The sequence below is a fragment of the Tachypleus tridentatus genome, unplaced genomic scaffold, assembly GCF_004210375.1.
Source record: "Tachypleus tridentatus isolate NWPU-2018 unplaced genomic scaffold, ASM421037v1 Hic_cluster_2, whole genome shotgun sequence".
In the NCBI taxonomy this organism is placed as follows: domain Eukaryota; kingdom Metazoa; phylum Arthropoda; class Merostomata; order Xiphosura; family Limulidae; genus Tachypleus; species Tachypleus tridentatus.
In genome coordinates, this window is record NW_027467782.1 from 33,711,399 (window position 1) to 33,783,487 (window position 72,089).

Genomic DNA, 72,089 nt, shown 5'->3' on the forward strand with positions numbered 1-72,089 from the left:
ACACCCTTGATCAAGAACAGATTCTAATAAATGGACAGTTATTTATTTTTTCACTAGATGTAAGCTTATTTACCCTTCAACATGAAGTAAAGAATATTGATTGTTGGGTATTCTCTGTAGTACACCCTTAAGCTGTATTCACACCAATTGTTTTCACTGTTGCACATGACAAATAATTTGATGCCTTGTACATTTAGTTTTTATGAATTGGCAAAAGCCTAGTCATCCTTTCCATAGAACTAATGCTTCATCAATTAAAATATGTTCTCCTACATCCACATTTTTCATCAAAATTTTCTGAAAAGCTCACCAATAGCATCCAAGCTTGTATAAGTTACATTTTGACATCATTTATTTTAGTAAAGCATAAAAATTTTACAAATGACATGCACGTCTCTACTTGTTATGGCAGCCCAGAAAAAATGAATACCTGTTTCATAGGGCATTCTTGCTCTAATACTGGTTCATATTGTTATATTTACATATTATAGTTTAAAATGAAGAGTAAAAAAATGTAAATATATCAATTTAAACGAGATCTTTACACTGGATGCCATTTACAAACAGTGATAGTACGACCCAAGGAAACACGGATGGTAACGGCCTTGAAGGGTGTGTAGAGTAGCATGTCAGGCAACTATGATGTGACGTCTTTAAGTGACTGAACCTCTGACACTGGAAACATCGGAGGGTTTGGAATGTAAACGGCCATTCCCCAATTTAGATAACCTGCCTTGATGGTGACAGGTGCAGGTGGTGATGTAAATGTCAGAATGAGGATATTGTTCGGTATTGTAACTCCATCTTTGTGAGTGGAGATACCACTGCAGAAACTCGAGTTGAGAACCCAGCTAAAATCTCTGACTCGGGGATGTTTTTCAAATCCCTCTCAACAATAACTGTTGGATGTTTCCACTGATATGTCTCCAGATCAAAGCTTCTTTCTGACTTTGGAGAGCTAGCAAGTCCCTACAGTCCCTTCTGAATAAAAAAGGAGGGCATTTGCCCTCAAGGTTTCTCTGAAAGAGAATGTAGGATAATAAAATGAGGTACAACTGGTGGTACAGATGTTGAACATTGCTGATCAGAATCTTCAAGACGTGATTGTTTTCCTATTGACTGTTTTTCACTATTTTATTTAAATGTTTGTTTGGAGGATCCATAAGAGAAAAGAAACTTTGGTGCCCTCTGATCCCACCCACCATAGAGCCCTATAAGGAGACACACTACAATGTCAAGCAAGGACACTGCAGCAATGACAGGGTTTTATGAGCACTACACCCAAACACCTGCATCAGACACAAAGTCCACAACACCTGTTAAGAACTTTCAACACTGGTACCTGGTTGACCATAGCCCAAGTGGACCAGCTGATTGATCCAAGGGGGGCCACCCCAAGGCTCCTGTCTATAGGAATTCAAGGTCAAAGTGGTGTGTTATGGTTGGACCCCAACCAACAGGATCCTATCCTCCCCTTCACGGTTCACCACACACGGTAAACACGTGGGTGGATGTTTAGATCCCAGAAGAGGTAATCTGAAAGAACAGAACCTTTCCTGGGAGATCCCTCACAACGTACAGGAGTCCACACTGAGGGGTGAGAATAAGAAGTGCAGTAAAAATTAAAATAAAGAAATAAAGTTGTCGTATGGAATAAAATACAGAATGTGAAATATCAATTTTTCAAATCAATTATATACGAAAGGGTGCGTGTATAACAAATATTTAAAGAAACACATTAGGGATGCTGCAAACACACAAATTGTGACCATAGTGATGACTACCAGAGCACAAAACTTTAATGATACAAAGAATTATCACAGAGAATATTAGGTAGGAAAGTAAATAACGTTTTTATGCAAAAAGTTATCATTCGGTTTGAGGAAAAGAACTTGCAAATTTATGCCTTTTCCCAATGTCAATATTTTAATATTTGAAGCAATCCAAAGTTGACTATGTGAGAAATGGCTCAACAGCTCCATGTAACAATCATTACCTACATCTACGAAATTGGAAAAGTTTCAAAACTTGGACACTAGGTTTTGGATAATTAACATGTTGAGAGAGTCACTATTAGTTAATCTTTGACAACAAGAAATGCTCATGAACCAATTCTGGAAAGAATTGTTAGTGGCAACGAGAAGTGTTTTTTTTTGTTTGTTTTTTTTGTTATGAGCATACTCAACGTAAGAGACAATTGTTGAATCTCTGTTACGCACCTGTACCAACACCGAAGAATGGCTGATATCCAAAAAAAAAGTTTTGCCTTGTGTTTGGTGAGATCTGGGAAGTGCAGTTTATCACAAAATTTTTGATCCAAATCACAGCTGAAAGATATTGTCATCAGTTGGAGTGCTAACACCAAGCACTGGTAAGGAAAAGAACTGCATTAATCAATATAGAAGACTAATGTTTTTCATGACTTAAGATTGTGTTTTGAATCCTACACACTTCATAAATAACCCAAGAAAAACTTCAGGCCTTAAAATGGGAAGTTGTGCCTCATCGATCCTATTCACTAGATACTGCTCCATCTGATTATCATGTTTTAAGATCCTCACAGCATTACTAAGATGAAGAAAGGTTTGTAAAAACAAGGAACTCAAAACTGACTTACGATTGTTTTTAGAATCCAAATTCAAGGAATTTTGTTCACGTGGAATCCATAACTTACTTAAAATATGGAATAATGGCATATAAAATAAAGTCAAATACAGTGGTATCTTCTTAAATGACTCCTTCCTGAACTATTTGGTTTCAAACATATTGTTTGAGAAAATAATGTCTCGGTTGTCGAACATAAACTCGGTTCCCGAACAAAGTTGTTTAGCCTGAACCCCTGAAATAGCTGATGAGCTGAACGACCCTTCGACCATTTTCGGCCCATGCCAAGTTTGCCCAAAACATTTTGCTCACACATGTCGCTCAGTCCACACCCCCACTAAAATCTGTTGTGAACGTTTTTTGTTTTTTTTTAAATATTCTGATTAAATAAGTCATCATGAAGTCAAAGAAGGATAATGAAAGCGGCAAACCAAAAAAGAAACGTTGTAAGAGCCACAATAAAGGAGAAAAAGATCTTGTAACGAAGTATGAGAGTGGTGTTTGCTTGTCTGACCTTGCTGCACAGTTTGGAATGGCAAAGTCTACAGTCTGCACCATACTGAAAAATAAAGGAGGTGATGTTGCAAAAGGAGTGACAGTGCTTATGAAACAAAGATCACAAACAATGGAAGAGGTGTAAAAAGTGTTGTTGATTTGGGTAAACGAAAAACAGTTAACTGGTGATAGCATTTTTGAGACCATCATTTGTGAGAAAGCAAAGCAGTTTTATGCTGACCTCCTGAAAAATACTTCTTGAAGGAGTGCTGATCCAAGTGATGTCTTTAAGGCTAGTAGGAGTGTTTTGAAAAATATTGGAAGAGAAGTGACATATATAGCTTCGTGAGACATGGGGAGGGTGCTCATTCTAACAAAGATGCTGCTGATAAATTTGTCAGGGAATTTAAGGACTATGTAGAAGCTGAGGGTTTTATTCCCGAACAAGTGTTCAACTGTGATGAGACAGGCCTTTTTGTAAGAAAATACCAAAGACAACCTACGTCACCAAGGAGGAGAAGTCACTGCTAAGGCACAAGCCAATGAAGGACAGGCTAACTCTCTTGTCATGTAATAATGCAAGTGGGGTCTTAAAACTTAAGCCTTTGCTTGTTTACCATTCTGAGAACCCAGTTGTTGTTTTTTTTAAATAATTTTCTGAAAAGAAAATTAAATGTCATGTGGAGGGCTAATAGTAAAGTATGACACAGAGTTAACCCTCAGAGAGTTCTGGAAAAATCACTTTAATAATCTCCATTGCTTGAGGATCATAGACAAAGCCTGGAAGGAAGTGTCTTTGAGGACCATGAACTCAACCTGGAAGAAATTGCAACCAGATTCAGTCGCAGATAGAGATTTTGAAGACTTTGAGTCTGAGCCTATTGTCGAGGATATTGTCTCACTAGGCAAGTGTATGGGCTTGAATGTGAGTGGTGATTATGTGTAGGAGTTGGTGGAAGACCACAACACTGAGCTCACCATGGAAGAACTCCAAGACCTTCAGAAGGAGCAGCAACAGAAGGCAACACTGAGGAATTGTCTTCAGATGAGGAGGAGGGAAGGGAGGGTGTTCCTAGTTCATTAATCAAGGAAAGTGTGGAAAATAGGGAGAGTTACAAAGTTTTGTGGAAAAATTTCACCCTGACAAAGCTGTAGCAAACTGCAGCATAAACCTTTTCAATGACAATGCCATGTCTTACTTCTGAAACATTTTAAAATGCAGGCAAAAACAAATCTTATTAGACAAGTTTTTAGTGAGAAATAGGTCCAGTTAGTCTCAAGCGTGTTGTAGTGGTGCAAAGGAGAGAAAAGAAAAAACCGAGAAGGAAAGTCACCTGACGTTTTTATGGAAGGTGACTCCCTTCAATAATCTTATAAGCTTTCATAAGATCACTTCTTACTCTTCTTTACTCAGCATTTCCCTGCATGCAACCTAAAATCTTGTTTTCCTTATGATTAACTAACATATATTGTCTAGAAGACCTTAGGAACACTAACAATTATGCCTCAATCTTACTTACTTGATTTTACAATGTCTTAAATGCAATATGAGGTCCAGAAATTTATTAACTTCACTTTATTTTAGTTCTTTTATCCTCTGTTCTCTTACACTCATAGGTATGTTTTAGTATTGTATATAGAATACAGGTTAACTAGGTTACAACTAAAATATTCATGGTTGACCAAGTATGATAATGACTGAAAATGTGTGATGACCATTGCTGTCAGTGAACAAAGGTAATGAGGTGACCTTATTCACTGGACAAAGAATGTAAGTTGAAATTCTTGATATGAGCCTACTTTCTTTGTTCACACTTTTACTAAATGATCAAAAAGAAAGATGCACTACTTTGGAGAGCTAAATATTTAGCATCACAGATATCAATCTTGAAGTAAAGAGGACTGGAAGGTTAAACACCAAACATCTTGAAGAAGAGGAACATTGTATTGTTTGAAATGGTAAGTGAGCTGCATCAGCTATTCCAATTTATCAGTAAAATAATGAATTTTAGTAGTCTGTTCTCTTTATTATACTCTTAAAATTAAACAATAAGTTATCCTGTTGTAAACACTCTCAAACTCCTATATTTTGTTTGTTTTAATTGATTTTTTTTACCTAGTGTTTTCCTTACATCATTACAATATGTTACTGATTTGCATGTTTGTTTGTTTTTTTCTCTTTATCATTTAGTACTGAAACTTATGTTAGTGAACTTTCTATTTGTCTTTCCTACAAGAAAACATCTCTTAAACAGCAACTTCTATAACTTTTTAAGAAATAAAAATTCATCCAATGTTTTTAGGTAAAAATAAAATATCTTCTATTTCTAAACTATTTGGTTCAGAGATGTCTCAAGAAATATTTCTAGAGAAAGAGGGTTAAAGTCAGAAGCAATGAATTTGCCATTACAGGCAAGTGCTTACAATCAGACTCGATCATTTATAATATGTAAGACTCATTTAAGTCATATTGTAGATTTGCAGCTATATATACTACATAATAGTAAATGTTGGTCTGTTCTTTTACATTCTTAACCCTGCATTAGAATTTCACCCTGTATAAAACAGCTGCTCAAATAGGTACAGTAATCTGAAATTACACAAAGTCCATTATTTCAATGGCATTTACTGTATATGTATACTAAGAACAATACATCTCTTTGGTAACCTGCTGCTGATATTACCAGCAAGTGGCAACCAGTTAATCCCAATCACATTATGTCAGGGCTTACAGAATGTTATCAAGACTGCATAGATTTCTTTGAAGACCTGACTGACAATTGCCATATTTTATATCCAAGAAGCTGCTGTGGTAGTGACATTTTCCATTATTAAGCTACAAGGTAGGTATCTGGAGGTTTTAAATAAAGCTGCTGATAAACCTAGCAATTTTTATTAGAACTCATAATCAAGTGTTCTTCATAAACCCAATATAGGAGAACTAAAATTAATTTAGTACATCACTTCTTAGCTTGCAGCCTGAGCAAATATAATTATTGTCAGAAAAGAACAAAATTATAAACCCTGTCATTTTGAAAATCCTTCAAAGGTAATGAGCACATTGTGTTTTTGTAACTTACAAGAGGGTAAAAATTGTAGATAATGGAAAAGTAATTAAAAGTTTTAATGACATTATAAGATCTAAAAAATTATCAAATGTTTATACCCTAGTATTTTAGTAGTATTAAAAGGATAAACAAATTCTTGCTTTTATGACCTTGATGTTATGCACATAAAACACTTTTACAGGGCATAAAACTGTCAGTGTTGAGTTCCTTTAGATTTTTTATGAGTAAAATTTCTGAAGACAGTGATTGTATAGACTTATGAAAAGTTAACAAATGTTTGAAAACGTCTTGATATTACTATTTTTTGACTACAATTTTCATGATAACAAAACACTGCATTTACATCTCAAAAGGTCCAAAATCAAATTCTATGACTACATGATGCACTAAACTCATACCTCACTGAATAACAAAATATACAACATGTTTACTCCAGTTATGTTTTACCAGATAAGGAAGATCATCAACACCTAAAGGCTATAATTACCTTTCTTCAGGAAATGAAATTCACAACATAATCACCAAATCAATGTAGTTAAACCCCACTATGTAATAAAGCATGTATCAAAACTACTCAAAAAACATAACTGATTATAACCAGAAAAAAAAAATACATACCAGCACTGTTTGTACACTAAGTCCTGTCTAATCAGATAAAACATTGTACAGTGGCCAGCTGTGGTTTTGTGCAGAGAAAACCCATACAATGGATCTCTGTGGAGAGCATATGTCAGCTTCCACTTGATAAATCCACTACTGCTGCTACATGGCACATGAACACATTAGCAAATTTTTTATATGTATGGAATTTTTCCATTGTCTTGTGACTCCTAAAAATAACCCTCAAAGCTGATAATGAAAACATAATGATATGAGCTGTCTCAGATATATATTTTTTCAGCTTTACGAGATTCTAGATTGACCAAATGTTATTATTTTACATGAATAATAAATGTAAAAAGGTTCAGTCATAAAGGAGAGATATTCTAATAAAATATAATAACTTTTAAATAGTTGTGTGAAAAAAATAGAGAAAAATTACAAATAAACTTTAAGAATATAATATAACAAGTTAGAAACTTAAAATCTCCCTCTGAATGCATTAATTAATTTAAAAACTACATGTACTTTGGACTTCAAAGGTTTATTACATGCATTAATGATCTAATGATTTCATTCATATATAATTTCAGTCAGACAATACGGTGAGTGGATGGTAGATAATATTCTAGACATATCAGACAGAATGTGTTTGTTCTGTTATAGCAAAGCAGCATCAGGCCATCTACTGTGTCCACCAAGGGGAATCAAAGCCCTGATTTTAGCAATGTAAATTCAAACACTAACCTCTTTCCTACTAGGGAACAGACAATGAACACTTGTATAACAGTTGTTATGGAGTGAATACCTTTTCTAAGTTAGCATTCACCAACTTCATATCATAAAAACTGTTGTAATAACAAACTACTTACATCAATAGTATTCCAACCACTACTGTAGTTGTTGTATGCCAGTGAGCCTTATAAGCTATTAAATGCAATGGTAGCCCACATCAAAATCTTATATCAAGGTTAAAATAGCCTTCTTGTTTTCAAATTATAAATTTCTCTAAAAAAAAGATTCCTAATTCTTTTAGCTTGTTTCACCACAGCCAAATACATTAGACTACTGAAGGTTTTTCAATGTGTGTAAATAATCATACTTAAATAATTTTAAACCTTCACACTACCATTATTTTCTAATGGGATTCAAAACATATTTATATATGGTGTCTTTGTTGTTAAAATTTGCAATAATTTTATCAAGATACAAATAATAGTTGATACTATGGAATAAGAACCAGAATCTCATTTGATTAAGTAAGTGGTTCAAAAGTTGTATGAAGTTCAAAGTTAGAAAATTGAAAACAGATGTTTAATTTCAAAGAAAATGGCTGATATTTACCTGTAAGTATTTTGCAGTAAAAACAATATTTCATGGTTAAGAAGGCTCCAATACATACAAAGATACATTAACAAATCCACCATCATATCATATTATTTACAGTTGGTGGCCCGGGATGGCCATGTGGGTTAAGGCATGCGACTTGTTATCTGAGGGTCTCGGAAGAGCAACGACTTAACACTACCTATTGCCAACCCTAGGTTAGTCTTTTACCAAACATGCTTGACCTTTCAGCTGTGGAGGCATTATAATGGTTCAGTCTATCCAACTGTACGTTGGTAAAGAGTAGTTCAAGAGTTGGCATTGGGTGGTGATGACTAGCAACCTTCCCTCTAGTCTTAAATTAGGGACAACTAGCGCAGGTAGCCCTCGGTAGCTTTGCGCAAAATTCAAAAACAAAACAACAATTTACAGTAGGAAAATAATTAAATGTATAAAAACTATTACCTTTTAAAATTATGTAAGAGTGTACACGTTATCTTATATACTTATAGATAACTCAAATTGTAAAAATATTATGCTAAAATATTTTAAAATTGTTTTACAAACTCGCGAAAGTTTATGACTGTATATATACATATATGGCCGACATGGCCAAGCGTGTTAAGGTGTTCGACTCGAATCCGAGGGTCGCGGGTGCGAATCCCGGTCACACCAAACACGCTCGCCCACCCAGCCATGGGGCTTTATAATGTTACAGTCAATCACACTATTCGTTGGCAAAGGAGTAGCAGTCTCCATATAAGGCAAACACCGAGGTGGATATTCAGGTCTCAGAGGAAATAACATAAATGTAGAACCTTCCAGGAGTACAAGAGAAGCAAAATAACAAAATAATGTACTTTTAAGTCTATCCACCTCACAAAACATATTTTGTTGTGTTACTTTTCGCGTAATGTTTCTGGTACAAAGAAACGAAGACAACATGTAGTATTCAGTATTCATTTTCCTTTATTGAGTCATTTGTACCATGGATTATTTCTGAATTCGAAGTTTCTCACTCCACCTTATCACCAGACAGAAGAAATATTTTCTAATACCTGTAATTACTTTGAGAGTCCCCGTCACATTAAACATGCTCGCCCTTTTAACCGTGGGAAGGTTATAATGTGACGGTCAATCCACTATTCGTTGGTAAAGAGTAGCCCAAGAGTTGGCGGTGATGACTAGCTATCTTCTCTCCAGTCTTACACTGCTAAATTAAGGACAGCTAGCACAGATTAGCTCGAGTAGCTTTGTGCGAAATTCAAAACAAGCAAACAAACCCTAGGTTTAGTTCACGTGTAGTTTCGATTGTAACGGCATTTCATTAACATATATTTATTTTAATATGAACGATTCTTTTAGTTAAATGTATATTAATATTTAGAAATATACGCCACTTCTTGTGTTAAATATGTATTGCGAAATTCTCCTCTATTTTATAAATTTGTAGAAGATTCTAGAGTAAAGAATCATCAATTGCAGATATGTGTGTTTAAGTTCTAGTTACTGCCAGTATTGTTGCCAACTGAAATTTGAACTTTGTCTAATGATTATGAAAGATAGTCATCAAACTCGCTGAGAAATAGCATATATTGTTAGTTTGTAACAGTTAGTATACTATAAACCTCAGAACTGATAACTGTTATAAGCGCTTATTAATCGAAAAAAAAACTACCTATATTTGACCAAGAACGTTCATTGATGTCGAACACTGCAAACCATTTAACTTTAGGCGATAGTATTTTTACGAGGACATTAGATATTTTCCGCGGTTAAAAGTCAGCTTATAAACGGCGTGAGTCCAGCGAATAATAGAGTTAGCTAGTTTCCTCGTTAAGTGAACTGCATCTATATCAACTTGAAAGTTATTATCATGCCAGATAGAGGACTTGATATTGTTTTTGTGTGTATGAATCTTGTTGGCAATTATTATAAATTTGATACACGTTCACATTAAATTTCTCGCTGCTTTCATTCATATAAGAAAAACTACAAAGACATTTTAGTTTCCCATGTTGTTTTACCATTTATATTATACTTATGTAAATATATATTGTTTCCATAATCTTTCCAAATACAGACAAATACTATAAAACGAGTTTATATAAAATTGTGTTATGATGCAGTTGAAGATAAAATATTAATAACTAAATCAAACTTCAAAGAGATTGCAATATTTACAGAAATACTATGTACTATTCATGTTAATGTAACACAAATAATATTTAATAAATAGATGTATGTCGGAATGAACATGAATTCGTGAAATCAAAGTATTTTGATGGCTAAAAATTATTATACCAAGATATTGAGTCTTACATTTACTAAAGAAAAACAAAGCAATTCTATAAAGATATAAGACGAAACCCCAATTTTCAAATTAAAAAAAAAAACATCGATGCAAAAAATAGTAATAATGGACACTTCATAAAAAAGGCATAATGTCAAACAAACAAATACATTAAAATTTTAGAAATAAATAACTTCACTTTTGTCATCCTGCAATTATTATGTCAAATACATAAGCAAATACCTAATTGGATTACCGAAACGATTCACTAAGAAACACATCGACATATATACCATAATCACACCAAATCCAGATATTCATTAAGAAGGATGGCATCTGAATAGTGCTTGATATTGGTGGTGTTGCACAGCATCATCCTTATCATACAGTTGAATGTTTCTGCAGAGTTGACATGGCACCTGCTGAAATTGGTAAATCCATCTAGTATTAAAAAATGCTGTCTTCTCTGTAAATCCTGTCTTCATTAGGATTTGGCAATAACCTTTACTGAGGTTGATCTTTGAAGAGAACCTGACCTTATAATTTCTAGGTTGTCCACAGTTTCAGAGTTGAACTTCATCACAAGATTCAGCTTTTGGAAATTTATTAAGAAACAGTTAACCTATCTCTAATTTTTGTGATTAAAACTGGTAAATGGTAGGCTAAATTTGAAGGCTTAACAATTCCAGCTTCCAACATTGCCTCAGCTTCTTGCTTTGTAAGGTACAGTGGAGCCATTAAACATGAAATTGCTTAAGCCGCTGTAGCAAGTCTTGTCCCAGAATTTTTGATGTATTAAATCTACTACCTGGCTTTCTAAAGTTTCTCACACTCTCCTTGTCGTTGACACTGACATGACGAATATGGCGAGGATTATCGCGGCTCACCGCTAATTTAAGAAAGTGCAAAAACGTGGCTTACAAATTTAATCCTGGCTTTATAACTTCAAGGAGATATTTAAAAAGGATTTGCTTTAATTTGGGAAATAAATAGAATATATTACAGTAGAAATTGACCGTTAATCTACCTTATCCGCTCTGTATGCCAGCTTTATGGAGGCTGCCATTGTTACCGAATCACACCTCTCCATACATTAAACTTAATCCGCGGTAAATCCGTGAAAAAGTGATCAATAATTAAAGTATTATTTTAAATTCGATAATCCAATATTTTTATGGAATTGTATAAATATTAGCCACACACCCAATAGACATCACTTCAGTTTCTGAGCTGTTGGCGACTTCGGCTTTTCAGTCACAAAGGTTTAATCCGTGGACCTATTAAGCCGTGGTTAACAAGGTTGACTCCCCAAATACTGCATCTTAACGGCGCTCCACTGTATTTCATTGCATAAGGTATCTGAAAGGGCTTCACTTTAGCTGGATACCATGTTGTTGTGTTGCACAAGGCCTATCTTTCCTGATGATGACAAAACTTTTTCCAAACACTATACATTCATTATCATGTTAAACTTTTAATAAGATTTGTTATCAGTTCAACCCATCTTTAAACTCTATAAGCTTACTTACCTTATGCAAAGTTATCATACATTTTCTCTTTGAATAAAATTTCTTTAGCTTTAAAATATAATTTTATACACAAATACATTCAGAATTCACAACAAAAGAAACTTTACAAAGCTATAAAAAACAACCTATATTTTAACTTTATCAACACATGATAGTCTATGTGCTATATCCAAGTACATTTAAACTTTCTCAACAATTGTTATCATAGCAAGAATAGTTTCTCTATTTCTTTTATGAAGAGAGGGTCCAATTAGACTTCTAGTGGTTTAATTAATAAGTGTACATCACATTCATTGTTTTTATTATTTATACCTGTGTTACAAGTCATTAGTGATAAAATTAATTAGAAAGTCTATTATTATTAGTTCATATAGGTTGTAATGAACAATTTAAAATCTATATCTTTATTTCTACTAATGTGATCAATTGGAAAATAAAAACAAACATTTTAAACTTTAATTGAAATAAATTATTATATTTTGAAAGGAAAACCATGTCTACACCTCTATTCACATTTTAGTGTTTGCAAACATCAGTTTGTTTTCAATTCTTTTTTGTCACTTGCATTTTTACTTATTTTGGATATCAACAGTACTAAAACATTTGTGACATTATAAGTTTCAAACAATGAAAAACAGATTTTAAAGTAGGCATATGTTACAAGAGCTACAAGTGTCATAAATATAAGGGCTACAAATGATGTAAGAAATAATAACCATAAATTTTTTTTATTACCATTTAGATAAAAAAGGTAATTTTTTTCTAACTTCATTACCAAAATGTCTGGTGCAGACAGCCTAGTTGCTTTGCACCATGAAATGCCAAGCTAACCAACCAACAATGAAAATGTCTAAATCCCTCCACTGTGCATTATAAATTCAGAAAAATAATGCTAACTTTATTAAAAACAAATCTCCATAAAGTCTAGAATGCATGCACACTGTTAATTTCTGGAAAAAAGCCAAGGCCTGATAATTTACCAGGGAAACATTCAGTTGATGTTCATATTATTGTATTCATAAGTTAATGGCTGAATCTACACCTGACTGTTACAGATTCAAAATAAAGTAAATTCAAATAAATAATAATAAAGGTAATTAATAGACCAATCAAACAGATATTGAAACCTAATATTTATTTTCAATACTATTGACTGTTTTCCTAATTAAATGAATGGGGGGAAATGGAGGGAGGAGTTAAGACCCCACAGATAAAAACATTAAATGATACAGGTATTACTTTAAAAAAAAACAGCTAGAAGGGATGGGGTTTAAACTCCCTTGATCTCTACCTTAAATTCATGTCTATTTAAATATAATATAAAACAATATTATTATTATTTTCTGAAAAATGTGCATAATGTTTACCCCTATGGATCCCTTCACCTCACCTGCATTCTCTCATACATAACTGAAGAATACAGTTATTAAATACTAAAAATATGAATGACTGGACCACTTGGGCTCACACTTATACAACTTTAAATAATAGTGATACAATTGTAAAGCAAAAACATCACACAGTGTGAGAAAAAAAATCAAAATACAATAAATTTACACCTTATTATTAAAATAGCCAGAAAGTTGACAGTCAATGGTTCAAAATTGGTGCAGTGATAGATAGCTTCTGTAGCTTTGCAGTAACAATGACAGGAATAGTAAATTTAATGCAAATGGAAGTCGTAAAGCATCCCCCACACCTGCCTCTTATGCAAGTTTGTACCTAACAAATATTTTGATCATCTGGATATTTGGAATAACTGGAAACATTAATTTCAATTAGTTTATTATTAACATGACAACTGATTCAATCATAATTTTGATTAATTGCTAAAATAATTATTACAAACACTTATTTTGATTGGTTAAATGATTCAGTTCTTCTGTAAGCAGATGCACGTTAACATCACATTAGTAAAGAAATCACAAGTTTTACTAATGAAGAAAATTAAACTTAAAATGAAAAACATTTTACAACATACAATACATAATGCAAGACATGAACCAGTAAATGTTGTTACTATTATATGGATGCAGGCAGTGTGTATGGGTGAGAAGTTTCACTGATCTTTCAGTTCCCACTAAAGTGAATACAAACAAGTTTGATCCATAGTTCACATCTCCACAAAGATAGAATACATTTAACTGCAAGAAATGTGAGGTGAAGAACATTTGAACTGCTTGTTCCAAACCTGAAAAGGAGAAGGCTGGGCCCAAATGAGGTTGAAAAGAAGAAAACTACCCAAATGAATGGGTTATTGAGAGGAGTTAAGAATGGATTTCCCCCACTGTCATGAGGAATCCTCCCTCTATTGTATCTTGTAGAATCAGTGGAGTGTGGTCTATGGACTGTGAATGAGCAGAAGCAAACATTATCTAGTTATTCATAGAGAGAAGAGCACAAATTATCATAGAGTGAAAAAAGAATTGAGGTTTGTCCAAACAAACAGGAAAGTCCTTAAATGGAAAACATGATATAGGGCAATGAAGTGGACACTGTGGGGAAGAATTTTAAATTGTGGATTATGAAGGGAAAATGGTTTAGCACATGATTAACAATTTTGAAAAATAAAATAATTATATGTTACTAGTAGTAATAATTGTAACTTACAAATAATCTAGGCTAAACATACCTAGTTAAATTACTAATAATGAACTAACAAAGCCATGAAATCTGTTGAGACCACAAAGTATGTAAGATTAATGTACTTGCAAAGTGATTAAATGTATCTAGTAATAACACAATCAATAATCAACATCTCATTTACAATTCATTTAAAATAACTTAGGTGAATAAAGACATATAAATATCTAACTTACCAAAATCCATACATTAATGACATGAAATACTCAATTCTCCCATGTGTAAATAAGAGTAAAGCCACACAAATGACATCTGAGTCACAACTACCATAGGTATATCAACCAGATTTGAAGTGTGGTAAAGTTTATCAACATGTACCGGTCCCCTGGTAGAACTGGTATCAACAGAAACAAAAGTATGAGAAGAGCAATTCTCTCCCAAAACAAACAACTTGGAAGCATGAAAAGTAGTGGAAAACTAAAACTCTTGAAATGGTGTGGAATATGACAGGCTAAAATAAAAAGTGTTAAAAACAAAGAAAAACAGGCTCAAATGTCTTCTTATTGATTACATTCTTACTTAGAAACATTGTTTTACTGAAAAGAAGAAGAAATCAGTGGCTAAACCCATGAATCTAATTTCCTTAGAATTAGTCTGTATATAACGTTGAATTAAATTCCTGGAAAATCTTACCAGTAGCATGTTTAGCTATAATGGGAAATTCTATAGTCAATACACTGATCATATATTACTGCAGCAGTAATTTGGTTTGTCAACATATTAGATACCCAGAGCTCTCATAAATGTGAACAAGTGACCTCAATGTCAGGCTCAGGGAAAAGAGGAAAAATACCAAAGACAGGAATTTTGTTTCTTTTGTTGTTGTGGTTTTACTTCTGAAAATATTTTTGACTATTTGAAAGCTGCAGGAATATTCTTCTATGATATCATATGTTTATTCTGGTTTATCAAGTGCAGTATGCAATAATTGATTGAAATCCAAATTATTTATTAGATAAAAATTCATCTTGACCAAAAAATATAGAATTTAAACTTTTTATATTTGAAATGAAAGATATAAACTCTTAACAGAATTAGATTTATCTACATTAATTTTCTAAAAGGTACAACTGAAGATTGCCATTTAAACTCTTAAAATGCTTCAGTAGTCTAACACTAATAATGCAAACACAGAAAACCATACAGTTGATTTAAAAAACCTTTATACTTTACGTTTTTAGTAGATAATAGATACATAGATAAAAAAATAAACTACATTACCTTCATCTCTCAAGTCTACATAAATACTCTTCTTTTCACTCTTATTTTCAACATCATCGTGGGAAAACTTGCATTTGTCACCTTTCTTACACTGTTCTTACTTATAAAAAAACATACAGTACAGATTTAGGATCAGTTCCTTAAATTAAAATAGTTATATCACCTTTCTGCAAGAGATGAATATAACTGAACTGTAGCCTTGTTGAGAGTAACAAGATAAAACACTTCAATGCTGTGGTATGTGATTTACATTAAGCAGACTTTTATCACTTGTTTTGATTCACCCTAAGAATATCAGTGACCTAACTATTGAAAAACACACAAAAATTATGAACGCTCATTTAATATTAAAGATAGTTATGTACAGTATAATAATTCATGCTTTTAGTTAATATGTACACAATACTTGTACCACACACTTGTTACATAAGTTGTTTTAATTTTTAAAGTTATAAAAACAGATAAAATGTACCAGCATGCATTTTTAAAATGTATAAAAATAACATTCAATAAAATTACAGTAATATAATAGCTTATGCTTTTTGTTTTGAATGAGTTTTAGCTACGTAAATAATGTCATTGTACTTATAAAGCCAATTATTGTTGGTTAGTCACAATTATCTACCTGATTTATGTCTCTGCTAAGTGTTATAACTGCAGAACTCATATGGAATAAAACTGTATTTCTTTCCAACCACTCCGAAAGAAAATATTTAACTCTCACTGATAAAGAATAAATATTTATAATTACAAGTTATACATTAGTACAATTTTAGTGCCAGACCTTAAAAAAATAATGAAAATAAATATTTAGAACTTTAAATGGGTGAAATTGTAAACCTGATGTTCCACACTTTAGAAATTCTTTTATATATGACTAATGCTAAAAAATCCTCACTTATGTCAGGAAATGTATCTCTAAAAGTAGAAAGCAAAGAGGTTCCATCTTTAAACACATTTAAGACTACATGTCAAGAGCAATATTAATATGGTAGAATACATCATGATGTATTTCAGTTTCTATATAATACATAAGGTATAAAAACCATAATAATTCTGGAAAGTATTTTAACTTTTTCTTGAATAACTCAGTTTGAAAGAGTTATCAACTTATGTTATTTGCTATTTCTAAAAATAATATCTTAAAATCCTTTATCACCAACTTAGACAGCCAGATCATTGATGTATCCAAAGATAATCTGTATTAATAACATTTTATGTAGTAATTCTTAAAGTCTTCAGTTAACTATAAAATCCTATGTTTTTTTAGTACTATTAAACCTCACATTGACATATTCTCCTGCTCATTTTACACCACTTCAAAACAAGCAAAAGCAATACTGGAAAAAAAGAAAAATCTTTGTATTTATATGTTTACAAAAACATGCCATATCAACATGTAGGGAGAGGTTAAGTGATTAACAATATATCACGTATTTCGTGATGACGAGAAACCAACTTGAAGTAAAAAATGTATTTCAGGACAACTGTTGCAAACTCCTTCTTTGTTAATCTGGAGATGACCTAAGAAGGTCAAAACATTGTTCTCAATTTTGTTTTGGTATCACCAGTTGTCCTAAGATACATATCACATACTTGTTATGTTACTGGAAAGTGATACAACAATGGGAATATACAAATTTCAGAATTTCCTGCTCACACTCTCTATCAAATTACATAGAAATAACTTATGGGAAAGCTTGTCTAATCTAGCATTTGTATTAGGTAAAATTAAAATAATAAACCTTTACACTCCATACAAAAATTATACTGCACAACAATTTTTTTTAAATTTTTTGCTTCCTGAAAAGGTTTTGCTGATTGTGGCAGGTATCTGGTGGGTATGCACAAATATAGTTTTGGTTTTGCTTCATCAGTAGAAACTTTGAGAAATAGTTAGTTAACTGTTTACTGGCAATAACTTATTTAATTGTGTTTATGTTTGTAATACACTATTAAGTTCAACATAATTAAAAGTGTTTTGCTCCTAATTTTTGTTTGTATTCAATGTCCAGTGCATCACGTTCCAGTGTTCAAGAGTAGTCAGCAAGCATTGACAAATTCCAGTTGCCCTGATATTGTTTTCCCATTGTAGCAAAACTGAAGATTTCAATGAAACTATACGTAATGGGCAAATGTGGACGTGATTTTCATGATCAGCAGCCAAACATCTATAAGGAACACCCAACAGTGTTCAAGAAGCAAAAACTTTGTTGTGCAGTGTTATCTAACATTAACTTCATTCTCCACAAGCAAGGAAAGGTGACAGAAAAAAAAACCTATTTCTTAATATAAAGAGTAGTATTTTACCTTTCTCATCTTTCTGTGTTGTTACAGATTTTAATGTCAAGTTCAGGTCCTCAATTTCCTTCTTTTTCTTCCTACTTGTTGATCTACCTAAGGTAATGTGAGTAGAGTGTGATTACTCTTATATTACCAACAATTTGTTTGAACCTTTGTATCAATAACTTTAATAAACATGGCATACTATTTCACTGATTAAGTAAACAAATTATGCATTACAAAGATAATTAGAGTTTTAAAATATTCAAAACATATTATGTAATAAATGTTCATTAAAAATAAAAAATGTGACAGCTGTTAAGATGAAAATTACACTTTATGAATTTGACATTAATGTGGTACTTATAAGATAACTATATGGAAGTATTATTTTACACAGCCTTTCATACTGTTTTCTTCATACTTTTCTACAGACAATGTTGATGATAATTATGAAATTACAAAGTGTTAAAGACATGTTAAAAGGTCAACAGAAAATTCTGCAGTTTCAAACACTGGTAAAAGTTAAGGTAGCCTTGGATACCTTGTTTGACTAATATTTTGAATGCTAATGCACTGTCTTCTCATAAGTTTATAAGAACTGACCACACCTTTTCAGCACGATATTAAAGCAGTAAAATGAAGTAAATAACACCCAGAATTTGCCTTTATCAGACCCAATTTAAATTCATCTGATCTATTTAGGATGTGTGTGTGTTGATGTGCATCACCACTGAATATACCCCAAATCAGTCATTTTCTGACCTCAACAAAGTATTTGGTTATTTCAAAATCAGATTTGATACACTAGCCAAAGAATACTATAAAAAACAGAAACAAGAAACAGTCTCATCTTTACCTGACACACCATCTCATGTGCACCAGACAAAACAATATCACCAAACAAGAAGCATCACAATGTAATTTGAAAAACAATTAGTCAACATGACTGTAATCCATCATTACTACACAACCTGTGTGAGGAAATTAGTCACTCACACAATCAGCAGAACTTCACAAGTAGCATGGAAATTTCTAAGGCAGACATAAAGACAGCTTTCTGTGCAAGACATGAACTGCCTCTAAAAAGATTAATTTTTGATTACTGAATATTGAAGATGGTAATAATTGGACACACAAGTTGATTATTTTCATAAAATTAATTGATTACTTTGCATGAAACTAACTCATGTATCAATTCTCATTCTGATTAAGAAATTTTGAAATTTAACCATGAATTTTGCAACAAGTTATTTTATGGTCTGGCCTAAAGCTAAGCAATGTAAATCTAATTCAGATAGTCAAAGTGAGAGAAAAATAGTGCCACCATCAACACAGATAACCATTTATTTTAGTTTCTGTTCATATACATTAAAATTACAAATGGTTGATATAAATAAATCAACTTTTTTTAGACTGTTTGCAAATTTTTAACACTGCTTCCACAAGCCAGACACCCAGGATTTGTGCTGAATGGCTATCCTTAATAAATAACATCATTCTAGAATGAGCTAAAACTCACTTTTAGTTTTCTGGTTGAACAAAAATCTCCTACAAAGTTTTATGAAAAAAATATGCAGATTTAGTAATGCTATTGAAAGTTTTTGACTCCCATAGTACACAGTAGTAAACTTGGAAGATGTGTATGTTATGTTATTAACTATTTGTTCTCATTCTTGCTTTTTGTTTTCAGAGTAGGTACAAAGGCCATGACCTTCACATCAGTGGGATAATTCTCATCTAGCTATTTCAAAAGTTTGTTCTTCAATCTATCTTTCATTTCTTTAAACATCATTGACTAGAATATCAGAGCAAGTATAACTTTTCTGGCAAAACTTGTTGCACATTATTGGCATATGAGAATAGTTTTGTATTATCAGATTTAATTGTATTTCCAGTCATGTTCATAAGATCATCTGGATCTCCTGGAAGTAATGTAGTACTAAAAATCCTTAATCCTGCCATGCAGAATGCAAGCAATCAACTGTTCTTTTCAAGAGCACTGAAACTTGATGCTTTTCATCGAGCTTCTTGATTTGGAAAGTTTAATGTTGTTGTGCATTCAATACCAAATTGAATCGGCATTGCTCCTGTGCCATGTTGAAATACCACAACGTCTTGCTTTTACACTTCAATTCTTGGATTATCTGCATCATTCATTCAGTGTCACAAACTCCATGGGATCCTCAGAAGTTCTGCTAGACATTTCGTCTTGGCACTCTCAGTGGAATAGATGAATCAGTCCTTTATTTTCTCTTTCTTCATACTTTTAAATTACCTTGCAGTTCTTTCACACCTGTTTTTATGCAATTTTGACCTCTAGGTCTGAACCATTACATCTACACTGTCACTTTGAACTTACAAGTCACTTTCTTCTTTTCCTGTATCAATGTTACTTTATCAATACAGGATCAGCACACTTAATCACTGAATGTTGTAGCATGTTGACATCTGTTTTGTGGCCAGCTGTAGATCAAATTTTCACAAAGTGTGCAACAGTTATCTGTATTTTGGCCAATCAGGTTTTGGTAAAGGTATCAACCAATTAACTAAAGATCGAAGTGACTGCAAAGTGCAATTATCTACCCATGCTGTTTTTGGTCTTGTATCTGATTTTGTTTTAATGAAAAACTATTTAATATTATAAAAACTAGTTTTTCATAGTTTAAAACTTGCACATAAAGAGTCATTAATACAATTAAGTTATTAAGAGAAGTACTTGCCCTGTTAAGTGCTCTTGAAGCTTTACTAGTTGCTTCACGTGTACAAGTGACAGTAAGAATAAAACCATAATAACCTGTAGGACTCACTCAACCACTAGAAATACCTTTTCTGATTACAATAGAGCCACAATTCGAAGCACGTTTTCACCATTGCCTTTAAAGTCTAAAATTGTAAATTTACAATTTATGTAGTCCCAACTTATAAGTTTTATACTAATAATTTCATTTTAAAATGTTGTCCAAATCTACTTACACAATTCGGCAGACACTACTTGTAATGAGAATGAACAATTATTAATTATGTGGTTAACTAACTCGTTTTCGTATTAACCCTCACAGACCAGCATTAGGCTTAGCAGCTACGATAAATTCAAGTTACAGTACATTTTTACAAGTACAAATATTGCACTGGTTTATATTTACAATGTCCTTGTACACGACAATAAAATTTAAATATGTTTCACTTTTTTTTCTTCTTGTAAATTTTCTTTCCTGATTCGTTTGGTTTTCCTTGGGGTGATCACTTCACATAAATAAATCTATAAACATTTTACTGCATCATATCTTTTAACCCCAACGTATTGAATGCAATATTTTGCTTGAAAATTGTCAGTGACCTGCGTAGTAAGCTACATGTGTTATCGAGCGACCTCTACAATTCCAAAAGTGCCAAGCGAATCTGCAAGAAAATTCTCGTCATATTAAGAATATTAAAAAGCGTACGTATGCTTATATTCTTGTCATTGTTAGTAGAATGGAATATTTTGTAATTCTAGCAGTATTATGAGATTAAAAGGTGACAAATAGGACTTGGATGATATCACAATAGTTGTCTCCAGATCTAAGGTAAGTAATTAATGTGATTTTAATCTGTAATGTTTAATATTGCATTAGTACTAAAACTGGCGCTCATGCCCACGAAGGCCCGGCATGGCCTAGCGCGTAAGGCGTGTGACTCGTAATCCGAGGGTCGCGGGTTCGCGCCCGCGTCGCGCTAAACATGTTCGCCCTCCCAGCCGTGGGGGTGTATAATGTTACGGTCAATCTCACTATTCGTTGGTAAAGAGTAGCCCAAGAGTTGGCGGTGGGTGGGGATGACTAGCTGCCTTCCCTCTAGTCTTACACTGCTAAATTAGGGACGGCTAGCACAGATAGCCCTCGAGTAGCTTTGTGCGAAATTCCCAAACAAACAAACAAATGCCCACGAAATGTGTAAAGCTAAAATTCTACGTCGGATGTTGATCAAAGCTGGTAGTAGCGGTAGTTGTGAGTTTATTATTGCAATTACAAACTATAAATTAAAGTACTTCAAAGTGTATATGAGATTGGGATAAATGGCTCATTTATTATTTGAGTTCATATTGTTTTGTGATACAATAACTTGTAAGTTACTCAAAATTTCGAATACAAAGACTTACATTTTCAAAGCAGTATAGTTTTGTAATAAACTTTTCAAATTCCGAGTGAAAATTCGTTGGATATCAGTTTGTTTGTTTGTTCAGAATTAAGCACAAAGCTGCACAATGTGCTATCTGTGCTCTGCCTACCATGAGCTTCGAAACCCGGGTTTTAGTGGTGTGAGCCTGCAAACAAACCGCTGTACCATTTGAAGCTTGGATATCAGTATGAGCACCTTTCTAAAATCTAAATTGTATTTCATTAGGTGTCAACTAAGTCCTAAAACGTAACCTTAAGAATATTAGCAATAGAAATAATACATTTAGCAGATTAAGAATAAAATATTAGTTCTTAAAGCTATAGTCTTTGATTGACAATGTAGTACCAAAGAAACTGCTGTTGTGGCATATAACACAACTCATTAAGGATGTTCATTCGAAGCATTCAATTTCACACACACACACACATATATACATACATTCTTTTGGGATCACTGGCCATTAATAGGAAGCCAAAGGGTCTGATATTAATGAAGATGAAAAAAGTTCTTAAACTGTTCAGTTACTTATTTTGCTTATGCTTGTGACGTTTTTGGATAAAATACATATAATTTTCACAATAAAAGATTATTACTTAAATCTCAAATATTTGCGTATTTTATACAAATTTATTATAAAAACATTTTCAGCATTTCAGTGTTGATTTGATAAAAATACACATGTACTGATTATACTTTATATATGTATATATTTGTTTGTTTGTTTTGAATTTCGTGCAAAACTGCTCGAGGGCTATCTGCGCTAGACATTCCTAATTTAGTAGTTTAAGACTAGAGGGAAGGCAGCTAGTCATCACCACCCAGCGCCAACTTTTGGGCTAATATTAGGTTTATTCGCTGGCTTTCCTTCCTTATAGAACATTAATATATTTGCAAGCTTCCAAGAAACTTGGATGTATCCTGAGGATAGTGATAAGTTAAAAAAGTGAATTTAAGTGGTCAAACAATTTTGGAGTGCCCTTTTTTAGGAGGATAGCTTGTATTTCGTCTTCATCTGGTGCTTTGTTTTTTGTGTTTTTTATTGCTTCTAGTAATTCATGAAGGGATATTTCATTTGTTATTAATGTGCTTTCATAATCTGTATCGGAACTTGTATTTGTATCAGTTATGTTTACTGGAAAAATTGGCTCAAATTGATGTTTATTGTTTACTATGTGATTAGTGACTATTGTAGAAAAATGTATTCATATCTGGATCAGTGTGAGTTTCAAATATATTTTGGAGTTGATCTTTGAAAGCTTCGGCTATTTATTTATTTGTGTGTGCTATAGTGTTATTATGTTCGAGTGGAGGATATTTCTTTGTGTTTGTGTTTTCATTTGTGAGTCTTTTAAGATGTGACCAGAATTTTTTCGAGTCAGTCTTATCATTTAGTTTATTGCAGTAATTGTCCCATTTATTTTGTTTTTGTTGTTTTATATGTGTTCTGATGTGATTTCTAATGTTGTTTATTTGCGTTTTGGTTTCTCTGTTTCTTGTAATCATGTACTGGCTTCTTAATTGTCTTCGTTTTTTGATTATATTGATCATTTCTGTGGTGGGTTTACATGTGTTGTTTGTTGTTTTGGTATTGTTAACTTGGCTGCTTTCTGAAGGCACTCCGTAATTGTTTGACAGTAGTTATCCATTTCAATATGGGTTTTAACTTCTTTTATAACTTTATTAGGTAACAGGTTGTCTAATTCCTGTTTGTAATTTTGCCAATTTGCTTTTCTGTTATTAAATTTTTCTTTCCTAAGTGTTATATTTTTATGGGGGGCAAGATCAAAGACACAATATATTGGGAGGTGATCACTGTCAACATCCTTTCCCACTTGAAATTTTATCAATTTCTGGCTTAGGTTATATGTGCACATACACAGGTCTAGTATGTCACTGGAGTTAGTGGCATACGCTGTATGTGTGGGGGTGGTATCATTTACTAAAGCTATATTATTATCGTCTATGAATTTTATTAGATTTCTACCATTGGAATTTGAGCTTCGGCATCCAAAGGTAACATTTTTACTATTTAAGTCACCCATAACTATGGAGTTTTGGTTGTGGGAAAGGATGTTGCTAAGTAATGTTATATCTATTTGTTTGTTAGGTGAGCAGTAAATTCCTGCTACTGTTACTTCAGTTTTATTCCTTTGCAGGATATCTACAGTATCATGTTCATTGCTGCTGCTAAATTTAATTTCTATTACTGAAAGCTCCACTTTGTAGAAAAGCATTATGCCTCTGTTTTCATCATTTTTATTTGTTCTGTCTTTTCTTATGGTTGAATAATTTGCTATTTTAAATCTATTGTTATTGTATATTAGAGTTTTGCTTACTATTATAATATGGGGGTTAGTTTCTTGTATTAGGTCTTCGATCTCATGTTTCTTGGAAGCTATTGCACCTTGGATGTTGATATATACTACTGTGAACATTGTGCTGTGAGCATGTATCCAGTAAGTGTTGATATTATGTCGGGTGTGATGTGTTTTTTGGAGATATTGATCAGTAGTTCAAAACAGTTAGTTGTCTGGTTTGGTTTAGTGTATTCTGTTACGAATTCTGTAATTATGTTTTGATTATTGTTGTGAATAGGCTTGTTTTATCTGATGTGTTAATATTTGTTTCTTGTATGGTGGGGCTGTTTTCTTCTGGTTTTTGTGTTTGTGTTAAAGTGTTCTTGTCCTGGGTTTTAATGTTCTGCTCTTGCTGTTTGTGGGGTTGTTTTACTTTCAGCATTTACGTGGTTTTTGTTGTTTTATTGAATTCTGTTGATATGTCTGTTTTAGGTAAGCTGTTTGTATTAGGTTGGTTTTGTTCTGTTGGTGTTCTGATCTGATAAATACGTTGTTTTATTTGTTTGTATTTATCACATCCTTAGTAATTTGCTGTATGGGTTTGACCACAGTTACAACATTTAGGTGTTTCCTTATCTTTTTTTGCATTGGTTGATATGGTGTTCCCATACATCCGCAGCATCTCGGTGTTGCTAAGCAGGCTGCTGAGACATGCCCATATCTTTGGCAATTGTAGCATTGTGTTACAACAACTACCGGAGTTTTCAGTTGCTCTACTTGGTATTTTTTATACCAAAGCATTATTCCATTATTTATTAATTTTTATATGTTGTAACTGTCGTCAATATCAATGCGTATGAGATTCGTGGGTGCCTGTGTTTTCTTTGAGATTATACGTTCTATTTTATTGTGTGGAATGCCTTGTTCATCTAAAGCTTGTGTGACTGATTCTAAGTTAATGGTCTAGTGAACCCCTCTTACCACAATGGCTTTAGGCTGCTGCTTACTTCCTGGAAGGTGAATTTTAATTTTTCCTGGTTTTAAGGTATCTGCTGGCCCCTACTTTACTAATCTGTTAAGGTTAGCTACGTCATGCCCTTGAACAAAGACACCACTTCTGGGCAGACGCTTAATATTAACTGTGGTTAATTAAGTTACTTTTATTATTGTGGTAAGTAAACTTGGCAACAAAACTTAGCTTGTAATACAAATTTGGAAATTATATAGTTTTAATTTCCTAGTTTTATGGACAACATTTAAAATGTCTTCAATTTTCCATTGTTTCAGAATTGTGATATTTGCATTTTAAGTATTTCCTCTTTTCTCATTTATTGACCACTTCTTGAAGAACTACAAAATTTGACATAAGTCGCTCATTGTAATATTGTTATTACTCAAACAAAGTATAATTTTTTTTATAGCCTTCAATCTTATTTGGTTACAGAGCTATAAACTAGAAAATCAAGTCCCTTTAGCCACACCCATAATTAAGTTTTCTCTTTCACAAGTTTCCAATATTTAGTTCTCTTTGATATTTAAAACTATATTACTTTTAACCAACAGAAATCCAAATATTATATTACATAATTTTCTGTACAGGAGTTTGTTTATTTTGCTTCCAGTGCAAATTTTATTCCCACAGGAAACACATTGGCAAGTTTAGCTAAATTTTTATTGGGTCTTACTGAATGGTAAGAAAGCCAGAAAATTTTGATAGTCCTAGGACAATATGTGCTTTAAGCATGTTATTTTGTATTCTTTGTTGCAATTTTGATTATCTAAAAATCATTTAGTGCAGTAATACCATTATAATAATAGTTTTAATTGAGAGTTGATAAAAAAGGCCCAGGTAAATACTATATTTCTAGTTTTCATGTGTACTATTTATTATTATAAAGGTAAATAAAATATAAGTTTTAGATTACGTTAAATAAAAAAAAAAAAAACGTTTTCCTGTGGTATGCTCATTAGTAACCAATGCATTACATAATTTCTTCAGGTAACATAAGCTACATGTTTACAAAGTGGTTCACAACTTGTGTGGTGATATCATTAGTTAGACACAGTTCAAAGAGCAATAAAATTTAAGCATAAATATACATATATTGTTAAGGGCTTAAAGCTATTTAAGATAGTCAAATGTATCGTGAAGTCATTCTTGAAAATAAAAAGGGCAATATGTTTTCTTTTCACGGTATATGAGGTGTAGAGTTAGAATGGGGAAAATAACATAACACGTAAAGTTTTACTGAAAAAACACATTGAAATTCCAGTGCAATTACCCACCCTTTTTCACAGTTATAGCTATTTTTCATATGATTTCCTTCTCGTGCACAGATTGTCACTCACTACTAGCTGTGAATTACTATCTAATTGCACATGTATGCCACATGTGTAAATTAGCATTCAACAACTCTCCACCAGTATGAGTGTAACACATCCTTTTTCTGATATTTATATTACCACATCAACCTGCCACAATCAAGGCAGGTTATCTTGATTGCAGGGTATAGCCATACATTACAAACCCTCTCAGATATTTCCAGTGTCAGTGTTTCGGTCGCTCAAAGACGTCATGTTGTGGTTCATTGAACTGTGCTCATTCTTGCCCAGAATGGTTAGAAGAAAAAAGAGATGCATCATTTGAAAACGATTTATAACATTACTTATCCTGAGGCTTGAAAATTGCTGTCCAGCACTTCATCTCAGATGTATGGCTGCTGCATGTCATCCCACAACTACAGTGGGAGTGCAGACAGATATCTCTGTGTCTCCAAAAGAATCATTCTCAAACCAAATGAAAAGGATTTTGACCTGCATTGTTAAAAAGTTGATGAATTAGCAACATCCATCTCTGTCCCTAACATACATTCCAGCAAATCCCAAGATCCACTTTCTCTGGTTCTGGGTACAGGCATTTCTTTGGGTGCATCACCTTCTCCCACCACAAGATGCAAAAGGATCATTTGTTCTTGTCCCCAGTCACTGGAATCCTCTTTAAACAGCATAGACCTACCCAATTGACCCAGGACAGGATCCATGGAGGTTGACAGACCTCCCTCAAATAAAAGACAGTAAAGAACAAAAGACATGGACGAAAACAGAAGGGTTCTCCACCCAACTTCCTTGCACATGAGTAATAATGTCCAACTTGATACAATGGAACTGTCGAGGTTTACGTTGTAATCTGGATGACATCAAAACACAGCATCTTGAATCTATCTCTGTTCTGATTACTAGTGTTAGTATATGTCTAGTTGTAACTTTACAACATCTTGAATCTATCTCTGTTCTGATTACTAGTGTTAGTATATGTCTAGTTGTAACTTTACAACATCTTGAATCTATCTCTGTTCTGATTACTAGTGTTAGTATATGTCTAGTTGTAACTTTACAACATCTTGAATCTATCTCTGTTCTGATTACTAGTGTTAGTATATGTCTAGTTGTAACTTTACAACATCTTGAATCTATCTCTGTTCTGATTACTAGTGTTAGTATATGTCTAGTTGTAACTTTACAACATCTTGAATCTATCTCTGTTCTGATTACTAGTGTTAGTATATGTCTAGTTGTAACTTTACAACATCTTGAATCTATCTCTGTTCTGATTACTAGTGTTAGTATATGTCTAGTTGTAACTTTACAACATCTTGAATCTATCTCTGTTCTGATTACTAGTGTTAGTATATGTCTAGTTGTAACTTTACAACATCTTGAATCTATCTCTGTTCTGATTACTAGTGTTAGTATATGTCTAGTTGTAACCTTACAACATCTTGAATCTATCTCTGTTCTGATTACTAGTGTTAGTATATGTCTAGTTGTAACTTTACAACATCTTGAATCTATCTCTGTTCTGATTACTAGTGTTAGTATATGTCTAGTTGTAACTTTACAACATCTTGAATCTATCTCTGTTCTGATTACTAGTGTTAGTATATGTCTAGTTGTAACTTTACAACATCTTGAATCTATCTCTGTTCTGATTACTAGTGTTAGTATATGTCTAGTTGTAACTTTACAACATCTTGAATCTATCTCTGTTCTGATTACTAGTGTTAGTATATGTCTAGTTGTAACTTTACAACATCTTGAATCTATCTCTGTTCTGATTACTAGTGTTAGTATATGTCTAGTTGTAACTTTACAACATCTTGAATCTATCTCTGTTCTGATTACTAGTGTTAGTATATGTCTAGTTGTAACTTTACAACATCTTGAATCTATCTCTGTTCTGATTACTAGTGTTAGTATATGTCTAGTTGTAACTTTACAACATCTTGAATCTATCTCTGTTCTGATTACTAGTGTTAGTATATGTCTAGTTGTAACTTTACAACATCTTGAATCTATCTCTGTTCTGATTACTAGTGTTAGTATATGTCTAGTTGTAACTTTACAACATCTTGAATCTATCTCTGTTCTGATTACTAGTGTTAGTATATGTCTAGTTGTAACTTTACAACATCTTGAATCTATCTCTGTTCTGATTACTAGTGTTAGTATATGTCTAGTTGTAACTTTACAACATCTTGAATCTATCTCTGTTCTGATTACTAGTGTTAGTATATGTCTAGTTGTAACTTTACAACATCTTGAATCTATCTCTGTTCTGATTACTAGTGTTAGTATATGTCTAGTTGTAACTTTACAACATCTTGAATCTATCTCTGTTCTGATTACTAGTGTTAGTATATGTCTAGTTGTAACTTTACAACATCTTGAATCTATCTCTGTTCTGATTACTAGTGTTAGTATATGTCTAGTTGTAACTTTACAACATCTTGAATCTATCTCTGTTCTGATTACTAGTGTTAGTATATGTCTAGTTGTAACTTTACAACATCTTGAATCTATCTCTGTTCTGATTACTAGTGTTAGTATATGTCTAGTTGTAACTTTACAACATCTTGAATCTATCTCTGTTCTGATTACTAGTGTTAGTATATGTCTAGTTGTAACTTTACAACATCTTGAATCTATCTCTGTTCTGATTACTAGTGTTAGTATATGTCTAGTTGTAACTTTACAACATCTTGAATCTATCTCTGTTCTGATTACTAGTGTTAGTATATGTCTAGTTGTAACTTTACAACATCTTGAATCTATCTCTGTTCTGATTACTAGTGTTAGTATATGTCTAGTTGTAACTTTACAACATCTTGAATCTATCTCTGTTCTGATTACTAGTGTTAGTATATGTCTAGTTGTAACTTTACAACATCTTGAATCTATCTCTGTTCTGATTACTAGTGTTAGTATATGTCTAGTTGTAACTTTACAACATCTTGAATCTATCTCTGTTCTGATTACTAGTGTTAGTATATGTCTAGTTGTAACTTTACAACATCTTGAATCTATCTCTGTTCTGATTACTAGTGTTAGTATATGTCTAGTTGTAACTTTACAACATCTTGAATCTATCTCTGTTCTGATTACTAGTGTTAGTATATGTCTAGTTGTAACTTTACAACATCTTGAATCTATCTCTGTTCTGATTACTAGTGTTAGTATATGTCTAGTTGTAACTTTACAACATCTTGAATCTATCTCTGTTCTGATTACTAGTGTTAGTATATGTCTAGTTGTAACTTTACAACATCTTGAATCTATCTCTGTTCTGATTACTAGTGTTAGTATATGTCTAGTTGTAACTTTACAACATCTTGAATCTATCTCTGTTCTGATTACTAGTGTTAGTATATGTCTAGTTGTAACTTTACAACATCTTGAATCTATCTCTGTTCTGATTACTAGTGTTAGTATATGTCTAGTTGTAACTTTACAACATCTTGAATCTATCTCTGTTCTGATTACTAGTGTTAGTATATGTCTAGTTGTAACTTTACAACATCTTGAATCTATCTCTGTTCTGATTACTAGTGTTAGTATATGTCTAGTTGTAACTTTACAACATCTTGAATCTATCTCTGTTCTGATTACTAGTGTTAGTATATGTCTAGTTGTAACTTTACAACATCTTGAATCTATCTCTGTTCTGATTACTAGTGTTAGTATATGTCTAGTTGTAACTTTACAACATCTTGAATCTATCTCTGTTCTGATTACTAGTGTTAGTATATGTCTAGTTGTAACTTTACAACATCTTGAATCTATCTCTGTTCTGATTACTAGTGTTAGTATATGTCTAGTTGTAACTTTACAACATCTTGAATCTATCTCTGTTCTGATTACTAGTGTTAGTATATGTCTAGTTGTAACTTTACAACATCTTGAATCTATCTCTGTTCTGATTACTAGTGTTAGTATATGTCTAGTTGTAACTTTACAACATCTTGAATCTATCTCTGTTCTGATTACTAGTGTTAGTATATGTCTAGTTGTAACTTTACAACATCTTGAATCTATCTCTGTTCTGATTACTAGTGTTAGTATATGTCTAGTTGTAACTTTACAACATCTTGAATCTATCTCTGTTCTGATTACTAGTGTTAGTATATGTCTAGTTGTAACTTTACAACATCTTGAATCTATCTCTGTTCTGATTACTAGTGTTAGTATATGTCTAGTTGTAACTTTACAACATCTTGAATCTATCTCTGTTCTGATTACTAGTGTTAGTATATGTCTAGTTGTAACTTTACAACATCTTGAATCTATCTCTGTTCTGATTACTAGTGTTAGTATATGTCTAGTTGTAACTTTACAACATCTTGAATCTATCTCTGTTCTGATTACTAGTGTTAGTATATGTCTAGTTGTAACTTTACAACATCTTGAATCTATCTCTGTTCTGATTACTAGTGATTACTAGTGTTAGTATATGTCTAGTTGTAACTTTACAACATCTTGAATCTATCTCTGTTCTGATTACTAGTGTTAGTATATGTCTAGTTGTAACTTTACAACATCTTGAATCTATCTCTGTTCTGATTACTAGTGTTAGTATATGTCTAGTTGTAACTTTACAACATCTTGAATCTATCTCTGTTCTGATTACTAGTGTTAGTATATGTCTAGTTGTAACTTTACAACATCTTGAATCTATCTCTGTTCTGATTACTAGTGTTAGTATATGTCTAGTTGTAACTTTACAACATCTTGAATCTATCTCTGTTCTGATTACTAGTGTTAGTATATGTCTAGTTGTAACTTTACAACATCTTGAATCTATCTCTGTTCTGATTACTAGTGTTAGTATATGTCTAGTTGTAACTTTACAACATCTTGAATCTATCTCTGTTCTGATTACTAGTGTTAGTGTTAGTATATGTCTAGTTGTAACTTTACAACATCTTGAATCTATCTCTGTTCTGATTACTAGTGTTAGTATATGTCTAGTTGTAACTTTACAACATCTTGAATCTATCTCTGTTCTGATTACTAGTGTTAGTATATGTCTAGTTGTAACTTTACAACATCTTGAATCTATCTCTGTTCTGATTACTAGTGTTAGTATATGTCTAGTTGTAACTTTACAACATCTTGAATCTATCTCTGTTCTGATTACTAGTGTTAGTATATGTCTAGTTGTAACTTTACAACATCTTGAATCTATCTCTGTTCTGATTACTAGTGTTAGTATATGTCTAGTTGTAACTTTACAACATCTTGAATCTATCTCTGTTCTGATTACTAGTGTTAGTATATGTCTAGTTGTAACTTTACAACATCTTGAATCTATCTCTGTTCTGATTACTAGTGTTAGTATATGTCTAGTTGTAACTTTACAACATCTTGAATCTATCTCTGTTCTGATTACTAGTGTTAGTATATGTCTAGTTGTAACTTTACAACATCTTGAATCTATCTCTGTTCTGATTACTAGTGTTAGTATATGTCTAGTTGTAACTTTACAACATCTTGAATCTATCTCTGTTCTGATTACTAGTGTTAGTATATGTCTAGTTGTAACTTTACAACATCTTGAATCTATCTCTGTTCTGATTACTAGTGTTAGTATATGTCTAGTTGTAACTTTACAACATCTTGAATCTATCTCTGTTCTGATTACTAGTGTTAGTATATGTCTAGTTGTAACTTTACAACATCTTGAATCTATCTCTGTTCTGATTACTAGTGTTAGTATATGTCTAGTTGTAACTTTACAACATCTTGAATCTATCTCTGTTCTGATTACTAGTGTTAGTATATGTCTAGTTGTAACTTTACAACATCTTGAATCTATCTCTGTTCTGATTACTAGTGTTAGTATATGTCTAGTTGTAACCTTACAACATCTTGAATCTATCTCTGTTCTGATTACTAGTGTTAGTATATGTCTAGTTGTAACTTTACAACATCTTGAATCTATCTCTGTTCTGATTACTAGTGTTAGTATATGTCTAGTTGTAACTTTACAACATCTTGAATCTATCTCTGTTCTGATTACTAGTGTTAGTATATGTCTAGTTGTAACTTTACAACATCTTGAATCTATCTCTGTTCTGATTACTAGTGTTAGTATATGTCTAGTTGTAACTTTACAACATCTTGAATCTATCTCTGTTCTGATTACTAGTGTTAGTATATGTCTAGTTGTAACTTTACAACATCTTGAATCTATCTCTGTTCTGATTACTAGTGTTAGTATATGTCTAGTTGTAACTTTACAACATCTTGAATCTATCTCTGTTCTGATTACTAGTGTTAGTATATGTCTAGTTGTAACTTTACAACATCTTGAATCTATCTCTGTTCTGATTACTAGTGTTAGTATATGTCTAGTTGTAACTTTACAACATCTTGAATCTATCTCTGTTCTGATTACTAGTGTTAGTATATGTCTAGTTGTAACTTTACAACATCTTGAATCTATCTCTGTTCTGATTACTAGTGTTAGTATATGTCTAGTTGTAACTTTACAACATCTTGAATCTATCTCTGTTCTGATTACTAGTGTTAGTATATGTCTAGTTGTAACTTTACAACATCTTGAATCTATCTCTGTTCTGATTACTAGTGTTAGTATATGTCTAGTTGTAACTTTACAACATCTTGAATCTATCTCTGTTCTGATTACTAGTGTTAGTATATGTCTAGTTGTAACTTTACAACATCTTGAATCTATCTCTGTTCTGATTACTAGTGTTAGTATATGTCTAGTTGTAACTTTACAACATCTTGAATCTATCTCTGTTCTGATTACTAGTGTTAGTATATGTCTAGTTGTAACTTTACAACATCTTGAATCTATCTCTGTTCTGATTACTAGTGTTAGTATATGTCTAGTTGTAACTTTACAACATCTTGAATCTATCTCTGTTCTGATTACTAGTGTTAGTATATGTCTAGTTGTAACTTTACAACATCTTGAATCTATCTCTGTTCTGATTACTAGTGTTAGTATATGTCTAGTTGTAACTTTACAACATCTTGAATCTATCTCTGTTCTGATTACTAGTGTTAGTATATGTCTAGTTGTAACTTTACAACATCTTGAATCTATCTCTGTTCTGATTACTAGTGTTAGTATATGTCTAGTTGTAACTTTACAACATCTTGAATCTATCTCTGTTCTGATTACTAGTGTTAGTATATGTCTAGTTGTAACTTTACAACATCTTGAATCTATCTCTGTTCTGATTACTAGTGTTAGTATATGTCTAGTTGTAACTTTACAACATCTTGAATCTATCTCTGTTCTGATTACTAGTGTTAGTATATGTCTAGTTGTAACTTTACAACATCTTGAATCTATCTCTGTTCTGATTACTAGTGTTAGTATATGTCTAGTTGTAACTTTACAACATCTTGAATCTATCTCTGTTCTGATTACTAGTGTTAGTATATGTCTAGTTGTAACTTTACAACATCTTGAATCTATCTCTGTTCTGATTACTAGTGTTAGTATATGTCTAGTTGTAACTTTACAACATCTTGAATCTATCTCTGTTCTGATTACTAGTGTTAGTATATGTCTAGTTGTAACTTTACAACATCTTGAATCTATCTCTGTTCTGATTACTAGTGTTAGTATATGTCTAGTTGTAACTTTACAACATCTTGAATCTATCTCTGTTCTGATTACTAGTGTTAGTATATGTCTAGTTGTAACTTTACAACATCTTGAATCTATCTCTGTTCTGATTACTAGTGTTAGTATATGTCTAGTTGTAACTTTACAACATCTTGAATCTATCTCTGTTCTGATTACTAGTGTTAGTATATGTCTAGTTGTAACTTTACAACATCTTGAATCTATCTCTGTTCTGATTACTAGTGTTAGTATATGTCTAGTTGTAACTTTACAACATCTTGAATCTATCTCTGTTCTGATTACTAGTGTTAGTATATGTCTAGTTGTAACTTTACAACATCTTGAATCTATCTCTGTTCTGATTCTGTTCTAGTTGATTACTAGTGTTACAACATCTTGAATCTATCTCTGTTCTGATTACTAGTGTTAGTATATGTCTAGTTGTAACTTTACAACATCTTGAATCTATCTCTGTTCTGATTACTAGTGTTAGTATATGTCTAGTTGTAACTTTACAACATCTTGAATCTATCTCTGTTCTGATTACTAGTGTTAGTATATGTCTAGTTGTAACTTTACAACATCTTGAATCTATCTCTGTTCTGATTACTAGTGTTAGTATATGTCTAGTTGTAACTTTACAACATCTTGAATCTATCTCTGTTCTGATTACTAGTGTTAGTATATGTCTAGTTGTAACTTTACAACATCTTGAATCTATCTCTGTTCTGATTACTAGTGTTAGTATATGTCTAGTTGTAACCTTACAACATCTTGAATCTATCTCTGTCTAAATACTTGTGTTAGTATATGTCTAGTTGTAACTTTACAACATCTTGAATCTATCTCTGTTCTGATTACTAGTGTTAGTATATGTCTAGTTGTAACTTTACAACATCTTGAATCTATCTCTGTTCTGATTACTAGTGTTAGTATATGTCTAGTTGTAACTTTACAACATCTTGAATCTATCTCTGTTCTGATTACTAGTGTTAGTATATGTCTAGTTGTAACTTTACAACATCTTGAATCTATCTCTGTTCTGATTACTAGTGTTAGTATATGTCTAGTTGTAACTTTACAACATCTTGAATCTATCTCTGTTCTGATTACTAGTGTTAGTATATGTCTAGTTGTAACTTTACAACATCTTGAATCTATCTCTGTTCTGATTACTAGTGTTAGTATATGTCTAGTTGTAACTTTACAACATCTTGAATCTATCTCTGTTCTGATTACTAGTGTTAGTATATGTCTAGTTGTAACTTTACAACATCTTGAATCTATCTCTGTTCTGATTACTAGTGTTAGTATATGTCTAGTTGTAACTTTACAACATCTTGAATCTATCTCTGTTCTGATTACTAGTGTTAGTATATGTCTAGTTGTAACTTTACAACATCTTGAATCTATCTCTGTTCTGATTACTAGTGTTAGTATATGTCTAGTTGTAACTTTACAACATCTTGAATCTATCTCTGTTCTGATTACTAGTGTTAGTATATGTCTAGTTGTAACTTTACAACATCTTGAATCTATCTCTGTTCTGATTACTAGTGTTAGTATATGTCTAGTTGTAACTTTACAACATCTTGAATCTATCTCTGTTCTGATTACTAGTGTTAGTATATGTCTAGTTGTAACTTTACAACATCTTGAATCTATCTCTGTTCTGATTACTAGTGTTAGTATATGTCTAGTTGTAACTTTACAACATCTTGAATCTATCTCTGTTCTGATTACTAGTGTTAGTATATGTCTAGTTGTAACTTTACAACATCTTGAATCTATCTCTGTTCTGATTACTAGTGTTAGTATATGTCTAGTTGTAACTTTACAACATCTTGAATCTATCTCTGTTCTGATTACTAGTGTTAGTATATGTCTAGTTGTAACTTTACAACATCTTGAATCTATCTCTGTTCTGATTACTAGTGTTAGTATATGTCTAGTTGTAACTTTACAACATCTTGAATCTATCTCTGTTCTGATTACTAGTGTTAGTATATGTCTAGTTGTAACTTTACAACATCTTGAATCTATCTCTGTTCTGATTACTAGTGTTAGTATATGTCTAGTTGTAACTTTACAACATCTTGAATCTATCTCTGTTCTGATTACTAGTGTTAGTATATGTCTAGTTGTAACTTTACAACATCTTGAATCTATCTCTGTTCTGATTACTAGTGTTAGTATATGTCTAGTTGTAACTTTACAACATCTTGAATCTATCTCTGTTCTGATTACTAGTGTTAGTATATGTCTAGTTGTAACTTTACAACATCTTGAATCTATCTCTGTTCTGATTACTAGTGTTAGTATATGTCTAGTTGTAACTTTACAACATCTTGAATCTATCTCTGTTCTGATTACTAGTGTTAGTATATGTCTAGTTGTAACTTTACAACATCTTGAATCTATCTCTGTTCTGATTACTAGTGTTAGTATATGTCTAGTTGTAACTTTACAACATCTTGAATCTATCTCTGTTCTGATTACTAGTGTTAGTATATGTCTAGTTGTAACTTTACAACATCTTGAATCTATCTCTGTTCTGATTACTAGTGTTAGTATATGTCTAGTTGTAACTTTACAACATCTTGAATCTATCTCTGTTCTGATTACTAGTGTTAGTATATGTCTAGTTGTAACTTTACAACATCTTGAATCTATCTCTGTTCTGATTACTAGTGTTAGTATATGTCTAGTTGTAACTTTACAACATCTTGAATCTATCTCTGTTCTGATTACTAGTGTTAGTATATGTCTAGTTGTAACTTTACAACATCTTGAATCTATCTCTGTTCTGATTACTAGTGTTAGTATATGTCTAGTTGTAACTTTACAACATCTTGAATCTATCTCTGTTCTGATTACTAGTGTTAGTATATGTCTAGTTGTAACTTTACAACATCTTGAATCTATCTCTGTTCTGATTACTAGTGTTAGTATATGTCTAGTTGTAACTTTACAACATCTTGAATCTATCTCTGTTCTGATTACTAGTGTTAGTATATGTCTAGTTGTAACTTTACAACATCTTGAATCTATCTCTGTTCTGATTACTAGTGTTAGTATATGTCTAGTTGTAACTTTACAACATCTTGAATCTATCTCTGTTCTGATTACTAGTGTTAGTATATGTCTAGTTGTAACTTTACAACATCTTGAATCTATCTCTGTTCTGATTACTAGTGTTAGTATATGTCTAGTTGTAACTTTACAACATCTTGAATCTATCTCTGTTCTGATTACTAGTGTTAGTATATGTCTAGTTGTAACTTTACAACATCTTGAATCTATCTCTGTTCTGATTACTAGTGTTAGTATATGTCTAGTTGTAACTTTACAACATCTTGAATCTATCTCTGTTCTGATTACTAGTGTTAGTATATGTCTAGTTGTAACTTTACAACATCTTGAATCTATCTCTGTTCTGATTACTAGTGTTAGTATATGTCTAGTTGTAACTTTACAACATCTTGAATCTATCTCTGTTCTGATTACTAGTGTTAGTATATGTCTAGTTGTAACTTTACAACATCTTGAATCTATCTCTGTTCTGATTACTAGTGTTAGTATATGTCTAGTTGTAACTTTACAACATCTTGAATCTATCTCTGTTCTGATTACTAGTGTTAGTATATGTCTAGTTGTAACTTTACAACATCTTGAATCTATCTCTGTTCTGATTACTAGTGTTAGTATATGTCTAGTTGTAACTTTACAACATCTTGAATCTATCTCTGTTCTGATTACTAGTGTTAGTATATGTCTAGTTGTAACTTTACAACATCTTGAATCTATCTCTGTTCTGATTACTAGTGTTAGTATATGTCTAGTTGTAACTTTACAACATCTTGAATCTATCTCTGTTCTGATTACTAGTGTTAGTATATGTCTAGTTGTAACTTTACAACATCTTGAATCTATCTCTGTTCTGATTACTAGTGTTAGTATATGTCTAGTTGTAACTTTACAACATCTTGAATCTATCTCTGTTCTGATTACTAGTGTTAGTATATGTCTAGTTGTAACTTTACAACATCTTGAATCTATCTCTGTTCTGATTACTAGTGTTAGTATATGTCTAGTTGTAACTTTACAACATCTTGAATCTATCTCTGTTCTGATTACTAGTGTTAGTATATGTCTAGTTGTAACTTTACAACATCTTGAATCTATCTCTGTTCTGATTACTAGTGTTAGTATATGTCTAGTTGTAACTTTACAACATCTTGAATCTATCTCTGTTCTGATTACTAGTGTTAGTATATGTCTAGTTGTAACTTTACAACATCTTGAATCTATCTCTGTTCTGATTACTAGTGTTAGTATATGTCTAGTTGTAACTTTACAACATCTTGAATCTATCTCTGTTCTGATTACTAGTGTTAGTATATGTCTAGTTGTAACTTTACAACATCTTGAATCTATCTCTGTTCTGATTACTAGTGTTAGTATATGTCTAGTTGTAACTTTACAACATCTTGAATCTATCTCTGTTCTGATTACTAGTGTTAGTATATGTCTAGTTGTAACTTTACAACATCTTGAATCTATCTCTGTTCTGATTACTAGTGTTAGTATATGTCTAGTTGTAACTTTACAACATCTTGAATCTATCTCTGTTCTGATTACTAGTGTTAGTATATGTCTAGTTGTAACTTTACAACATCTTGAATCTATCTCTGTTCTGATTACTAGTGTTAGTATATGTCTAGTTGTAACTTTACAACATCTTGAATCTATCTCTGTTCTGATTACTAGTGTTAGTATATGTCTAGTTGTAACTTTACAACATCTTGAATCTATCTCTGTTCTGATTACTAGTGTTAGTATATGTCTAGTTGTAACTTTACAACATCTTGAATCTATCTCTGTTCTGATTACTAGTGTTAGTATATGTCTAGTTGTAACTTTACAACATCTTGAATCTATCTCTGTTCTGATTACTAGTGTTAGTATATGTCTAGTTGTAACTTTACAACATCTTGAATCTATCTCTGTTCTGATTACTAGTGTTAGTATATGTCTAGTTGTAACTTTACAACATCTTGAATCTATCTCTGTTCTGATTACTAGTGTTAGTATATGTCTAGTTGTAACTTTACAACATCTTGAATCTATCTCTGTTCTGATTACTAGTGTTAGTATATGTCTAGTTGTAACTTTACAACATCTTGAATCTATCTCTGTTCTGATTACTAGTGTTAGTATATGTCTAGTTGTAACTTTACAACATCTTGAATCTATCTCTGTTCTGATTACTAGTGTTAGTATATGTCTAGTTGTAACTTACAACATCTTGAATCTATCTCTGTTCTGATTACTAGTGTTAGTATATGTCTAGTTGTAACTTTACAACATCTTGAATCTATCTCTGTTCTGATTACTAGTGTTAGTATATGTCTAGTTGTAACTTTACAACATCTTGAATCTATCTCTGTTCTGATTACTAGTGTTAGTATATGTCTAGTTGTAACTTTACAACATCTTGAATCTATCTCTGTTCTGATTACTAGTGTTAGTATATGTCTAGTTGTAACTTTACAACATCTTGAATCTATCTCTGTTCTGATTACTAGTGTTAGTATATGTCTAGTTGTAACTTTACAACATCTTGAATCTATCTCTGTTCTGATTACTAGTGTTAGTATATGTCTAGTTGTAACTTTACAACATCTTGAATCTATCTCTGTTCTGATTACTAGTGTTAGTATATGTCTAGTTGTAACTTTACAACATCTTGAATCTATCTCTGTTCTGATTACTAGTGTTAGTATATGTCTAGTTGTAGTTGTTACTTTACAACATCTTGAATCTATCTCTGTTCTGATTACTAGTGTTAGTATATGTCTAGTTGTAACTTTACAACATCTTGAATCTATCTCTGTTCTGATTACTAGTGTTAGTATATGTCTAGTTGTAACTTTACAACATCTTGAATCTATCTCTGTTCTGATTACTAGTGTTAGTATATGTCTAGTTGTAACTTTACAACATCTTGAATCTATCTCTGTTCTGATTACTAGTGTTAGTATATGTCTAGTTGTAACTTTACAACATCTTGAATCTATCTCTGTTCTGATTACTAGTGTTAGTATATGTCTAGTTGTAACTTTACAACATCTTGAATCTATCTCTGTTCTGATTACTAGTGTTAGTATATGTCTAGTTGTAACTTTACAACATCTTGAATCTATCTCTGTTCTGATTACTAGTGTTAGTATATGTCTAGTTGTAACTTTACAACATCTTGAATCTATCTCTGTTCTGATTACTAGTGTTAGTATATGTCTAGTTGTAACTTTACAACATCTTGAATCTATCTCTGTTCTGATTACTAGTGTTAGTATATGTCTAGTTGTAACTTTACAACATCTTGAATCTATCTCTGTTCTGATTACTAGTGTTAGTATATGTCTAGTTGTAACTTTACAACATCTTGAATCTATCTCTGTTCTGATTACTAGTGTTAGTATATGTCTAGTTGTAACTTTACAACATCTTGAATCTATCTCTGTTCTGATTACTAGTGTTAGTATATGTCTAGTTGTAACTTTACAACATCTTGAATCTATCTCTGTTCTGATTACTAGTGTTAGTATATGTCTAGTTGTAACTTTACAACATCTTGAATCTATCTCTGTTCTGATTACTAGTGTTAGTATATGTCTAGTTGTAACTTTACAACATCTTGAATCTATCTCTGTTCTGATTACTAGTGTTAGTATATGTCTAGTTGTAACTTTACAACATCTTGAATCTATCTCTGTTCTGATTACTAGTGTTAGTATATGTCTAGTTGTAACTTTACAACATCTTGAATCTATCTCTGTTCTGATTACTAGTGTTAGTATATGTCTAGTTGTAACTTTACAACATCTTGAATCTATCTCTGTTCTGATTACTAGTGTTAGTATATGTCTAGTTGTAACTTTACAACATCTTGAATCTATCTCTGTTCTGATTACTAGTGTTAGTATATGTCTAGTTGTAACTTTACAACATCTTGAATCTATCTCTGTTCTGATTACTAGTGTTAGTATATGTCTAGTTGTAACTTTACAACATCTTGAATCTATCTCTGTTCTGATTACTAGTGTTAGTATATGTCTAGTTGTAACTTTACAACATCTTGAATCTATCTCTGTTCTGATTACTAGTGTTAGTATATGTCTAGTTGTAACTTTACAACATCTTGAATCTATCTCTGTTCTGATTACTAGTGTTAGTATATGTCTAGTTGTAACTTTACAACATCTTGAATCTATCTCTGTTCTGATTACTAGTGTTAGTATATGTCTAGTTGTAACTTTACAACATCTTGAATCTATCTCTGTTCTGATTACTAGTGTTAGTATATGTCTAGTTGTAACTTTACAACATCTTGAATCTATCTCTGTTCTGATTACTAGTGTTAGTATATGTCTAGTTGTAACTTTACAACATCTTGAATCTATCTCTGTTCTGATTACTAGTGTTAGTATATGTCTAGTTGTAACTTTACAACATCTTGAATCTATCTCTGTTCTGATTACTAGTGTTAGTATATGTCTAGTTGTAACTTTACAACATCTTGAATCTATCTCTGTTCTGATTACTAGTGTTAGTATATGTCTAGTTGTAACTTTACAACATCTTGAATCTATCTCTGTTCTGATTACTAGTGTTAGTATATGTCTAGTTGTAACTTTACAACATCTTGAATCTATCTCTGTTCTGATTACTAGTGTTAGTATATGTCTAGTTGTAACTTTACAACATCTTGAATCTATCTCTGTTCTGATTACTAGTGTTAGTATATGTCTAGTTGTAACTTTACAACATCTTGAATCTATCTCTGTTCTGATTACTAGTGTTAGTATATGTCTAGTTGTAACTTTACAACATCTTGAATCTATCTCTGTTCTGATTACTAGTGTTAGTATATGTCTAGTTGTAACTTTACAACATCTTGAATCTATCTCTGTTCTGATTACTAGTGTTAGTATATGTCTAGTTGTAACTTTACAACATCTTGAATCTATCTCTGTTCTGATTACTAGTGTTAGTATATGTCTAGTTGTAACTTTACAACATCTTGAATCTATCTCTGTTCTGATTACTAGTGTTAGTATATGTCTAGTTGTAACTTTACAACATCTTGAATCTATCTCTGTTCTGATTACTAGTGTTAGTATATGTCTAGTTGTAACTTTACAACATCTTGAATCTATCTCTGTTCTGATTACTAGTGTTAGTATATGTCTAGTTGTAACTTTACAACATCTTGAATCTATCTCTGTTCTGATTACTAGTGTTAGTATATGTCTAGTTGTAACTTTACAACATCTTGAATCTATCTCTGTTCTGATTACTAGTGTTAGTATATGTCTAGTTGTAACTTTACAACATCTTGAATCTATCTCTGTTCTGATTACTAGTGTTAGTATATGTCTAGTTGTAACTTTACAACATCTTGAATCTATCTCTGTTCTGATTACTAGTGTTAGTATATGTCTAGTTGTAACTTTACAACATCTTGAATCTATCTCTGTTCTGATTACTAGTGTTAGTATATGTCTAGTTGTAACTTTACAACATCTTGAATCTATCTCTGTTCTGATTACTAGTGTTAGTATATGTCTAGTTGTAACTTTACAACATCTTGAATCTATCTCTGTTCTGATTACTAGTGTTAGTATATGTCTAGTTGTAACTTTACAACATCTTGAATCTATCTCTGTTCTGATTACTAGTGTTAGTATATGTCTAGTTGTAACTTTACAACATCTTGAATCTATCTCTGTTCTGATTACTAGTGTTAGTATATGTCTAGTTGTAACTTTACAACATCTTGAATCTATCTCTGTTCTGATTACTAGTGTTAGTATATGTCTAGTTGTAACTTTACAACATCTTGAATCTATCTCTGTTCTGATTACTAGTGTTAGTATATGTCTAGTTGTAACTTTACAACATCTTGAATCTATCTCTGTTCTGATTACTAGTGTTAGTATATGTCTAGTTGTAACTTTACAACATCTTGAATCTATCTCTGTTCTGATTACTAGTGTTAGTATATGTCTAGTTGTAACTTTACAACATCTTGAATCTATCTCTGTTCTGATTACTAGTGTTAGTATATGTCTAGTTGTAACTTTACAACATCTTGAATCTATCTCTGTTCTGATTACTAGTGTTAGTATATGTCTAGTTGTAACTTTACAACATCTTGAATCTATCTCTGTTCTGATTACTAGTGTTAGTATATGTCTAGTTGTAACTTTACAACATCTTGAATCTATCTCTGTTCTGATTACTAGTGTTAGTATATGTCTAGTTGTAACTTTACAACATCTTGAATCTATCTCTGTTCTGATTACTAGTGTTAGTATATGTCTAGTTGTAACTTTACAACATCTTGAATCTATCTCTGTTCTGATTACTAGTGTTAGTATATGTCTAGTTGTAACTTTACAACATCTTGAATCTATCTCTGTTCTGATTACTAGTGTTAGTATATGTCTAGTTGTAACTTTACAACATCTTGAATCTATCTCTGTTCTGATTACTAGTGTTAGTATATGTCTAGTTGTAACTTTACAACATCTTGAATCTATCTCTGTTCTGATTACTAGTGTTAGTATATGTCTAGTTGTAACTTTACAACATCTTGAATCTATCTCTGTTCTGATTACTAGTGTTAGTATATGTCTAGTTGTAACTTTACAACATCTTGAATCTATCTCTGTTCTGATTACTAGTGTTAGTATATGTCTAGTTGTAACTTTACAACATCTTGAATCTATCTCTGTTCTGATTACTAGTGTTAGTATATGTCTAGTTGTAACTTTACAACATCTTGAATCTATCTCTGTTCTGATTACTAGTGTTAGTATATGTCTAGTTGTAACTTTACAACATCTTGAATCTATCTCTGTTCTGATTACTAGTGTTAGTATATGTCTAGTTGTAACTTTACAACATCTTGAATCTATCTCTGTTCTGATTACTAGTGTTAGTATATGTCTAGTTGTAACTTTACAACATCTTGAATCTATCTCTGTTCTGATTACTAGTGTTAGTATATGTCTAGTTGTAACTTTACAACATCTTGAATCTATCTCTGTTCTGATTACTAGTGTTAGTATATGTCTAGTTGTAACTTTACAACATCTTGAATCTATCTCTGTTCTGATTACTAGTGTTAGTATATGTCTAGTTGTAACTTTACAACATCTTGAATCTATCTCTGTTCTGATTACTAGTGTTAGTATATGTCTAGTTGTAACTTTACAACATCTTGAATCTATCTCTGTTCTGATTACTAGTGTTAGTATATGTCTAGTTGTAACTTTACAACATCTTGAATCTATCTCTGTTCTGATTACTAGTGTTAGTATATGTCTAGTTGTAACTTTACAACATCTTGAATCTATCTCTGTTCTGATTACTAGTGTTAGTATATGTCTAGTTGTAACTTTACAACATCTTGAATCTATCTCTGTTCTGATTACTAGTGTTAGTATATGTCTAGTTGTAACTTTACAACATCTTGAATCTATCTCTGTTCTGATTACTAGTGTTAGTATATGTCTAGTTGTAACTTTACAACATCTTGAATCTATCTCTGTTCTGATTACTAGTGTTAGTATATGTCTAGTTGTAACTTTACAACATCTTGAATCTATCTCTGTTCTGATTACTAGTGTTAGTATATGTCTAGTTGTAACTTTACAACATCTTGAATCTATCTCTGTTCTGATTACTAGTGTTAGTATATGTCTAGTTGTAACTTTACAACATCTTGAATCTATCTCTGTTCTGATTACTAGTGTTAGTATATGTCTAGTTGTAACTTTACAACATCTTGAATCTATCTCTGTTCTGATTACTAGTGTTAGTATATGTCTAGTTGTAACTTTACAACATCTTGAATCTATCTCTGTTCTGATTACTAGTGTTAGTATATGTCTAGTTGTAACTTTACAACATCTTGAATCTATCTCTGTTCTGATTACTAGTGTTAGTATATGTCTAGTTGTAACTTTACAACATCTTGAATCTATCTCTGTTCTGATTACTAGTGTTAGTATATGTCTAGTTGTAACTTTACAACATCTTGAATCTATCTCTGTTCTGATTACTAGTGTTAGTATATGTCTAGTTGTAACTTTACAACATCTTGAATCTATCTCTGTTCTGATTACTAGTGTTAGTATATGTCTAGTTGTAACTTTACAACATCTTGAATCTATCTCTGTTCTGATTACTAGTGTTAGTATATGTCTAGTTGTAACTTTACAACATCTTGAATCTATCTCTGTTCTGATTACTAGTGTTAGTATATGTCTAGTTGTAACTTTACAACATCTTGAATCTATCTCTGTTCTGATTACTAGTGTTAGTATATGTCTAGTTGTAACTTTACAACATCTTGAATCTATCTCTGTTCTGATTACTAGTGTTAGTATATGTCTAGTTGTAACTTTACAACATCTTGAATCTATCTCTGTTCTGATTACTAGTGTTAGTATATGTCTAGTTGTAACTTTACAACATCTTGAATCTATCTCTGTTCTGATTACTAGTGTTAGTATATGTCTAGTTGTAACTTTACAACATCTTGAATCTATCTCTGTTCTGATTACTAGTGTTAGTATATGTCTAGTTGTAACTTTACAACATCTTGAATCTATCTCTGTTCTGATTACTAGTGTTAGTATATGTCTAGTTGTAACTTTACAACATCTTGAATCTATCTCTGTTCTGATTACTAGTGTTAGTATATGTCTAGTTGTAACTTTACAACATCTTGAATCTATCTCTGTTCTGATTACTAGTGTTAGTATATGTCTAGTTGTAACTTTACAACATCTTGAATCTATCTCTGTTCTGATTACTAGTGTTAGTATATGTCTAGTTGTAACTTTACAACATCTTGAATCTATCTCTGTTCTGATTACTAGTGTTAGTATATGTCTAGTTGTAACTTTACAACATCTTGAATCTATCTCTGTTCTGATTACTAGTGTTAGTATATGTCTAGTTGTAACTTTACAACATCTTGAATCTATCTCTGTTCTGATTACTAGTGTTAGTATATGTCTAGTTGTAACTTTACAACATCTTGAATCTATCTCTGTTCTGATTACTAGTGTTAGTATATGTCTAGTTGTAACTTTACAACATCTTGAATCTATCTCTGTTCTGATTACTAGTGTTAGTATATGTCTAGTTGTAACTTTACAACATCTTGAATCTATCTCTGTTCTGATTACTAGTGTTAGTATATGTCTAGTTGTAACTTTACAACATCTTGAATCTATCTCTGTTCTGATTACTAGTGTTAGTATATGTCTAGTTGTAACTTTACAACATCTTGAATCTATCTCTGTTCTGATTACTAGTGTTAGTATATGTCTAGTTGTAACTTTACAACATCTTGAATCTATCTCTGTTCTGATTACTAGTGTTAGTATATGTCTAGTTGTAACTTTACAACATCTTGAATCTATCTCTGTTCTGATTACTAGTGTTAGTATATGTCTAGTTGTAACTTTACAACATCTTGAATCTATCTCTGTTCTGATTACTAGTGTTAGTATATGTCTAGTTGTAACTTTACAACATCTTGAATCTATCTCTGTTCTGATTACTAGTGTTAGTATATGTCTAGTTGTAACTTTACAACATCTTGAATCTATCTCTGTTCTGATTACTAGTGTTAGTATATGTCTAGTTGTAACTTTACAACATCTTGAATCTATCTCTGTTCTGATTACTAGTGTTAGTATATGTCTAGTTGTAACTTTACAACATCTTGAATCTATCTCTGTTCTGATTACTAGTGTTAGTATATGTCTAGTTGTAACTTTACAACATCTTGAATCTATCTCTGTTCTGATTACTAGTGTTAGTATATGTCTAGTTGTAACTTTACAACATCTTGAATCTATCTCTGTTCTGATTACTAGTGTTAGTATATGTCTAGTTGTAACTTTACAACATCTTGAATCTATCTCTGTTCTGATTACTAGTGTTAGTATATGTCTAGTTGTAACTTTACAACATCTTGAATCTATCTCTGTTCTGATTACTAGTGTTAGTATATGTCTAGTTGTAACTTTACAACATCTTGAATCTATCTCTGTTCTGATTACTAGTGTTAGTATATGTCTAGTTGTAACTTTACAACATCTTGAATCTATCTCTGTTCTGATTACTAGTGTTAGTATATGTCTAGTTGTAACTTTACAACATCTTGAATCTATCTCTGTTCTGATTACTAGTGTTAGTATATGTCTAGTTGTAACTTTACAACATCTTGAATCTATCTCTGTTCTGATTACTAGTGTTAGTATATGTCTAGTTGTAACTTTACAACATCTTGAATCTATCTCTGTTCTGATTACTAGTGTTAGTATATGTCTAGTTGTAACTTTACAACATCTTGAATCTATCTCTGTTCTGATTACTAGTGTTAGTATATGTCTAGTTGTAACTTTACAACATCTTGAATCTATCTCTGTTCTGATTACTAGTGTTAGTATATGTCTAGTTGTAACTTTACAACATCTTGAATCTATCTCTGTTCTGATTACTAGTGTTAGTATATGTCTAGTTGTAACTTTACAACATCTTGAATCTATCTCTGTTCTGATTACTAGTGTTAGTATATGTCTAGTTGTAACTTTACAACATCTTGAATCTATCTCTGTTCTGATTACTAGTGTTAGTATATGTCTAGTTGTAACTTTACAACATCTTGAATCTATCTCTGTTCTGATTACTAGTGTTAGTATATGTCTAGTTGTAACTTTACAACATCTTGAATCTATCTCTGTTCTGATTACTAGTGTTAGTATATGTCTAGTTGTAACTTTACAACATCTTGAATCTATCTCTGTTCTGATTACTAGTGTTAGTATATGTCTAGTTGTAACTTTACAACATCTTGAATCTATCTCTGTTCTGATTACTAGTGTTAGTATATGTCTAGTTGTAACTTTACAACATCTTGAATCTATCTCTGTTCTGATTACTAGTGTTAGTATATGTCTAGTTGTAACTTTACAACATCTTGAATCTATCTCTGTTCTGATTACTAGTGTTAGTATATGTCTAGTTGTAACTTTACAACATCTTGAATCTATCTCTGTTCTGATTACTAGTGTTAGTATATGTCTAGTTGTAACTTTACAACATCTTGAATCTATCTCTGTTCTGATTACTAGTGTTAGTATATGTCTAGTTGTAACTTTACAACATCTTGAATCTATCTCTGTTCTGATTACTAGTGTTAGTATATGTCTAGTTGTAACCTTACAACATCTTGAATCTATCTCTGTTCTGATTACTAGTGTTAGTATATGTCTAGTTGTAACTTTACAACATCTTGAATCTATCTCTGTTCTGATTACTAGTGTTAGTATATGTCTAGTTGTAACTTTACAACATCTTGAATCTATCTCTGTTCGTTATCCCTCACTTATCAGTTTTATTTTTCTGTTATTTATCTTTTCGTTTGCTTACGTCATTTCATTACAACAATTGATTCAAGAGTATTGTTGCATTTCCAACCAATGCGAAGAAAGACAACGATAAAATGGAACCACAATATTCCTGAATATTTGTACACAGTAACTAAAGAGACGAGACTTTAAATTAAGCGGCCGAACTTTGAGAAGAAAGAACAAAATGTTACAGCAAAAAATTACTCACCTTGCATTCCACTGGTATTTCCACTAGTGCAATTTGTAGGTATAAAGTTTTGTATAAATATTTTAGTTGTATATTCACATAAGGTCATTTTATAAAAATGAATTAAGTTCTTGAAATGATAAACAAAAGTCAAACAACTAGTAAGCAATATTCACTTTTCTCTGCAAGCTGTAGGAAGCAAGGAGGTCCTGTTAACTAACACTACTGTTTTAAAAAGCGTCGTATTAAAAAAATCGGAAAAGGGACTTTTCTAAGAGAAAAATATACGGAAGTTAGTGCAGGGGAAAACTGTTCTGATTGCCGTAAGACAAATACGATTTTTGATCTATTAAGTATGGTACCGTTTATTTAAAATTTAACAGTTTTTTAACTGCATTCCTGAAAAGTATTTTTATAAATTACATCAATAAAGATATAATCAAACATTCAGATTTAGGACAAGTGAAAGTCGGGTTCTTGTTACGAGGACAGTACTTTAAAATTCTGTTCTTTGATAAACAAAGGTTTGTCGTACGTATCGTAGCTATTTGTATAATTGTCTGAATTTAGAATACCAACGTGGAATTTTTTTCACAGATTTTATTTTGCGGTGTCGTTTAATAGATACTGACACAATGTATTTATTATTTCGGTCATATACGACGTGTCATTTATATAATAGTAAGATTAGAAAATATCACCAAATTAATACCTGATATTGGATTTACCAAATAATAATAATCTTCAACGTTACACTGCTGGCCAATATCTTAAGGCCAATGAACATAAAAACAAAATATGCATTTTGCATCGTAAGACTAAACGACACATTTGAGTAGAGCTTCGAAAGATGAAAATAAAAAAGGGGAAAGTAAAAATGAAAAACTTTTTATCATTTAATAGAGGAAATGTGAACAGTATGAAATCAGCCTAAGTAACTAAAGAAGTCCTAAACAGGGTAGGAAACGCCTAACAAGAGGTCTCAGTACTGAGTTGCATGGTCGTCATTGTGAATAATTTCAAATATTTCCTTTTAATACATAGTGGTTAAATTAATTAAATACAGAAGTAGTCACGAAAGGTTATTTAATGATTGAGAAAATTAAACATAACTATTTAACTCTATAAACAAGGGAAACTCCTGGCTGCAGTACCATGTATGGAAGCGTGATAAACCACGGGAAGGTCTTCTTACCAATTCTAGCTAACCTATACCAAATAGAAAGGCCGAACTTACACCAGAAACTGCCCTCGAGGCAGACTGTAATATTGAGTAGGGGAACGTATCTTTGCATTACGCATCGGAAATGCATTGTTTCTGCATTCTAGACAAGGCTGGATTGTTCATAGCTGCTAGGAACGTGATCGATGTTCACAGATGTCCTAGACATACGCTTCCAAAACTATAGCTCTAATATTTTTCTGCTCCTTTATCACTCTTAATTTCTTTTGTTACTCAAGAGCATTACATGCAAAGTAAAAGTTGCTTTGCGTGTAAAATGTTTTTATCACAGAAATGAAGACAACAGGTACTACACAATGCTCATCATCCTTTTTGACTTCAACTGACAGCAGAAATGTTTAGAACGTACAATGAGAGTTTACATGTCAGAGACATACACAAGACCTATCGATAAAGTTCTTTTGATGACTTTATGGTAAGTACCCTTATGTCAATCTTTTATCAAACTTCGTTTAATACCTGGTGACGGAATTAATTAACTACAGATGTAGTGAGGAAAATTTACTTAATGATTGAGAAAATAAAACATGACTATTTAAGTCTATAAACAAGTGCAAAATGATGTCTCCAGTACCATTTATGGAACCGTCACAAACCACGAGAAGGTCTTCTTCCCCATTTTAGCTAACCTATACTAAAGAGAAAGGCCCAACTTACACCCTCATCTGCTTAAGAGGCAGACTGTAATTTTGACTTGGGGCACTTAACTGTGCGTTTAGGCATCGGGAATGCATTGTTTCCGCTTTCGAGGAAAGGGTGAACAGGTGATAGCTTAAAGGGCCTTGATCGGTGTTCACAGATGTCAATCTTTTATCAACTTCTTTTAATATTTAGTCGATGAATACAGAAATAGTCACTAAAAGTTAATTCATTATGTAGGTGTGGCATGGTTTCATTTCATTCGATAACCATTTAAAACTTATCTATTAATAATAATAATAAAATAATAATTATTTAATAAATAATTAGATAATAATAAATATTATCTATTAATAATAATAATAAAAAATCATGTCGTTTCCCTAATTTGGTTTCAGGTACATTTATATTTGTAATTGTACTCGCTTGTTTTTTTCGGTAATACATATTTCGTGGTTTATTTTCTTTCGCTCCTAACTTATTCATTCTTGTTATATAATTGTAGGTTTTCTGGTGTTTGCTCTATTGTTAATGTTATTTTAAATCTGGCAGTTGACCCGGCATGGCCAAGCGTGTTAAGGCGTGCGATTCGTAATCTGAGGGTCGCGAGTTCGCATCCCGGTCGCGCCAAACATGCTCGCCCTTTCAGCCGTGGGGGCGTTATAATGTTACAGTAAATCCCACTATTCATTGGTAAAAGAGTAGCCCAAGAGTTGGCGGTGGGTAGTGATGAATAGCTGCCTTCCCTTTAATCTTACACTACTAAATTAGGGACGGCTAGCACAGATAGCCCTCGAGTAGCTTTAAGCGAAATTCAAAAAAACAAACAAAACAAAGCTTTATTTTCCTTGGAGTATCCGTTCTTTTCTTAAAACTGGTGTCATGTTGTATGTAATATTAGATGTATGTGTGTATTAGAAGAGATGGATAATATATATTCTTACAAATTTTGTTTATACTTTGAAGAATGTTACAGTAATGTTAAGCTGTTAAGAAAATGTTCTAAATATCAAGGTCCGAAGACGAATTTTTAAGTTTCTACAGTGGTACGTCTGCAGTTTTATGTCGCTAGAAACCGGATTTCTATACCCATGGTAGCCAATGCACAGATAGACCTTGTATAGAATAGATTGTAAAATTAAATGCATAATAAAATATAAATTGCTTTATTAAAAGTGGGAATTTAAAAGTTCGTTCTTTGATCTGTATATATATATATATATATAAGTACTTTAATTAACTAGAATTCGAAGATATTATTACAGGTTATATAGAAAGCTCAGTCCATCATTTCTTCCCGTTTATCTCTCTAAACATAATGGTTATGAATGAACATGTGTACAACACTTTGGACAGTAAGCCATTTATAACTGACCTAATGTCGCTACATGGCTTAAACATCAAAACTTAATATTTTTCTTTTACTTAGGTCCGTGTTTTCAATTTTGTTCACAAAATCTACACTGTTTTGGATATGTAATAATGAATTTGTTGTAACAACTGGGGATAGATGTCCCGCTAATTGTTTTGATAATGTGTTTGTGACAGAACCCACTTGAGATATTATCAGACTCAAAGGACAGTCTTTATGCGTTTTAGACAAACCGTACGTGTAAAGTGTAATGTATTTTAACATTACTTAAGTAATCATCAAGTATATATTATGTGGTCTGTTAGAGTCAGACACCTCTTCAGGTAAGCTTAATTTTCATAAACATGCCCATCCATAAGATGTTCTAAATTTCTCTCACAAACGATTTTGTTCATAGTAACGATTTAGTTCGTTTTGTCTTACTTTTTCATTACAATATCGTTGTTAAACTTCAATTATTAAGAAAGAAGTATGGTTAATTTAGAGTAGAAATGCAGAAGCAGGTATCAAAGAAGTGAAAGGAATTATTAGAAGAAACTCAAAATATGGACCCTTAGAGACCAGTATTAACTATTAAACGGTTTGTTCAGTAGCTATAGCAGAAAGACAAGGGTTAGATAAATAGAAAATATCTAATTCAGCAAAGATGACTTTATGATTAACAGTGACACTAGATAACATAATGTTATATATTAAACGAGACAAACTGGTTTTGGTAAAGCTGAGGGCAATATATGGGCTGTGAAAATTCAAAATGAATGAAAGAACAAAATCAGAGAACGATAGGTTATCTTATTCATAGCTAATAACAGTCAAACTAAATGGCTAAGACCCATCTAATCATGACATAAATTAATTGTGTAGACTGTTGATACACTTAGGTTAGTTTAACGAATCGGTAAGGTTAACCGATTATAAAGTTAATACAGTAAAGCAAAACTAACAGACTTACAAAAATTCAAGAATCATCCAGCTTTAGTTTATAAATGACGACAAAAGAAGATAGTTAATAAATCAGAAGTGTTTGTGTGTGTTTTATTATAGCAAAGCCACATAGGGCTATCTGCTGAGGCCACTGAGAGGAATCGAATCCCTGATTTTAGAGTTAAATCAGAAATGAGATAGATACAATGACATGACGAGAATGAAATGAGTGATAAATAAAGGAGGAATGAGAATTTGAATAACTTAAAGACATTATGTACGTGTCAAATCACGAGACCAGTGAAACTGATTTGATATGATGTTGATAGAGTTATGAACAAAACGTTATATTAAGACTACAGGGAAAAAGTTATCAACTAAGAAGATTTTAGTTATTTCTTTTATCGACAACTGGAATGTCATGAACAGATCCATTGGACTTACCATCAGCCATCTCATGAACATTGTACCAAATAGAAGAATCATGCACTCTAAAATTGGAACACTAATAGCGATTGGCAGATGTTTCCGAGGAGTTTTAGTAAGAACAGGAGCTTCTGATCCGTTACTTACTATATGTCATTTTTATTTTTGTGGTGTTAATGTATGTGCGATGTACTTGATATAATCCAGTTAATAACTGGATAATATTTCAACTTAAATACTCGGGTATTATAAATATATATGTATGTGTATAAACATATATTAATAAGGGTATTAAATATGGTAATATTGTATTACATGAATAAGAAGATAAGAGCTCATTTTTAAAATAAAATTTTAATAATATCCTTTCTTTTTCTCACGAACTCGTAATCCGAGGGTCGTGGGTTCGAATCCAGGTCGCACCAAACATGTTCACCCTCCCAGCTGGGGGGGTGTTATAATGTCACGGTCAATCCCACTATTTGTTGGTAAAAGAGCAGCCCAAGAGTTGGCGGTGGGTGGTGATGACTAGCTGGCTTCCCTCTAGTCTTACACTGCAAAATTAGGAACGGCTAGCTAAGCTGTTGGCGTGTAACTGGGAAGTCGATAAGCCAGTCGAATGGCAAGATTCTGGGCTTGTTGCAATTTTTTTAAGGTGGTTGAGGGGTGCGTTCGCAGTAATCATGTTGCCGTATTCAATGATCGGCCAAATGTAAATCTTGTAAATGGTAAGAATCGTTTTAGTTCTACAGCCTTTGGCAATCATACTGATTCTTCTGAAGATTCGTTTGTAGACTTTTGAGAGTATGGTTCTGAAGTGATCAGTCCAAGTGAGTTTCTTGTTGAACGTGATACCAAGAAATTTAATAGTGGGGGAGAATTTAAACTTAGTCAGTTTGTCTTTAGGGATGGATTTGCTTTTTCTCGATATTTTGAGTTTAAAGGTTATAGCCTGAGTTTTAGTTGCATTAAGCACGACCCGCCAGGTGTTAGTTGCACCAAGTAGTAATACTGTTCAGTGTGAATTGAACTTTAGAGGTGTCCAGTAGGGGTTCGCGTGACGCATTCCATACTGCTATGAGGTCAGCATATCGCGACGCATAGGTGTACTTAACTTAAGGAAAAGGGATGTCGTTAACATATACATAAAAGAAGGCTGAGTACTGAACCTTGGGGAACGCCTGTCGAGAGTTGACCAATGTTAATTCTTACTTCAGCTGTTCTATTGTCTAAAAAGTTAGATATTCATCTTGTTAAGGTGGACGGGAAGTTAAACTGAAGGAGTATAAACTTGAGGTCCTGGTGCCAGACTGAGTCAAAGGCTTGTTTAACGTCTGAAAATAAGCCCACTGTAGTGTGGTTTTTATTAAATCCTTGTATGATAGATTAAAATAACCTCCCACGAGGCGGATTTGAACCACCGACCTATGGATAACTATAACCCTCCTACAGTCCACCCCTCTACCAACTGAGCTATCGTCGGATGTTATAGACTAAACCAACTAGTTTTAACTGAAAATCGTACTTGACGTCGTTAAGCTCCGCCCAGACCTGACTGAACTTTCAAAAACTGAGCGGTAAACTCTATATAGTCCCTTCAGCTCTCATCTGATGGAAACTTATGGAAAAGATAACAGACTCTTGTTTGATATAGAAACTAGTAATATTATCAATGACATTCAAAATGCAGCCCGGCATCAGACCAGCGATTACATTAACTGAAACTATCTTTCAAGCATTCAACCCTAAACATATGACAGTTGCAGCATTCCTGAATGTTAAAAAAAACATTCGTTTGGCATAACGGACTACCGTTCAAACTGTACCAACTCAAAATTACATAACGGACTGCCGTTCAAACTGTACCAACTCAAAATTACATAACGGACTGCCGTTCAAACTGTACCAACTCAAAATTACATAACGGACTGCCGTTCAAACTGTACCAACTCAAAATTACATAACGGACTGCCGTTCAAACTGTACCAACTCAAAATTACATAACGGACTGCCGTTCAAACTGTACCAACTCAAAATTACATAACGAACAGCCGTTCAAACTGTACCAACTCAAAATTACATAACGGACTGCCGTTCAAACTGTACCAACTCAAAATTACATAACGGACTGCCGTTCAAACTGTACCAACTCAAAATTACATAACGGACTGCCGTTCAAACTGTACCAACTCAAAATTCCATAACGAACTGCCGTTCAAACTGTACCAACTCAAAATTACATAACGAACAGCCGTTCAAACTGTACCAACTCAAAATTACATAACGGACTGCCGTTCAAACTGTACCAACTCAAAATTACATTACGGACTGCCGTTCAAATTGTACCAACTCAAAATTACATTACGGACTGCCGTTCAAATTGTACCAACTCAAAATTCCATAACGAACTGCCGTTCAAACTGTACCAACTCAAAATTACATAACGAACAGCCGTTCAAACTGTACCAACTCAAAATTACATAACGGACTGCCGTTCAAACTGTACCAACTCAAAATTACATAACGGACTGCCGTTCAAACTGTACCAACTCAAAATTACATAACGGACTGCCGTTCAAACTGTACCAACTCAAAATTACATAACGGACTGCCGTTCAAACTGTACCAACTCAAAATTCCATAACGAACTGCCGTTCAAACTGTACCAACTCAAAATTACATAACGAACAGCCGTTCAAACTGTACCAACTCAAAATTACATAACGGACTGCCGTTCAAACTGTACCAACTCAAAATTACATAACGGACTGCCGTTCAAACTGTACCAACTCAAAATTACATTACGGACTGCCGTTCAAATTGTACCAACTCAAAATTACATAACGGACTGCCGTTCAAACTGTACCAACTCAAAATTACATAACGAACTGCCGTTCAAACTGTACCAACTCAAAATTACATAACGGACTGCCGTTCAAACTGTACCAACTCAAAATTACATAACGGACTGCCGTTCAAACTGTACCAACTCAAAATTACATAACGGACTGCCGTTCAAACTGTACCAACTCAAAATTACATAACGGACTGCCGTTCAAACTGTACCAACTCAAAATTACATAACGAACTGCCGTTCAAACTGTACCAACTCAAAATTACATAACGGACTGCCGTTCAAACTGTACCAACTCAAAATTACATAACGGACTGCCGTTCAAACTGTACCAACTCAAAATTACATAACGGACTGCCGTTCAAACTGTACCAACTCAAAATTACATAACGGACTGCCGTTCAAACTGTACCAACTCAAAATTACATAACGGACTGCCGTTCAAACTGTACCAACTCAAAATTACATAACGGACTGCCGTTCAAACTGTACCAACTCAAAATTACATAACGGACTGCCGTTCAAACTGTACCAACTCAAAATTACATAACGCACTGCCGTTCAAACTGTACCAACTCAAAATTACATAACGGACTGCCGTTCAAACTGTACCAACTCAAAATTACATAACGGACTGCCGTTCAAACTGTACCAACTCAAAATTACATAACGGACTGCCGTTCAAACTGTACCAACTCAAAATTACATAACGGACTGCCGTTCAAACTGTACCAACTCAAAATTACATAACGGACTGCCGTTCAAGCTGTACCAACTCAAAATTACATAACGGACTGCCGTTCAAACTGTACCAACTCAAAATTACATAACGGACTGCCGTTCAAACTGAACCAACTCAAAATTCCACACACAATTATTCGCTGTATCTCAAGTTTTCTCCCCAACATACAGGCCAGAGCACAATTCAATCAAATACATTCCCGCTTATTCAGGCTGGTGGCAGACGTACCGCAAGGGTCTGCTGTCAGCTCACTCTTGAACTTAATATACTTCAACAACGTTCGGCTCCTCAAACTCGGGTATACTCAGGCGTCACAATATGCTAATAACGCTGCTGTTTCGAGTACGTCAAGAGAATAATTAGTCGCAGCTAGTAGAGCTCAAACGTCGCTCAATCACATAACCGAATTGTGTGATCGCAGACGTATAGCTTTAAATCCTAACAAAATACAGGCAATTGTATTTCACCCATGTTGTAAAAAGAAAAATAATAAATTAATCCAACCAAAACTTACTCTACTAGACACCGATATAAAATTAACTAATTCTATAAATACATCGAAGTCACCTTCAATCGGTCTGTATAATAGACGGGTCACTTTAGCAAAATTTGTAAATTTGTCAATCAACGTAATACTTTTTTTCAGACGCATTGGGGGTACTCACAAAGGACGCTTGGCCAGTACCACTACAACTATTTACAAAGCTTATATTAGACCACTTACTGAATATGGATACATAGTCGCGTGCAGCATGCTCAATGACCTCATGCAAAAGTTAGAAACACTACGATATCGAGTTCCCCGTGTAGCACATCGTTTACCAAGGTATACGCCCCAAGGCTACTTAGATTCACTACGGATATTACCTAAACTTAGTGAAATAACCCACAATTTAGCCGCAAGATATTATCAAAGAGCCAGAACAAGAAAAACAATTCTTAAACTTAGCTGAAACACCCAACACGTGGCGCCCCCACTAGTCTCCTTAATATATTTGTAGTGTATAGAGTACTAACCACTTTCCCCTACACCAGATTCTTGACACAGGATCTATAGATCCCACACCACTCTGAAGGACCCTAAGTCCCATACCGGTCGTTTATCTTTGTGATACTTACTAGTCGGTACCTGTCGTCAGTTTTTCCGCCGCTGCTTGCTTGCCTATTATCCATAACCACAATTTGTTTGTTTATACGTGTCAGTAATGTACGTAAGTATTTACATACGTGAATTCGCACGTCCTTTGTTGTTGTTTTTTCTCATGTAGCTTTACCTAATATCCAGTCACGAGTAGGTAGGAGAGAAAATAAATTTCTGAGTTGATTCTGACTCATAACCTCGGCTAGGGACCAGTTAGATCTTAAACCGAAATATCTGCATGTTTTCTCTGCTGTAGATAAAGTTAGAGAGAAATAGTATTCAGGAAGACCTTTCCTCTGCACATTTTGTCTGGTCGCTATTTTTTACGTTTTTCTACTCTTTTCAAATATGGGGTGTTACGAAACTAATGAAGTGTATTCATATTTCATAATCGCTGGTTCTCGCGAACACGAAAAAGCAACTTGCAGTGTAACTGGTTGCACTAAGGTTTTAAAGAATCCTTGTGTTATTAATCTAACATTACACATGGAGAGACACTATAAAGCAGAATTTGAAAATCTAGTAAGAAGACGCGAAGCTTCAACTATGAAAAGATCACTCCTTCAAGGACCCGGCATGGCCAGGTGGGTTAAGGCGTAATCCGAGGGTCGCGGGTTCGAATCCCGGTCGCACCAAACATGCTCGCCCTTTCAGCCGTGGAGGCGTTATAATGTTACTGTCAATCCCACTATTCGTTGGTAAAAGAGTAGCCCACGACTTGGCGGTGGGTAGTGATGAATAGCTGCCTTCCCTTTAATCTTACACTACTAAATTAGGGACGGCTAGCACAGATAGCCCTCGAGTAGCTTTGTGCGAAATTCAAAACAAACAAAAACACTCCTGCAATATGAGAATAAACACAGCAACACATTTCGTAGTCTTTACGAAATCCACAAAACACAAAAAACAACAGCCAGAACTATATATGAATGGCACTCTACTCCAGATTGCCCCATCGGCAAAATTTGTAGGTCTGACCTATTATTCAAAACTAACTTGGATCAATCATGTGAACGAAATTAAAAATAAAGTCTGGCGAAGAACTAACTATGCTAGGAGTCTAACTGATAAAAACAGTGGAGCATCTACAGATAACATACTAAAAATCTATAAAACATATATTAGACCTGTAATAGATTATGCAGCTCCAGCATGGATAACTGTAAGCAATAAAATAATTAAACCCAAACTACAAACAATCCAAAACACACTCCTCACAACTGCATACAGAGTTCCAAGAACAATATCATCTCAGTTCATTCACAAATACTCGAACATACCAACCATACCAGATAGACTCCTACATATTACAATAATGTACTTTAATAAGAATTGGATGAAAAACGAATTACTATGCGAACTAGACAGGTACCTCATACATGATGAAGCTAGTCCTAAATATCTCTCCCCAGTTAACTTATATTTCAAATATAAAAATAAATAAAAGAAGAAAATATATAAACTTTAAATAAAAATTAAAAAATATATATTTATAGTTTATTTATTTATGTATTTAAAAAAAAAATGCCACCAGCAAACTTGACATTCTGCTAATAGAATAATAACTGTATACAAGCCAAAATACATGGACATTGTCCTGTAAAAGACCAAATAAAATTCAGTTCACAGTCATAAATATCAATCAGCCAAGTACGGGGAGGAGGAAGAGATCATAGAGAACTTGACCCTACCAGGGTATGTACCCAAACACCGACGACATTCACAATATGAGAAGACTCAAGACCACAGCGACACCAAGCGTAGAAAAACTATTCACGAGTTGTTGTTTTTTTTCAACGATAAATATTCCAGTGGACATAAAAAGGTTTCATAATGCTATGATTGAGTTGGTAACCCTAAATTTGAGACATTTTCCTACAGTATAGGAGAGTATGTTTTTAAAGTAATCGATCCAATTAAAAATGTTCTTAACACAATAGATTTAGTTGATAAAAAAGCTATAGAAATTGTAAAACAAATAAGTGAAGAGCTGCAAAACAGATGTTTTCATTGAAAATTAACATCGCATCTTGTCTGGATAGGTCTGTGCTAGCCATTAATGTCCAAGTCATTGATAGCGACTCTCTTCAAATAAGAACGTTAGCTGTTACAAACTTATATTCAGGACATTTTGGTAAAAAAAAAAAAAAACACCATAGAAATAGATATAAATGTGTTATCGAAATACAACTTGAGTGTATTCTATCACTACTGATAATGCTAGAAATATGGTTAAAGTTGTGGAATTAATTTCCGATGACGGAAATGTGACTGTTAGTGATGAAAGTGAACTATATTAAACTAGGCAGTGTTGTTTCTGTTAAATATGCTGCTTACACTTTGCAACTTGCAGTAATAGATAGGTTAAATAAAGAACTGTGTGTAATTACTATATCTGTCGAAAAAGCTGCGAACTCCAGCTATAAAGAATATTTCAAAGACAAAGAAATATCATATGCTTATTGTGGACGGGAGATGCGATGGTGCTCAACATGTGATGTGATCTCACGTTTAGTGGAACTTGGTGCTCAACATGTGATGTGATCTCATGTCTAGTGGAACTTAGTGCTCAACATGTGATGTGATCTCCCGTTTAGTGGAACTTGGTGCTCAACATGTGATGTGATCTCCCGTTTAGTGGAACTTGGTGATCAACATGTGATGTGATCTCCCGTGTAGTGGAACTTGGTGCTCAACATGTGATGTGATCTCACGTTTAGTGGAACTTGGTGCTAAACATGTGATGTGATCTCCCGTTTAGTGGAACTTGGTGCTAAACATGTGATGTGATCTCCCGTTTAGTGGAACTTGGTGCTCAACATGTGATGTGATCTCCTGTTTAGTGGAACTTCCACCGTTTATTTAAATAACTAAAAACATTCTTTTCAATCCCGAAATAAATTACAATAAATTGTACTCGTATTAGAACCGGCTAAAAAGCTGCAGTACAGTTACAAGAAGAAAATTTAACTCCTGGAGACTTCTATAAAGTGTGGCTTGTTTGTAAAAGTGAAATATCCATAATCAAACGTCTGCTGGCTCACAACATCACAGAACTAATGAAAGCTAGGAAAAAAACTTCTTAAAAATGAAGTAATACTGGCATCGTTATATCTAGATTATAGATTTAGTGTTTTGTTATGTGAAGCAGAACAGGAACAAGCCGTAAATCATTTGATCAAACTTAATGGCAGATTATGTGCAATGAATCCTAAACTTGAACTTTAATCAAACTTAACGTCAGATTATGTGCAATGAATCCTAAACTTGAACTTCAAGTAGCTTCAGAATCTGAAGAGCAGATGGCATCCAGTACATCAGGGGATGAGTTGGAAAAGATGCTTAGATTGGCTATAAAAAGCAAGAAAAACTCGAGTACTTCAAAAAAGGGCATTGCTTCGGCTCTGAAGAACTTTGGGAATACTGAAATAATTCCAGCACACAGCAGTCTAACTTCATGGTGTAACTCAATGAAGATAGAACATGAAGACTTGTACAAACTGACTATAGTTGTGCATGCTGCTCCAGTGATACAAGACAATGTCGAAAGGTTATTTTATATATTTAGTGATCTTTAGTTCCTAAAGAAACAGTTTGTTGCCTGAAAACATTGAGAATATCTTAGTTGTTCATTCTAATTTCAACTTGTGTTTATAATGCTTGTATGTTTTATATAATAAAGGAATTGCAGTAGAAACTCCTTTTTACTATTTCTCTTTTACAACTTAATGTGTTTCTAAAACTGTGAGCTGAAAAGTACTAAAGAGTTTAAATACACTATGAAAATTAAATAAAACAGTATCGGAAAGAATGAGTGGTTTTCTGTTAAATACGTTGATTTTATTAATACTTGTCTTAAATGTGTGTTAAAAATATTGTAACTGTAAAAATAATAATAAATAGGAGGAGACAAACTCAGTGATTCATCCTTCAGAAAGAGAAAAGAAACGGGACAGTAGAAGGAAAAATAGAGAAAGTTACTAAGTGTGGAATTTATATAGAGTTTAACTATAAAAACTTATACACAGAGATGAAAAAGATATCTTTCAAAAAAAGGTGTGAATGCACATGTATAATAAGGTCACAAGTTACCAAAAGAGTGCATAATGGTGCAGAAGAAAGTAATAACAATTTTAAAGAAATATGAAAAACCGGAATTAAAATCAAAACTGATCTGAACTGGAAAACTGAAATCGAAAAAGGAATGTGAATCGAAAAATATAAAAAAACAACTTGAATCGAAGCTGAAATCGAACAAACATAACAGCTCAACTTTTCTTGATTTTCATAGAAAACCATAAAATAAACAGAGTTTAAAAAGTTATTTCATACAAATATACACAAACATACATGGTTTTAAATTATGTTTTCAATGTTTTAATTTAGATGTTAGCTGGAGGGAACATAAAGTTAAGATTCAGTAAACTATACTAAGATATATTTAGGTACATAGATATACATACAGTTAAACAATTAGTTCATTAATTTACAGTGAAGTATTCATTTGAGTAGAAGTGAATCAGAATTCAAAGAAGTCATACACTAGATGATTGTATATATTCATTGTTTGTAGTCTGTTATGTTAATCTTTCGACTAGTATATAAATTCTGTTGAAAGTGAAAACTATACAGTGTAATATAGTAGCCCAAGAACTTGCGTGGGTGATGATGACCAATTGCCTTCCTACAGTCTTATACTGATAACTTAGGGACGGCTAGCTTTACGGGAAATTCAAAAACAAACAAGCCAAACCTTTGAACGTAATGCGTTTTCTATTATAGGTCTAATGTATGTTTTGTAGATTTTTATTATATTATCAGGTGATGTGCCTTGATTTTTACCCGATAGGCTTCTTGCATAATTTGCTGTTTTCCAGATTCTAGCTAGTGTATTGTTATTATGCTATATCCACGTTAACTTGGTATCGTAGGTTAATCCTAAAATTTTTGCCGAGGTACCAGTCTGTAATAGTGATCCGTTCATGTATATCTTTGATGGATATTTTTCAATTTGTTTAATCTGGTGAATAGTATTACTTGGTTTTTCAGAATATTTATTTTTATTCTATATTTCTGGCAGTATTGTTCTAACTGGTTGGAGGTTTCTTGCTGCTATTGAAGGATTGGGGGTACTTTTCCAGACTGCTACATCGTCAGCAAATTGTGATGCAAAACATACATTTAGGTCCGACAGTGGGATATTACTCACATACATGATAGATAAGATAGGGCTAACTACCCCTCCCTATGGGACTCCTGCTTCAGGTGAAAAAGATCCTGAGTGGGCCCCATTCACATCTACTTTACACGTTCTATTGTTCCAGAAAGTTAGATAGCCCGTGAATAATTCCCTGGAATAAATCCATTTCCGTCAACCGGTGACGTAATCCGTTATGCCAGATCGTGTCGAATGCTTTCTCAATGTCGACAAAGCAAGCTAAAGTACATTAGTTTTTGTTAAAGCTGTCTGTAATTGTTTCAGTTAATCTGATTAGGTAGTCTGTAGTTTGTCTATATTTTCTAAATCCGTTTTGAATTTAGAGTAATTTTAAATTTACTTCTAAGTATATAAATAGTCGGTTAATAATTATTTTTTATAAAATTTTTCCGTGCAGCTGGTTAGACTAATCAGGCGGTAATTGTTTGGTTTATTCGCTGGCTTTCCTTCTTTCTAGAACATTAAAATTACTGCTTCCTTCCAAGAAACAGGGAAATATCCAGCTGAGAATGATAAGTTAGGTGCTCATATAAGTTCTGAGCACCATGTTTTAGGAGGATAGCTTGTATACCATCTTCTCCAGGAGCTTTGTTTTTGTGTTTTTGATGTTCATGATGAGTTTTGAACGTGTTTTGTAGATGGTCTTTAAATATCTCTGCTTTTTATAGCTAGTGTAAGCTGTTTTGTCATATGATTCGAATGGTGGGTACTCTTTGTTTGTTTTTCCTGTGTTGGTATATCTTTTAGAAGTGTGTCCAGAATTGTTTTGGATCTGTTTTATGATTTAATTGTGTCCCAACTGTCTTGTTTTTGTTGTTGGATTAGATGTCTTATTTTATTTCTTATACTGTTTATTTGTGTTTATAGTGTCGGATTTCCATTTTGTATGTACTGTCTGCGTAGTTTTCTTCTTTCTTTTATCAAGTGTATTATTTCTTGATGTGGTTGCCATACGTGTGTTGTTATGAAGTGTTTTTGTTTCGGTATAGAGCTGTTGGCTGCACGTTTTAGGCACTCAGATATTATATGACTATATACATCTATATCTGATGTGTCCATGTCAAAGTTTAGTACTTCAGTTGGTAAAATTTGATCTATGACTGATTGAAATAGTGGCCAATTAGTTTTATTATAATTTAATTTAAATTTTACTTTAATTTTGTTTAAGTGGGGGTGAGATTGAAAATACACCAGACTGGAAGGTAATCACTACCTATATTGTGACCAACAGACAAGTTTATGAATTTGCGACACATATTGTACGAACACAGGCGTAAGTCCAATATTTTACTGTGCCCATGTGAGTACGAGATATGTGTCGTTGTTGCATCATTTAACAAAATCATATTAGTTTCGGTTGGAAATTAATAAAGTATTTTACCATTAGGGTTTGTACCTATACACTTGAAGGTGATATTTACTATTTAAATCTCTTATAATTACTATATTAAGGTTGTGGTTATATATGGAATGTAATAGACTGACATCTAATACTTTGCTAGACGAGCAGTCAATGCCCGCCACTGTTACTGAATTTTATACGTCTATTACTACTGATTCATTAGAGGAAGGTATTCAAACTCCTTGAACTATAAGTTCAGTTTTATACCGTAATAAAATTCCTCTGTTTGAATCTCTCTTACCCTTTCAATCTTGTCTGATAATAGATTATCCTTTTATTTTAAATATGTGGTAGTTATAGAGGGTTGTTTCACTAACTACAAAGACATCTGGTTTTATGATGTTGGTTATGTCTTCCATCTCATGTTTCTTGGAAACAATAGCATCCTGGATATTGATGTGTAGTACTGTGAATTTATCCATGGTTGATAGAGTTCATGATATATGTTAAGATCTATGGCAGGTATTTTTGGCATAATTATTTTAATGACTATGTCTATTAAACTGTTTACATTATTTCGATTAGTGTATTCGGCCATTATTTCAGAGAAAGTGGATGTAATAGAGACAGTATCTGATAGACACTTGCATAATGCACTAAACTATTTTTATAAAAACCGACATAAAAATGATTTATTGTGTATCTTCATACATGATAAACATAGTACCTCTCTCATATGAATATATATTTAAGAAATAGAAATCACTAGACGCCTAGAACTGGTATAATATACATAGCTTTTTTATGTTATTATTTTTTTTTTTTTTTATTTTCTGTTTCTTTCTTTCTCTTTTTTTCCGTTAAATATATATATATATATATATAAACTAAAAATAAAATAATAATGGAAAGAAATATATAAAAGAAGAAAATAAAAGTGTGCAATTTTTGTACATAGTTACTCACCATCATATACGAGTGGTTAATCTTTTTCGATTTTGGTTTTACAATGTAATATTTTTAAACATTTTTTTTTTATATGAACATGCAATTTTGTGGTAATTTTAAGATGTCATAAAATAAACACAATTCTAAATTGACTCACATCTAAAAGATAAATCACTTGAATTATGTTTATGATTTACTCTTAAAATGATAAATCGTTTTAAGTAATACAATTTTCTGAAAGAGAGATGAATTAAAGAATGCCTTTAAGAAATGCATTGAGACTTAGTTCAGGTAAAATCCCATAGATGGCAGCAAAGTCGAATTTTTTAGTTTATCGTTATTTGCATTGACCGGGCCTGATCTTTGCACTTATTTTTATCACAAAGAATTCTGCACTTCTACCTATTATTACAGGGATATATAACTTATTCTCACCTGCCCCCTGCAGAAGGGTTCTTTTAAAATCGTCAATCGTAATTTGGTATGCGTTCATTATTACGCGTTTAGATATAAATTTGTTTGTTTGTTTTTTGAATTTCGCACAAAGCTAGCTATCTGTGCTAGCCGTCCCTAATTTAGCAGTGTAAGACTAGAGGGAAGGCAGCTAGTCATCACCACCCAGCGCCAACTCCTGATCTCCTCTTTTACCAACGAATAGTGGGATTGATCGTAAATTATAACGCCCTCACGGCTAAAAGGGTGAGCATCTTTGGCGCGACGGGGATGCAAACCCGCGACCCTCAGATCACAACACACATGGCTATATTGTTTATCATCCCCTTCGCGCCAAACATGCTCGCCCTTTCAGCCGTGGGGGCGTTACAATATGTCGGTCAATCCCACTATTCATTGGTAAAAGAGTAGCCCAAGATTTGACAGTGGGTGGTGATGACTAGTTGCCAACGCTGAACTGTACGTACACTAACAGATCCATGGTCGAATGCCTGGTTGATGTTCCCTGTAGTTTCGGTAGCTTTAATATTTGACTAATATTCAGATCTTATTTCATCAAATTTTTCTGTATACTCAAATTTATATTTAAAATCTACTTATATATATATATATATAAAAGGAACAAATGTGACAAACCACCTGTCCAGTATGAGCAGTCTTTGTTGTGATATAGAATGCAAGTCTACTATCAGTAGACTTTGGATGTTCAAAAAGGTAAGATCGATTCGACACAAAGTGATATTTAACCATAAATACAAACGGATCAGTTAGTCAGGTACAGCTGAACACATGCTCCAAGAATTTTTAAAAGTTTCACATTTAATTCAGTAGTGTATGAAAAGGATATATTTTCTCAACTACAGATTTTCTCCAATCATGTGAAAAATCAAACAAGTAATGTTGTTGTTAAAGACAAAACATCTTAAATTAGAAACTATTTCCACACTTGTCTTAAATACAAGAAGATTCTTTTATTTCTGCACCTTCACGTATGTGATGATGTTTCAAAGTTACTACAGTTTTATTCAAGATACTTCTGTTCTTTTATCTTCGTATTATAAGGTATGGATAAAGGGTAATTGATAAAGGACATTTCGACGATAATTTAACCCATCCTATTTTTACAGATATTTTAACAGCTTGTATAAAAGGTTCATATGAAATCCTCTGTCAGTCAGGTAACTATATTCGCACTCACACATATACGTATGTATACATATTTATAAACAGAAATATAAAACTATGGTATCTTCGTATGAGATTAATTCAATAGTTCCAACTTTAGTACCTGTGTTTTATAACTTGTTGACACTTTTGTTCATGTTGCAAATTAATTATAATTTATTCTGTTTGTTGATTGGCGATTCAACTGAATTAAACACTGAATAGAAAACAGCTTAAACTCATGAACCAGTAATCTGAAGTGTCGTAAAATTCAAGAAAAACATGGATGAATAAAGTTACGTGGGTCGAAATCTCCCTTGAAAGATGCTAGGGCAATGTATTGTAGGCTGAAATTGTTGTTCGCCTAACAAATGTCCCCTCGGTAGCTTTAAGCTTAACAAACGAGACATTTATTAAACTAATTACACAGTGACAGGAACACCAACACGAGTATTCGTTTTGAAAGAATCATAACGATTTCTTAAGGTTCGTATTACCACCTTACAAGAACAGATGATGAACAAAGTTTTTATAGAACGTGCATTAATTCACTATATTTTGTATTATTATTACTCAAATGTTAGGTTTGAAAACACACATAATTGTTCGATGTTTTAAGTTATCTGGTTTCATCTTGTTAATGAGATTGTGATATATAGTGAAGAGCCACATCTTATTATCCACATGAAAATAATGCACTAGTTGAAAGAACTAGATATTAACCAGTTACATTCCGTTATAGTGAATGTCAACCGTAACAAACAATAGTATTTCATGTTTGGTATAGGTTGATACTATGTTTTTAAGTGTTAAGCCTATATTAGTATACAGGCTTATTTGTGTTGTATTATTCATGTTTTGAAGGAGCCGGCGAGATCTTAAAGTGTGGGATGTAATTCTAGAAACATTTCAGTAGGAGTAAGAAAATCTAGGAAAACAGATGTAATTACAGGTGAATTTAATGCTATTTGTTTGATGCGTATTAGATAATCCTTTATATTTACTAACTCACGGTAGTTGTTCTAACCAAACTAGAAATACCAGTCTAATTTTGTAGATACTACAAGAGGCCTGGCATGGCCTAGCGCGTTAAGGCGTGCGCTTCGTAATCTGAGCGTCGCGGGTTCGCGCCAAACATGCTTGCCCTCCCAGCTGTGGGGGCGTTATAATGTTACGATCTATCCCAGTTTTCGTTGGTAAATGAGTAGCCCAACAGTTGGCGGTGGGTGGTGATGATTAGCTGCCTTCCCTCTAGTCTTACACTGCTAAATTAAGGACGGCTAGCACAGATAACCCTCGAGTAGCTTTGTGCGAAATTCCAAAACAAACAAACAAAGATACTACAAGAGAGGATGAAAGTCTCTGGTACTGCAGTAATTAGGGGTAGTATTTATAGAACGATTAAGTCACATTTCAGTTGTAGCTTATAGATCAAGAGGAAATAAGATATTTAATAATTATGGTTCAACTACAATAGTTGCAAGTATAAAAAAGTACAGTCAATGTTCATGAAGCTTTAGTTAAGTGATTTTAGATTGATAATTTACACCGGAATATCAAATTTTAAAATTTATTAATTTGCAAATAGAATAATAAAAAGTAAAAAATATAACAAAGTAAACAATCAAATAGAATACATTAAATAGCAACCTAAATATGAACCTGGCAAACGTTTTGGGAAATTCAGTCCGCCTTTCTGATGTTCAACTGTATGCAAGTGCATGATGTGCAACTGCAGGTTTCTCCTTCTAGAAAGGAATAAATAAGATTACATGTATGATAAAAATCGAAGTTTAAACAAGGGATAAACGTTTAGTAATGAGTGACGAAATTATACAAGTGTTTTGGGTTAAAGTTGAATTCTATACAATATGGACTAAACAGGAAGATTATACATACCTGTACACTGGCATCGATCCTCAGTTTCCGCTTTTTTATTGCAAATGATGCACTCACAACCGTCTTTCTTACCACATGTGCACTTCTCGATACATGTGCATGTAGGATCTGTAAAGAGGAATGTGGCACAAATTAATTAGGTGTTATGATACATTGAAGTTCACATTAATAGTTGATTATGTCAGAAACGTTACTTTGTGGTTGACGTTAAGTTAAACAACTGACACAGTTTAACTTGTGTAATCCACAATAGATTAAATCCAATAATGAAGTGTATATAGTGTGGGTTAGTTATAACACTTCGTAAAGTACAAGTCATTAAGATACGAAATATTGTTGAGATAGGAGGTGAAGGTGTGGTTTGAACTGGAAGTTTTAACCATGTTGAAACTGCTAATGAAACTTCCATTGTTTTTTTTAGATTAAAGATGTCAGACAATAGGTTTAGCTCTTATGTCCCAGTATCACACTTAAATAAACGTGACAGCTTAAGTAGTGTTAAGCTTTCGAAATCAGTTTCAGTGGTAAATTAGGAAGTCAGTAGAAGGTGAGAAATTCCGCAAAAGTTAGAGGATTACTATTGTTCAACCACGAGCTATCTTAATACATGTTGGTAAGAGTTAGATGTGGTTAAAGGCATATAAAATAATGGTAATTCTCTCTGTATATAGTTTGACAAGTAACTGACGTAGTTTGATAAAAGTTATTTACCTAAGTGAAAAAATGTATTAGATGATTTTGTAAACCACTTTCCATATTACATAAGACGTACCTAGATATTAAGAATAACTGACATAGCCCTAGATAATTAGGGCTGGTTATGTTCTAAAAGGCGGTTTAGGTAATATTTGATAACACCTATAATTTCTGGATTTTACTTCCATATAAAACCTTACAGTAAATGGTAACAGATAAGCATTTTGAGTTATGGATTTATACTATTTCATTAACGCCATTTTTATAACAACGAAATCGCATGGAAGGAAATCTTAGTATCGTTAAACAGTTAAGCCGCTAAATATGAATATTTAGATTCATATAATTCAAAGATATCTCTAGTAGTCATTTATAGAAGGAGTACGTTTGTTTTTGAATTTCGCGCAAAGTTGATCGAGGGCTATCTGCGCTAGCAATAAAAAAATAGCAGTGTAAGACAAGAGGGAAGGCAGCTAGTCATCACCACCCACCGCCAACTCTTCAGCAACTCTTTCACTGACGAACAATAGGGTTGATCGTCACATTATAACGTCCCCACGGCTGAAAATGAATGTTTGGTGCGACTGGGATTCGAACCCGCGGATTACGAGTCGAACGCCTTAATACGCTTTGCCATGCCAGGCCAGTATAGGAAACACAATTCGGTGAAATAACAATGCTTTACGTTTCATTGAGTACATGGTATAGATAGCGATTATTTCTGGAGTTATTTATACGTAGGCTTACCATTACTTCCAAAGTGGGACAGTTTATGAATTTGATTATAGGTACTGAAAGTGGTATAAAGTGCTATTCACTCACATCGTTCTTAGTAGTAGTAGTAAACAAGTATTATTATACAACGTTCCCGAGATTAGGTAAGAAAGCAAGTATTATTATACAACGTTCCCGAGATTAGGTAAGAAAGCAAGTATTATTATACAACGTTCCCGAGATTAGGTAAGAAAGCAAGTATTATTATACAACGTTCCCGAGATTAGGTAAGAAAGCAAGTATTATTATACAACGTTCCCGAGATTAGGTAAGAAAGCAAGTATTATTATACAACGTTCCCGAGATTAGGTAAGAAAGCAAGTATTATTATACAACGTTCCCGAGATTAGGTAAGAAAGCAAGTATTATTATACAACGTTCCGAGATTAGGTAAGAAAGCAAGTATTATTATACAACGTTCCCGAGATTAGGTAAGAAAGCAAGTATTATTATACAACGTTCCCGAGATTAGGTAAGAAAGCAAGTATTATTATACAACGTTCAAGTATTATTATACAACGTTCCCGAGATTAGGTAAGAAAGCAAGTATTATTGTACAACGTTCCCGAGATTAGGTAAGAAAGCAAGTATTATTGTACAACGTTCCCGAGATTAGGTAAGAAAGCAAGTATTATTATACAATGTTCCCGAGATTAGGTAAGAAAGCAAGTATTATTATACAACGTTCCCGAGATTAGGTAAGAAAGCAAGTATTATTATACAACGTTCCCGAGATTAGGTAAGAAAGCAAGTATTATTATACAACGTTCCCGAGATTAGATAAGAAAGCAAGTATTATTATACAACGTTCCCGAGATTAGGTAAGAAAGCAAGTATTATTATACAACGTTCCTGAGATTAGGTAAGAAAGCAAGTATTATTGTACAACGTTCCCGAGATTAGGTAAGAAAGCAAGTATTATTGTACAACGTTCCCGAGATTAGGTAAGAAAGCAAGTATTATTATACAACGTTCCCGAGATTAGGTAAGAAAGCAAGTATTATTATACAACGTTCCGAGATTAGGTAAGAAAGCAAGTATTATTATACAACGTTCCCGATATTAGGTAAGAAAGCAAGTATTATTATATAACGTTCCCG

General features: G+C 32.7%; 3 long non-coding RNA genes and 1 other non-coding gene across 6 annotated transcripts in view; all 4 read right to left on the reverse strand.

The window, feature by feature from the left end:
* Nucleotides 1-5,976: 5,976 nt before the first annotated feature.
* LOC143242181 (uncharacterized) lies at nucleotides 5,977-8,436 on the reverse strand. Its single transcript, XR_013022538.1, has 2 exons — nucleotides 8,112-8,436; nucleotides 5,977-6,929 (listed from the first exon to the last, which is right to left on the reverse strand). It is a non-coding gene; the product is annotated as an uncharacterized LOC143242181 (long non-coding RNA).
* Nucleotides 8,437-11,258: 2,822 nt separating this feature from the next.
* LOC143242180 (uncharacterized) lies at nucleotides 11,259-21,406 on the reverse strand. Of its 3 annotated transcripts, none has more exons than XR_013022536.1 (4): nucleotides 21,039-21,406; nucleotides 18,090-18,176; nucleotides 15,780-15,918; nucleotides 11,259-14,892 (listed from the first exon to the last, which is right to left on the reverse strand). It is a non-coding gene; the product is annotated as an uncharacterized LOC143242180 (long non-coding RNA). The 3 variants fall into 3 exon arrangements; XR_013022537.1 differs by having other exon boundaries at nucleotides 15,780-15,875; nucleotides 21,039-21,405; XR_013022535.1 differs by having other exon boundaries at nucleotides 15,780-15,879; nucleotides 21,039-21,405.
* A 33,749-nt stretch (nucleotides 21,407-55,155) lies between these two features.
* Nucleotides 55,156-55,241, reverse strand: TRNAY-GUA (transfer RNA tyrosine (anticodon GUA)). Its single transcript is given in 2 exon segments — nucleotides 55,156-55,191; nucleotides 55,205-55,241. It is a non-coding gene; the product is annotated as a tRNA-Tyr (tRNA).
* A 13,816-nt stretch (nucleotides 55,242-69,057) lies between these two features.
* LOC143243372 (uncharacterized) overlaps nucleotides 69,058-72,089 on the reverse strand; it is a 5,855-nt gene continuing 2,823 nt past the window's right edge. Inside the window, exons 2-3 of the long non-coding RNA XR_013024372.1 lie at nucleotides 69,520-69,627; nucleotides 69,058-69,368 (exon numbers count right to left, since the gene is read on the reverse strand). This is a non-coding gene — a long non-coding RNA (uncharacterized LOC143243372). The remainder of the gene's footprint in view (nucleotides 69,369-69,519; nucleotides 69,628-72,089) is intronic.